This window comes from Phyllobates terribilis, unplaced genomic scaffold (genome assembly GCF_046119375.1).
Source record: "Phyllobates terribilis strain yellow unplaced genomic scaffold, ASM4611937v1 Scaffold_1__5_contigs__length_1240528914, whole genome shotgun sequence".
NCBI classification, from domain to species: Eukaryota; Metazoa; Chordata; class Amphibia; order Anura; family Dendrobatidae; genus Phyllobates; species Phyllobates terribilis.
In genome coordinates this window covers 329,005,507-329,077,595 of record NW_027362761.1, presented here as the reverse complement: position 1 = coordinate 329,077,595, position 72,089 = coordinate 329,005,507, and positions in this window count along the sequence as shown.

The following is a 72,089-nucleotide window of genomic DNA, read 5'->3' as shown; positions in this document are numbered from 1 at the left end:
GCATGTGGCATGACAAGACAGGCTTTGGGTGCAGGTGGAGGACCGAGAGGAGGTTGAGGAGGCAGAAGTAGTGGAGGAACTTCGAGATTAAGAGGATTGACGCACAACTCGTGGGGACGGCAAGACTTGGACAGCAGCCCCTTGTCCTGCTGTCACCATAGTTACCCAGTGCTCAGTCAGCGACATGTAACGCCCCTGTACATGCCTACTCGTCCAAGTGTCTGTGGTGAAATGCACCCTGTCACACACAGAGTTTCTCAAAGAAGCAGTGATGTTGTGTGCGACATGCTGGTGGAGCGCAGGCACACCTTTCTTTGAGAAGTAGTGCCGACTGGGCATCTGGTACTGGGGCACGGCGACGGATATAAGGTCTCGAAAATCCTCTGTGTCCACCAGGCGGAAAGGCAGCATTTCTGTAGCCAAGAGCTTGCAGATGGTGAAATTCAACCTCTTAGCTTTCTCATGGCTAGGAGGAAATGGTCTTTTAATTGTCCACATCTGAGGGACCGAGGGCTGGCTGTTGTGCTTAGACGGGGTTGAGAAGGGTGTCCCCGGCAAACTGCCGGTCTGTGAGGAAGATGCAGGCGGACATGTTAGGTTGCCTTGATCCAAAGGTGGTGCTCTCGATGTCGGAGAGCGCTCAACACCAGCTGGTGTTTCCACCTCCAAATAAAATGATGACCTGCCAATCACGCTGGCTGTTGCGGGTAAAGAGGTGGCAGGTCTGCGTCCCAAAACAGGTGTGACTGCTGTCCCCCCAGTCACAGAGGATGAAGAGGCCACAGATGCACAAGATGGGGCAGACGGTGGTTGGCCCGGCCCGCTAGGCCGCATTGTAGCACAGTGAGCTTCCCACTGCAACTTATGCTTCATATCCATGTGACGGTTCATGCATGAAGTACTCAAACTATGGATTTTTTGGCCTCTACTTAGCTTTTGGTGACAAATGTTACAGATAACACGAGTTGGGTCATACTTATCGATCTGAAAAAATGCTCAGGCTATGCAAGGCTTAGCACCCATATGACCTGAAGAGCCACCACGACTTGTGGTCAGAGGCAGAGTTGTGTTTGAGGATGCAGTTGTTGACGTGCTTCCAGTACTACGTCTCTGTCCAGGAAGGCGCAACCTGACCTCGTCATCACTAGCATCCTCCTCCACCTCCTCTGCTGACCTCATCGACTGGCTGACTGTGGGTTGACAGTAAGTGGGATCTGCAACCTTGTCATCATCACCCTGTGTGTTCTCACACCCGTCGTCCTCAGAGCCAATCTCTTCCTGCCCTGACAAAAAACTCAAGTTGTCGCTCCAATCAGGTATTTGAGTCTCATCATTGTCTTCCTCATTGTCTCCACCAACAGGAGTTACAGTTTGGGAACAAGGGTTTAAATTATGGTCAGAACCTTCTGCGTCTGGTCCTGGATCCGACTCATAAAGATTCTGGGCATCAGTGCAGATCATTTCCTCATCTGGATTCACAGAAGCACTGGAGCCGACCTCTGATTCCCAGGCTATAGTATTAGTAAACAGCCCTGCAGACTCAACCATCTGTTCTACCCCATACTCAGACGGGCAGCTGGAGACTTGGGAGCTGTGAGGAAGCAAGTGCTTTTGGGGTGACACCTCTGAGGGCTGGAGTATTTGTGATGTTGAAGTTGAGGTGGAGGAGAGCCCACTTAAAGGAGCACTTGATATCCGTTGAAGCACCTGCTCTTTTTGTGCCTCATCTGGAATTTGTAGCGATTGGCGTGGCTGTAAGAAAGGGATCTTATCACATTGTCCGCTAAAAGAAGTAGACATCTTAGTTTGGCTGGAAGATGCTGCAGCAGTGAGAAAATGGTGGCGACGGGGAAAATGGCTGGGTCTTATAGGGCAAAGACATGTGACATACACAGCCAATGACACATGCCCTTGCTTGTGTGAAAAAAAGCAGTTCGCTCCGTGTGAGCACTGCTGATAGGCTGACAGATTGCACCTCCCCATTGTAAATGCGGCAAAGAGAAAAAAAAATTGATTATCAGCATTATTGTGAAAAAATCCAGTTATGATTTTGGTGCACGAACAGTTATCGAACATAACCTCGAACAGCCGGATTTTTTTCAAATCGTTCGTGTTCGCCGAACGGCTCGAACACCGCTCAAAACAGCTCGAAATTGAGATTGGCGAACAGTTCGAGTCGAACACCACTCATCTCTAGTTCTAAGCTCCTTGAGGCATAATGGTCCAGGTGTACTGTACTCCTCTGTGTGTAAAAGCATAAAGATACTGACAGTCTGGATGCAGAGGCACACTGAAGAAGGCGTTTGCCAAATCGATTACTGTTAAATGCGTTGCCTCAGGGGGAATTTCACTGAGTAATGTATGTGGATTTTGCACCACTGGGGTCTCCAGGAGTGTAACTGCATTCACAGCTCTCAGATCTTGCACCATCCTAAATTTATCCGGTTCTCCTCTTGCAGTTTTCTTCTTCACTGGAAGCAATGGAGTATTAGCAGGAAAAACACAGGGAATTAATGCTCCTTTCTTGAGTAATTCTTGGATCTGGGCATCTAATGACACTTCTTGGGCTGCTTTCAATGGGTACTGTGGGAGTCTGGAAATCCGTGCACCTTCTTTCAGGAAAACTTGGACTGGCGGGACAGGTAGCTGGCCTATATCATCAGAACCTTGAGACCAGAGTTCAGGTGGTATGCAATCAATATAATGCTGTGGTATGGCGGTTGTTGCAAATTGGATGACACACAATGGGAGGGCATGTACCTTTGTTTGTTCCTCTTATAATAACGGAGTAGCGACATCTAGATGCATTCCATTCTCATCATATGATATCTGAGCATTTAACTTCTGGAGTAGATCTGCTCCCAACAAATTAAATGGGCAGGTGTCTGAAACGAGCAATCTGGCCAGCAGCTTCTGTTCTTTCCCAATAGGCAATGGAAATGTTAGTCGGGATGAGTGTGGTTTTCCATCCACTCCCTCACATGAAAGGAAATCATCAGAAATAAGCAATTCATAGGGTAAATCTCTTGAGCAGGTGCTGGAGCAGGCTCTGGAGCAGGCCTTGGTACAGCATTCAATTGTTTCTCTATAGCTTTAGCAATAAGGAGTACCTTCTGCGAGAACATGTCCACATATTCTGGTCTGGAGTCTGTAAGCTTCGCTGAGATTTCCTCTCTGAGTCCCCTAACAAATGAAGTGACTAGCAGATTCTGTTGGATCCTCTGACCTTTATCGAACCCTTGATCCTTGAACAGAGCATAGATTCTGGTGTAAAATTTTTCGACATTCTCCCCTGATTCTTGAGTACAGTCCAATACACTGGTAGATGAGTCTGTGAGCCGCTCCTTGGCCCATTGCTGAAGTTGTTGACAAAAAGCTCCTCCTGATTGGTAAGTCTCCTTGTCTGTCACTTGGCTGTCATTCAGAGCTACTTGAATTATTGGCCAGAAGGCATCTCCCGCTTTAATACTAGTGATTTCATGAAGATCTTCCAAGTGGCTGAATAAGTTTGTTGAATTTGTCTGACTCTTCTGTAGAACGCCATAGGGTGTCTGTCTGGGTCAGGTAGTTGACTAATAACTCAATAAACTTGCGAAGGTGTGAATACCACATATCTATTATGGTGATCTGGCACTGGAGATTCTGACTGAGAAGATGTTGAGGGAGATACCGGCAACACATCAACAGGAGGTGGGCTTGTTTGTCTAGGAAATAGTTCATTTGGGTTATCTTCTGAGGTCTTCAGGCGGCTGAGTGGGTCTGATCTAGCTGTGGCACTTTCCACAGCTCGGGTGAGAATTTGAGATTTATGATAGTCATTGCTGATTAGTCTTTTCTCCTCCAACGTAGTTAGACCTCTATACTCCCGTATAGCTTGGACTATGGCTTGGGCACAGGCTTGCATAGGAAATCCATACATTCCAGAACTTATAGTAGGACAAGCAATAGAAGTAAGGTTCTTTGCTCCAGCATAGTTCAGAATATTGTTAATTGTAGCTCTAAGTTGTGACACGCAATGATCATGATGATCTTCATCATACACTGGACCTACTGCATGAATAATAAGCCTGCATGGTAATCTCCCTGGTCTGGTGGCTACCAGGTCTGTTGCCTCGACCGGTCCTGAAGAATGTACAATGCTGCTACAGTCTTCCTGAATAGCATTACCTCCGGCTTTCACAATAGTCTTAGCCACTCCTCCCCTATGTTGTAATCTACAGTTTGCTGCATTAACTACTGCATCCACCCCTGTGCTACCAGATCCCCCAGACCTGCTGTTAGTACCATTGATGACTTCCAAATCATTCTTTCTGTCCATGGTTTCCACACCTGTGGGTATTCTTCATCTGAAAGGGTGGCACGGGAATCCTCCCGATCCGGAGGGAATTCTGATACTGGTGTACAAAATGTCACTCGAGCCAGCTTACCTTCTGGATCGCTTATTGGTGTGGACGCTGCTGGTGGTTGTGGTGGTGGTGATGCCGCCTCTTCATCCCACAGCTCCTCTGGTTCAATAGTATTTCTCCTTCAGTTAAGGGCCTGCCAGAGCTCCAGATTATTAAATAGAGTTTCGGCACTAGGCAAATGGGGATAGAAGGGACATAGTCTTTTGGGACATAGTATGCACCATCCGGAGTGACAACCGGACACACTGGTATAGGAGTAAATGTTGTGGTTAATGTTCTGGGTGTAGTGTGCATTGCAGCCTGTATTCCGGGTGCGCCAAGATGGCCACGGGCGAAAGGAAGCACAGTACAGGAAGGATGTGTGCCACTGGGAAGGAGCACACCTACTGACATCTGGTCAGAGGCCGGAGATGATGCCATGGGTGTAGTAACATGGCCGCTGCAGGATGAGGATGGGGCAGTAGGAGTGGCTTGGGTAGTAGCAAGGGGTGGGCCTCCTGGACGGGGCACGTGACATGCAACACAATAATCTACTGACAATGAATTCTGCTGGCCACAATTAGAACACACCCAACATTTCATTGCGCCGCCATTTCAGGGTGGTGGCGGAGGCATGGTGGGGAGAGGAGGGACAGTGGGAGGTCTGGGACATGGTGTCCCACATGCAAGACAAGTATCTCTATTATCAGGATTCTGCTGACTGCAATTTGTACAGGTCCATCCCCCTTGTCCGCCATTATCAGGCGGTGGATGAAGAGCAGTATCTTTGTAATACACATAACATGGCATCTTTCCCTTATTGTCTGTATTTTCTTCCTCCACTCACCCTTCTTTTGACAAATTCTCTGCTGCTCTATACCAAGCCAAAGCTGTTTGTAACAATCCTTCATCTTCTAACTTGCCCTTTTTCTTCTTCATAATTTCTTGCCATTCTAGCGGCTGTAACCGGCCATTATCTGGTAGCTCGCATATTTTAGTTAACTGTTTAAGTTTCTGCACATACTTTTTCCCTTCTTTCGATAAACTCAGTGCAACCTTTTTCCACATGTATGCACTTTGCAACCCCTGCGACACAAACAATGTCTTTTGTTTCCCCATGATTTTGGCTCCAGGCGTCTCATCCCCTAGACTTATGATCAGACCAGGCAGCTGATACAAAAGTAGAATTGTAACAGGTTCCTACACTCCCTACCAAGCACTGAATTGATTCTTTTATGACTTAATGAAGCACTGAACACCCCGCGCATCCGTGTCCTAGTGACGTCTTAATATAAGGCTTAACTATTCAGTTGGCTTCCCTCGTATCCCACGTCTTAATAGAGGATTGGTTAACCCCACGTGCCCGCGTCCTAATAACGTCTTAATACAAGACTTATCAGCAACATCTTTCCCTGCGTTATAAACAAAGAAATTTTCCTAAGTGTATACTTGTATTCCCCTGAGTACAAAAATCGTTCTAATGGGGCAGAACACCTCAGAAACCACAGAGCAGCAGTTAGCCAGGAGCGACTACACACCAGAGTTCTTGGAATCACACAGCGGGGACCCACCCAGTCACATGGGGCTGTCCCTAAGGGCCAATCTAGACACCACAAACTCACAAGAGACTGCTCAAAATACGAATAAGCACTATGGATTCATTAAATCTGCAGACTGCCGACTTACCGTATTCAGTGATGACAGCTGATCAGGCTCTCGCTTTGAGCAGTCCCGGCTCATCCGTAGGTGGTCTGGTGATGGGCACCCTGAGACTTAGAGTCCCCTCGAGTGTGATCCGAGTCACGGCACCATTTGTGGAGGTTTCACCAATTTATGATACACCAGGTAACTGCTCTCCTCCAAATTAAAGATGTCTGAGTGCATGCAGAGAAGCTAATTAACCAAATCTGCTAATCTGGTTGAAAAACTTCACTCAGAGACTGAATCACGCAAAATGGCATACTTTATTACGTAGACATGGGGTTATATAGTATTCTACTTCTAGGTGGGATTAGTAAAATTCATTGCTCTTTCTCATAACTCGGCACACAGCAATTTGATCATCCATGTATCTTTTGGCCTCTGTAACTCCTTAGGAATTCTGATGGGAGGAGTGAGTTTGTTTCTCAGCGCCATCTTTGCCAACTCGACATGAATCTCTCTGTTATCAGCCATGCACATGCATACGTCATTTCCAGGAAATAATTTCTACAATAAGAATAGAAACTGTTGGTTATATATTCATTAACTATTAACATAATCCATGTGCATATACACATGTGCATACATACATAGATTATTACATCATCTCTATATTAATTCACACTGATCAGGTAATCTATTAAAAGAAACTAATTGATTTTCTATAATATACAGTATATATTTTACCTTGACAGAAGCACTGCAGCACTGCCTCAGCCAAGCAGAAACAGGCTGTGCTGAAGCTAATATGCTTAGGTAACAAACTTCACAATGCTGAAGAGTTGTGGACAGCTCTGAAAGAGCAGGCAGAACTGTGGCTGACACCGCTGAACCTACAGCCAGGCATGGTCGAATGTGACAATGGCCGGAACCTGGTGGTGGCTCTGAGGTGAGGCGAGCTCACACATGTACCATGCCTGGCCCATGTGCTTAACTTCATGGTTCAGCGGTTTCTCAAAACCTACCCGGAGCTGCTGGATCTGTTTGTCAAAGTACGCCACCTGTGTTCCCATTTTAGAAAGTAAACTACAGCTTCTGCTGCCCTTGCCATGCTTCAGCAGCGTTTTCAGCTTCCGGCTCACCGACTGGTGTGTGATGTCCCCACACATTGGAACTCTACACTGGAGATGTTGGGAAGGATTTGTGAGCAGAATAGGGCAGTTGTTGACTACCAGCATCAACAAGGCCGTCGGTATTCAGTTCAGACTCCACACATAAGACCTCAAGAGTCGACATGGATGTCAGACATATCTACCATCCTCCAAAACTTTGAGGACTCCACCAAGATGGTGAACAGCGATGATGCCATATTTAGCGTCACCATCCCGCTTCTCTGTCTTCTGAAATGCTCTCTGCTCACAATCAAAGAGGATGCATTGCAGGCGGAGCACAATGAGATGGAGCAAGGAACCATACAGGGTGATTACACACAGCCCAGCCTCATCTCATTGCAACGTGGATTGGATGACAATGAGAAAGAGGAAGAGGAGAAAGAACAGGAGCTAGTTTCATGCTCTATAGACGGTACTACCTGCACAACTTTTATACCATCTATTCAGCGTGGATGGCCTGAGGACAGGGAGGAGGAAGAGGTGGAGGAGGATGAGGAGGAGAGCATGGTCAGGCGTCCTCTTGGAGAGGACACGGAAGTCTTACCTGTTAGCAGTCTGGCACGCATGGCTGAGTTATTTTTACGCTGCCTTTCCTGTGACCCTCGCATTCTCAAAATTTTGGGTGACAGTCATTACTGGTTGGTGACACTTCTAGACCCACGCTACAAGGAGAACTTAATTCTCTTATTCCTGAGGTGTACAGGTCTACAAAAATGGGGCAGTACCAGAAGGACCTTGTTGCGGAGCTATTAAAAAAAATCCCATCTGAAAATGCTGGCGGCAGAGGTCACAGTTCGTTTGACAACCAAGGAGTACAGGCGAGAGAGACACAGCTCCAATCCAGTAGAGGCAGGGGAACACTGTCCAAGTTCTGGGAGAGTTTCCTCAGCCCCTCCCATCGCACAGGCCCTGAGGCGCGGGGTACTTTCACAAGGAGAGCAAAGTTTGGGAAGATGCTGAGGCAGTACCTTGCAGATTGTACCAAAGTCCTCCGTGATTCCTCTGTGCCTTACAATTATTGGGTATCCAAGCTGGACTCATGAAATGAACTGGCTCTCTACGCCTTGGGGGTCCTGTCCTGCCCTGCCGCTAGCGTTTTATCAGAGCGGCTTTTTAGTGCCGCTGGAGGAATTATAACTGATAAGCACATCCGCCTGTCAACTGAAAATCCTGACAGTCTGACTCTTATAACAATGAACAAAGGCTGGATTGGGCCAGACTTCTCAACACCACCGAATGATAGCAGCGTAACATAAACTCAAATCCAGTGTCTTATTGGATGGGTATGTGCTTCCTGATTTTGGCTATTTGCTCTTGTCCTCCTCCTTCTCCTCATCCTCATCCTCCACCACCATATCACCAGGGTGACCGTGGTCCGTGATGCAACACCTACATAATTTTTTTAAAGGGTGTTCATGATGCCCGTAAAAAAAAAATTTGTATACAGTATGTTCATGTATACCCCCAGGGGTAAATGTTTGTCAGCCCATACACTTAGTGCATGGACATTACAAGTATAGGAGACCCGCTCCTTTCTAATGGGAATATTTTTTTATGAGGCCCTCCTCCATTTCTTTTCCAAGGTGCATTGAAGTGCCTCCCAATTTTTGGCAGCCCTTGCATTCACTGCATAGGCCAACACTATGGGAGACCCACTTCCTAATAATGGGAACATTTTTTCATGAGGCCCTCTATGTCTCTTCCAAGGGGCATTGGAGTGCCTCCAAATTTTTGGCAACCCTTGCATTCACTGCATAGGCTAACACTATGGGAGACCTACTTCCTAATAATGGGAACATTGTTTTCAGGAGGCCCTCCTCTAAGTCTCTTCAAAGGGGTATTGGGGTGCGTCCAAATTTTTAAAGGGGTATTGGGGTGCATCCAAATTTTGGGCAGACCTACCACTCACTGCATACGCAGTAACAGTATAGGAGACCCACTCTTTAGTAATGGGAACAACAAAGCCTAGCCAGCTGATGGCTCTGTAAGAATAAGACTGCTGGCCCTTTAAGAATAGAAAAGGCCGCCTGATGGCCCTATAAAAATAGGCTTTGTGACTTTCAGAGTCCCTCCTTCATAAAAGAAAGAGGATGTGTCTGATCATGTCTCACACACCACATGGCCAGATAAGGTTGAAAATGTTAAAATGACATTTCCCGGTGAATGCATTTGTCACGGTTGAAAGCAATGCAAAAATGCAAAATCGCATCAAAAACTACGTGTGAACATAGCCCAAGGTGTGGAGGAGTACTTTTGTTTTTGGTTATTTATTTTGCCTTATATACAAGTCATTATTCTGGAAAGGATGTTCCTTAACATATTTCCCAAGAAAATCTATTTTGGTTTTGTTTTGGTATGTTTTATTGTGAGTCCGTAAAAGTGGCGTTATATCTCTGACAATGTTGTTGACAGCAGTGACCTGGGAGTCAGAAATGCTTCCAGGGGTCTTCCCCACACTGTTCCCATGTCATTTGAGCACTGTTCCCATCAATTTGGGCAGTTTTTAGGCCCTCTGCAGACCGCCGGGGGGAGCCGCCTGAAAAATGCTCAAGTTTCCCACTAGACTTACATTGGGCTCATTGCTCGGGTCGAGCACCCAAGCATTCCAATTTGCTCAACCCGAGCATTTTAGTACTAGCCCATCACTAATTATAACATATGATACATAAATAGATAAAAAATCGAATGTGCAGAGTAAAGTGTTAAACCACATAAGGAGCTAAGTAACAGGGAAAAGTTGGCAAATGGACATCGGTATACCAAAAATAGAAATAGAAAGGCTGGTGCAGTGATAGAGCGACTATTGGCAGGGAATACTGTCAGTGAAATAGCAGTGCAGACCCAGTGGTCTATAGCAGTGCCTATACCAAATCACTGTACATAAAGCACAATCAGTAGAGACCCAATAGATCCATCTAACAGGGTAAGTGGTGCAGTGATTATTGGACTATGTTCCATGTGTCCATTGTTGCACTTACTCCATTGGGTCTCTACTGATTGTGCTTTATGTACAGTGATTTGGTAATGTACTGTGTGCAGGTATTTTGTAGTGATATAATAACAACTAGCTATTGAACCCGTTGTACGCCCAGGAAGCGAGCATTTTTGTGCATACCACGCTATCCGGAGCCATATTTTTGTACACATTGTGTTTGCAAATTCGCATATACAGTGTTTTCAATAAAATGGCGCCAAAGATCGCGTTATGCACACGCGCTGACTCTGGCACAATTTTATTGAAGTATTGTACTACAACGTAATGGTGATGGCCGGAGTCCACGTGTGCGCATCCCGCAATATCCAGTGCCTCATTGTTGAAGACACTTTGTGCGAATTCGTATACAAAGTATCTTCAATAAAATGGCACCACAGTGCGTTATGTGCACGCGCTGACTCCGGCGCCACACTGCACAGGCGTGGAGGCTTTGGACAGAAAGACGCATCCAGCATTCTATTATAGAATTATATTATAGATACACAGATCTCCACATTTGTGCAGTGACGGTGCACGGTCCCAGAGACCAGACACGGCGGCCGCCCCTCCCCGTTCTCCTCATGAAGTGCGCCATTGCGGTCTAGTCCCAGGCCGCCTCTTCCCCACATTCGTTCCCACTTGGTGGCTGCCATCATTACCACCTGTGTCTCCCTCTCACACACAGCCATGTTTTTTGACTTCTGCCATACTGTCCTGCGAACATAGCGATGCCCAGCAGATGTCAGAAGCCGCAGCTGTCCCTTTCTCTCTCCTGCTGCCTACACTCCCATCGGTCACTCACCCAAGGCCCACATGGTGGTGGAGAACTCGCTCTCCAATTACATGATCTGTACCTTCTTCTGCTCCCATTTGCGGCCCGCTGCTTTGGCGCCGCTCAGGAACCCGTCGCCACCGCTCTTGTTACTGCTGCTGCCCTTATTCACTCCGCAGCCGCCGCCTCCCCCAGAGCTCTTCCCGTTACCACCAGTCTTGTTGCTGCTGCTGCCCTTCCTCAGTCCCCAGCCACCGCCGCCTCCCCCAGAGCTCTTCCCGGCAACCATCACCAGCATCTGCTTGATATACTCGTCCCCACTCGGGGCCGGCCCGGGGTTAATGATCTAGTCGTCGTTATAGCCACTGTCCACCCGCAGGTCGGGTTCATCGCTGCCCATCACTTCCTCCCGGGTCTGCACCAGGATCACCTCCTGGTGGTGGTGCACATCCTTGAATATGGCGCTATGTGGCGTCATTTTGTTGAAGACACTGTGTGTGTGAATTTGCATGCTCGGTATCTTCAATTAAATGGCACCGTAGTGCGCTATGCACATCCACTAAAAAGGCGGCGGAGTGAGGGCATGTGTTAAATATTTAAATAAAATGGTCCCGGAGTCAGCGCATGCGCATATCGCGCTATCCGGCTCCATTTTGTTGAAGACACTGTGCGAATTTGTCTTCAGTAAAATGGTGCCAGAGATCGTGTTATGCATAGGCGTTGCCTCCGGCACCATACACCTCCTCCAGCCTCGTCCTCCTTCCTGTCACCTCGAGGTACTGGACCACCAGTTTATTAACACTAGATGCATCCATTTGACTCCGGCCACACGACTCAGGCGCAGTGCACAGGCGCAGCCTATACCGGCTTCGAACAGAAGGACGAATCCAGTGTTATATTATAGATTCAGTGAAATTTTGTATTACATCTTGATATGCCATCCAGATATTTGTGTGCCTGGTTGTTGTTTACAATTGTATAGAGTTATTTATGTTGCACTTTTTTATTTTTACATTTAGTCAGATGTAGGCAGGTAGGAGCGAATGTCATAGACATCAAGGAACCCTATGACAACCACAGTTTTCATTCACAAGCTATTTCTCTATGAACACAGAGAAGGCAAAGTCTTTAAATCTCAAGAGTGTTTCTGAAAAATGCATGCATTGGGGCAATGGTGGTTTTTAAATACAGCACTGCAAGCAGAGGTTATAGGACTTTCTCATCCAATTATTATGCCGTCTTCCTAGTGGGAGACACATAATGAGAAACATATTCCTTCCGCCTATACTCTGCCTAGAGTTATTGAAAAACCCACAGGGCACCAATTAGAACATTGCCAATACACATAGGCAAGCGTTCTAGAAAACCTGGTAACTGTACCACTAATTACTTAATGCATTTGGATCCCTAATGATGTGTTGACCTTTTATGGTCACTTATTTATTCCAGCACACAATATCTGTTTTTTATTACGTATTGTACACCAGCAGTAACCATAAGAGAGGTTTAATAAAACATGAAGTATGCAGCCATTATCAACATTTAAATATCTTAGAAGTGTGGTAGCCGCCATGAGCGAATGAAATATCCTAATTCATTGAAAGAATGAAAGAAATGAATGATCCACGTGGTAGTTGTATTGCTATACAGAAATGCTATGCACATACAGCAGATCTGAAATCCTATTGGCATAGTGATATGATATTTTAAAACAATATCTAAAAAAGTTAGACATTACAGAAATTTATGTTACATAAAAGTGGAGTTGGCATAATATATGGATACAGTGCAATGTATAAAAATCCATACTTCAGGGAAGAGATATCGTAATTTGAAAGTAAGGTAACTACTGTTAAGTTCCTGAGAACATTATCATTATGTCAAATAATTTTTTGCAGAACCATATAGGACAGGGGTTGGCATTTAATTTTCCTGAGGGACCACATGAGAGAATGTGACTGTTGCAAAGGGCCGAACCAATAGGCTGAAATAAATTCTCCTCAATATTAACATTAACATATTGATTATATATTAATATTAATTGTATCACTTAATATTGAGCAGAATTAAGTATGCTGACATCCCCCTGTATACTGTATTAGCCTGCACACAACCCTTCTATATACTGTATGACCCCACATATAGCCTCCATATATACAGTATGAGTCCCACAAAGCCTCCACATATACAGTGTGAGCCCCACATAGCCTACATGTATACAGTGTGAGCCTCACATAGCCTCCTATATACATACAAATATCCCATATACATAAAAAAACAACATATACTCACCTCGTTCCCATTCCCAAGCTTTCTGCTCCTGTCTCCTGTGCACCAAGTCTCAGCAGTAACGTGATGAAATTACATCATCGTGTCTGCTGTCTCATACGCTGATTGGTGAAAGATGGAGCCTGCGGCCCCGTCCTCCACCAATGTATTCACTGCTGTCTGCATCCCGATGATGCAGATAGTGGTGACAGAGGGTGGCAGAGTGATGTCAGGCAGGGAGGGTATAGTGCGGACCATCAGTCACCGTTTCAGGCCGGACTGGAGCTGCCAGAGTTTTCCCAGGACTGATATAGAGGATCTGATTGTTGGATTTATTGAAATAAAAACTAGCCAGAGAAAACATGTTATCAATAGTGAGCTAGCCTTAGTTTGAGACTGGCAAAAAAACAGGTACTAATATACCAATATATTCAGCTGTATAAAGATTCTGGGGTTTAAACCAGAATAGTGTAAACCAAGAACAGTAAATTTGGGATTGGGAGTGCCAATTAAATGTTTGTTTTCCATCTGTCATTTACATGCTAAGATAGATAAAAAATAGTGATGAGTGAATGTGCTCGCCACTGCTTGGTACTCGGCGAGTATTTCCGAGTTGCTCAGGCGGGAACTCGGGTCCATGCCCTGCATGTTTGGCACTCTTTAGAGAGCCAATGAACATGCAAGGATTGCTTGCCATGCACTGTAATGCCGTTGATATGTTGGCTGTGGGCATTACAGCGATTGGCTTGCCACACAGCATCATCAGGTCTATATAAGACCTGACGCCGCTATGATCATCACAGTCTACCCTGGAACCAGGCAGAGTAGGGAGAGCTGCTGCTGAATCAGGGAGAGATTTGCTTGTTTATAGTTAGCAAAAGTATTCCACAGCATATAAATATATCCATCTGATCTAACAGTCCTTCTGAGGACTAATCCAACTGCATATATTAAGTGGTAATAGCAGGAGTTAGGCAGGCAGGCAGTGTATGTGGCAGACTGCAGTGCATATAGTGCAAGAGGGTCCATACCACGTTCCTGCTGCTGCTGTTCTTACGGATATTTGTAGTCATAACCCCATATATCAGGGGCCAAGGCAATTTTTTTTAAACCTAATCCTGTTTTTTTGCTTAAAAAGCAATCCAGAGTACACAATTTATCTGCTCCATTGGCTTGTTAACAATGCAGAAGACAGCCAGATCTGTTCCGTATTTAAGTAATAAAAATCCAGAAATTTGAACTGCATGTGGAAAATATTGGCTTCTTTTTCCATTCTGTTGCAGTGTGTTGGTCAAGCTATTCTCACTAGGTCTCTGTGAAGAATAGTATTAGTAAATTACAGGCCTGCTTTTTAAAACCGTGGTTCTCTGTCAGACATATCACATATATCAGCATTCCAAAATCAGCCATTTCTGCCTTCCATTTCGTTGCAGTGTGTCGGTCAAGCTATTCACAATAGGTCTCTGTGAAGAATAGTATTAGTAAACTACAGGCCTGCTATTTAAAACCGTGGTTCTCTGTCAGATATATCACATATTACAGCATTCCAAAATCAGCCATTTCTGCCTTCCATTTTGTTGCACTGTGTTGGTCAAGTTATGCACGCTAGGTCTCTGTGAAGTATAGTATTAGTAAATTACAGGCCTGCTATTTAAAACAGGGGTTCTCTGTCAGATATATCACATATAACAGCTTTCCAAAATCAGACATTTCTCGTGAACGTGGAAAATATTGTCCTCCATTTACAATGGGCAAGGTGCGTGGCAAGGGACAGGGACGTGGATGTGATGGTGATGGTGCATGCAGAGGCCAAGGCCGAGGACGTGGCCGTGGACAAGCTGAAGTTGTGCCACAACAAACACCCACATATTATCGCTTGAACTTCCTGTCCCAATTACTAGGGGACGCAGCACACCACTATTGAACCCAGAGCAGTGTCAAAAGGTTGTTGGTTGGATAGCAGATAATGCCTCCAGTCACTTTGCCACCACCACCACCACCCTGTCTTCCACACGGTCAAGTCTCAGTAGCCGTGAGTCTGGACCGCATATTCTTCACCTTGATCCTCCTTCCTCTCACCATGCCGAGTGCCCGGAGACAACTGATCCCACACTTGGACACTCAGAAGAGCAGTTCACTTTTCCATTTGTAGATTCGGGCCTCTCTCCCAGCCAGCTTCAAGCGAGTCAAGAGGAGAACGCGTGTAGCGATGCCCAAAAATTAGAGCAGCCACGGTCACATGAAGGCAACGGTGGGAAAGTGCAATTACTGTCGAAAGAGGTGGCTGATGATGATGGGACACAATTGCAGAAAGTCAAGAGGAGGACCAGGTTGCGGAAGTGGAAGATGAGGTGGTGGATGATGTAGTAACTAACCCAACCTGGTGGGGGGACATGTAGAGCAACGACAGCAGCACAAAGGGGGGGGAGGTTTAGCACCACAACAGGCAGGAAGAAGCAGTGTGGTGGTCGCAGACACAAGTCGGGAAAGCGATCCCCGTAATGCCAAAACGATGGATGTTGCCAGTACAACTGTTAGGTCTTCCCGAGCCTGGTTGTTTTTTAGAGACTCTGCAGATAACCCCAAAAGGGCCATTTGCACCACCTGCCAGGCCAGCATCAGCAGGGTAGCAAAACTAGCAGCCTGACCACCACCACCATGATCAGGCAAACGGCAGCAAAGCACCCGACTAAGTGGGCCGAACCCCAGGGTCCAGAAACAGTCTGCGGGTGACACCACTGCTTCTTCCACTGTTGTGTGTGCACGTCAATCCCATGTCCATGGCGCATGAAAAGATGCCTTTCACCCTGCACCTGTCGATGCACACTCTAAACTAGCACCAAAAGTAAGCACGTCCTTGTCCCAGCGCAGCGTTCAGTTGTCCCTACCCCAGTCTTTGGAACGCAAGCACAACGACGCAACCAACGCCCCATAGGCCATACTACTAAATTCCCACATTTCGCGACTGCTTGCGCTCGAAATGTTGCCTTTTAGGCTTTCAGCAACCTAACGGCGGCGGCCGTCCCTCGGTACTCAGTCCCCAGCCACCACTATTTCTCCCGGTGTGCCGTCCCTGCATTACACAAACATTTGTCCCAAAACATTAGCCGTGCCCTCAACAACGCAGCAACCGGGAAAGACCACCTAACCACGGACACGTGGACAAGTGCTGCCCCCACATTCTACAGCTCCTGCACCTCCTCCTCCTCCTCTTCAGCCTCCATCTCCGAAATGACCACATCAATCACAAGTTGGAAGCACTGCAGCACTGCCTCGGCTAAGCGGCAACAGGCTGTGCTGAAGCTAATATGCTTAGGTGACAAACCTCACAACGCTGAAGATTTGTGGACAGCTCTGAAAGAGCAGGCGGATCTGTGGCTGACACCACTGACCCTACAGCCAGGCACGGTCATGTGTGACAATGGCCGGAACCTGGTGGGGCCTCTGAAGCGAGGAGAGCTCAAACATGTACCATGCCTGGCCTATCTGCTTTACCTCGTGTTTCAGCGGTTTCTCAAAACCTACCTGAATCTGCCTGATCTGCTTGTCAAAGTACGCCGTGTGTTTGCCCATTTTAGAAAGTCAGCTACAGCTTAAGCCGCCCATGTCGTGCTTCAGCAGCATTTGCAGCTTCCAACTCACGAACTGGTGTGCGATGTACCCACGCATTGGAACTCTACATTGCAGATGTTGGGAAGAATTTATGAGCAGAAGAGGGCAGTTGTTGACTACCAGCATCAACAAGGCCGTCGGTATTCAGTTCAGACTCCACACATAAGACCTCAGGAGTGGACAAGGATGTCAGACATCTGTACAATCCTCCAAAACATTGAGGACTCCACCAAGATGGTGAGCAGCAACGACGTCATAATTAGAGTCACCATCCCGCTTCTCTGTCTTCTGAAACCCTCTCTGCTCACAATCAAAGAGGATGCATTGCAGGCGAAGCACGATGAGATGGAGCAAGGAACCATACAGGGTCATTCCACAAAGCCCAGCCTCATCTCATCCCAACGTGGATTGGGTGACAATGACGAAGAGGAGGAGGAAGAACAGAAGCTAGTTTCCTGCACTATAGATGGTACTACCTGCACAACTATCATACCGTCTATTCATTGTGGATGGGATGAGGACAGGGAGGAGGAGGAGGAGGATGAGGAAGAGAGCATGATCAGTCGTACTCTTGGTGAGTACATGGAAGTCTTGCCTGTTAGCAGTCTGTCACACATGGCTGAGTTTATGTTACGCTGCCTTTCCCATAACCCTCGTGTTGTCCAAATTTTGAGTGACAGTCATTACTGGTTGGTGACACTTCTAGACCCATGCTACAAGGAGAACTTTCTGTCTCTTAATACCATGCCAGACAGGCCTAATAAAATGGGGCAGTAAGGGAAGGCCCTTGTTGCAGAATTATTAGCAAAATTCTTATCTGAAAACGCTGGCGGCAGAGGTCACAGTTCGTTCGACAACCAAGGAGTAAAGGTGAGATAGCCACAAAAGCAATCCATCAGAGGCAGGGGAACACTGTCAAAATTATGGTACAGTTTTCTCAGACCCTCCCATCGCACAGGCCCTGAGGCACGCATGCACGTGGCATGAACTGGCTACGCCTTGGAGGTTCTGGCCTGCTCTACTGCTAGTGTTTTGTCAGAGCGAGTCTTTAGTGCCGCTGGTGGAATTATAACCAATAGGCGCATCCGCCTGTCAACTGAAAATGCTGACAGGCTGGTTCTTATCAAAATGAACAAGGGCGGGATTGGGCCAGACTTATCAACACCACCGAATGATAGCAGTGTAACATAAACTCAAATACAGTGTCTTTTTTTTGAGAGGTCTAACTCTATTACCATGCACCTCTATCTTCACACCCAGACATGGGTATACGCTTCCTGATTTTGACTATTTGCTCTTGTCCTTCTCCTTCTCCTCATCCTCATCCTCCACCACCATATCACCACCATATCTACCATGTCACCATATCTATGTCTCTTGCAAGGGACATTGGAGGTCCTCCAAATTTTAGGCAGCCATTGCATTCACTGCATAGGCAAACAGTATGGGAGACCGACTTCCTAATAATGGGAACATTGTTTTCAGGAGGCCCTGCGACCTCTATGTCTCTTGCAAGGGACATTGGAGTTCCTCCAAATTTTTGGCAGCCATTGCATTCACTGCATAGGCAAACAGTATGGGAGACCGACTTCCTAATAATGGGAACATTGTTTTCAGGAGGCCCTGCGACCTCTATGTCTCTTGCAAGGGACATTGGAGTTCCTCCAAATTTTTGGCAGCCGTTGCATTCACTGCATAGGCAAACAGTATGGGAGACCCACTTCCTAATAATGGGAACACTGTTTTCAGGGGGCCCTCCGACCTCTACATCTCTTGCAAGGGACATTGGAGTACCTCAAAATTTTTGGCAGCTGTTGCATACACAGCATAGGCAAACAGTATGGGAGACCAACTTCCTAATAATGAGAACATTGTTTTCAGGAGGCCCACCGACCTCTGCGTCTCTTCCAAGGGACATTGGAGTTCCTCCAAATTTTTGGCAGCCGTTGCATTCACTGCATAGGCAAACAGTATGGGAGACCCACTCCTTTTTAATGAGAACATGTCGTTACTGTGGCCAAGTTCTATGTGCCTTTAAATTATTAGTGATGTTTTTCCTATATTTTGGCAGCCGTTGGACTCACTGCGTACCCTATAACTGTATAGCAAGCTCTCTCCTTTCTAATGTGAACATGTCATTACTGTGTCCCAGCTCTATGTGTCTTTAAATTGTTAGTGGGGTTTTTCCTAAATTTTGGCAGCCGTTGGACTCACTGCATATCCTATACCAGTATAGCAGATCCTCTCCTTTCTAATGTGAACATGTTGTTACTGTGGCTCAGCTCTATGTGTCTTTAAATTGTTAGCTGGGTTTTTCCTAAATGTTGGCAGCCGTTGGACTCACTGAATGCCCTATAACTGTATAGCAGACCATCTCCTTTCTAATGGGAACATGTTGTTACTGTGGCCCAGCTCTATGTGTGTTTCAATTGTTAGTGGGTTTCTTCCTAAATTTTGGCAGCCCTTGTAGTCACTGCATGGGCATTATCATTGTTGGAGACCCACTCCTTTTTAATGGGAACCTTTGTTTTACTGAGACCCTCGTCTATGTCTCTTTAAAGGGGTATTGGGGTGCATCCAAATTTTTGGCAGCCCTTGCAATCACTGCATACTCATTTACAGTATAGGACAAATGGGAACAACAAAGCATAGCCTACTGATGACCCTTTAAGAATAGTCCCTCCTTCATAAATGAAACAGGATGTGTCTGACTATGTCTCACACACACATGGCCAGATAAGGTTGTAAATTACATTTCCTGGTGAATACATTTGTCACAGTTGAAAGCAGTGCATATGACGCGCCCCCTGGGCCATATTCTTTAGGGGAATACCCGGAGCCGGATCAGATGGGGGTTGTAGTCTCCGAGTGGCTGTGACCCGGTCCGTGCCCAGGGTGTCAAGCTCAGAGTATGTGGCAGTCCTACAGATGTTATAAAGTTCGTTATGTCGACTACGCCACCCGTTGGATTGCGGTCACTACGGCTGCCGCTGCAGCAGGGTCCGCTGAGGCTGATGGTGTTGGTGCAGCTTTAGATAGTATAACCCCCAACGGGAGGGGTATGGCCTCAGGGGGTCAGGTGCAGAGGATGGGGGTTGTGGTGGTGCAGCGTAGATGATAAGTAAAGACAGAGTCGGGTTGTGCAGTTCAGGGTGTTTACTTACTGCAGATGTTCCGGTCACTCCGGCCTTGAGTGACCACCCGAGCCGTGCTGCGTCCACCAGGTCCTGGATTCAGCCAACCCCCAAGCAAGTCCGGAGCGTGTCCCTGAGCCCTCCTTCTTGTCCTTTCTTCTGGCCGTCCCCACCAGGGATCCACCTAAGTCCAGCTCCCTCGGGCCTTCTGTTGGGCGACCCTTGGCCTTGGGTTCCCTGACCCTACACGTGGTTTGCCTTCAGGGTGGATGTGGTGGGTGGCCGTGGCAGATGCTGCCCACGGCCTCCGGTCTCTGGCTGAGGTGTGCTTTAGCCCCCACCAGTTTGGGATCCGGTACCCTTTTGCCAACTCTTCACCCCAGGTTTGTATATGGGTTCTCAGAGTTCCTTTTTGTTTCTCCCTCTGGGTCTCTCTTTCTTCTCCTCTCTCTCTCTGGGCTGCTCTGCTCTTCTGTTCTCTTCCTCTCCTCTGGCTTCTCTGCAAAGACTGGCTGACTGACCCTGATCTTAGTTGGTGCCCACCTTAAATACTCCCTCTATGTGTGAGCTCAGGTGACCAGCACCCAATGAGCTCCTAACTTTACCCAGGCTGCTCCCCCTATCTGCCCCTACACTACTGGGATGTACCACCCCCCTCCCACTCCAGCCAGGAACAGACTCGGTCGTACCTGCACATTTCTAAGTGGGAGTACCGTTGGTCTGTTCCTCGGAAATGGGATGTGTGTAGTGCATGCAGCTTTCTGAGCTCCGTTCCACACTCCATCCTTACCCGGGAGTGGAATACCACACCTCTGGGTTGAGGTGCAATACCCCTGTAGCAGCCGAATCCTCAGGGTGCTACATTCCCCCCTGGTAAATCACAGCACGTCCTCGGGCTGTAAGATATAAAACATCATCCAAACATACAATTTTTTTTTTTTTTTCATAAACAACATAATAAAACATATAAAACATATATATCAGCAATAAAACTTTTTTTCATAAATAACATTCTCGTCTTCTAGCTCCTCCTCCGGACACTGTGCAACGTGTGCCCGGGAAAAGTGCAACAGTTTCTCTAGAAAAATGGTCTTCCTATAAAACCGGTAGGGGGCGCGTTAGGAAGCGCAACTATATACAAGGGGATATGGCCGCTCTCAGTCCTCGGCCAGGTATTAGGAAGGATTGACCGTTCTCAGTCCTCGGTCAGTGGGAATAGGGACACACGGGTTAACAGTTCAATTCTCTGGTCCCAACGGGGACTATATTAGCAGCAACGGTTCACTGTGCCCCGACGGGCAACTATATACAGTCTCTATACTACTGTACTCAACGACGGCGTCCTCCTGCTCCTTCTTTTTGGTTGGTTTCAGTTTCAGACCCGTTCGGGCACGTATGCTGGGCAAATAGATTTTCACCCAGGTGCGGCACTCTTGGTTTTATGGGCGCGGTGGTGGTGGCGCCCGGGTTGCCCAGGCCTTGCGGCCAGGCCTGGGGCGCCTGGAAAGTGAAGGGCACCGTAAGGACGGCGGCGCCCTGGGCTACTTGGCCCTGCGACCAGGCCGGTGGCTCCGCGGAGGTAGGGGGCGCTGTTGGTATTGCGGCGCCCGGGGGTACTAGGCCCTGCGACCAGGCTGGTGGTACTTCCTGCTTGGTCACGCTCGGGGTCGAGGCGTGTGACGTCACAGGGGTCGCGGCTGCGGCTTCCGGTTGAGGCCTAGTCTGTGGCGGTGACGTTGCGGTTACGGGCACGGCAGGGGGTACTTCGGGCTCTGCGACGGGGAGCTGGGGCAGGTGCGCGGTTTCCCGGTTTGGGGTAGAGACGTCCCCTTTACCTGCCTCCTTTCGTTCGGCTCCCTTCTCGGCGCCGTCTCCGGCCTTCAGTCCTCCTGCGCCATCCTCAGAGGCGGTCTGTCTCCTCGTCTCGGGTGGCGTGCTCCGCTGACGAGTTCTTGTCTGCTGGGCCATCTCACGGCTCCACTCCGCCAACGTCTCTCGCTGTACCCGGGCCATCCTCCGTGCGAGGCCCTCCAGCGCAGTCTGTGCACACTCCCGATCTCGGGGGAGCTGTGCCAGGACCTCCACTAAGCCTAGTGGGGTCGTTGCTTCTAGCAGGCTCCTGACCAACGGGTCGGTGCTGCTCTGCTCTCCTTCCGTTGTCTCCAGCAGGCTCCTGGCCAGCGGGCCGGTGCTGCTCTGCTCTTCTTCCATCTCCGGGTAAGCTTCTTCTGGACTCTCCTCCAGACGTCTTGTCTCCGGGTGCGCTCTCTCCAGACTGCTCCAGGCGACACCCATCTTTGTTCTCTTCTTCTCAGTCCTCCCACTTCGAGGGCGGTCCCGGGGCCACTTGGTGATTGTCAGCTCCAGGGGTAGTTCTTTCACGCTGACAGACACCTCTAGCATCACAGTCTCTGTTGGTGGGGGCGGTTTCCACTTTTGGCGCCATTTTCGGTCCTGGCCCACGATGGGAGGTGGCCTCTTGCCACCCTCTGGCACGCCCATAATGGCGTCCGCTCTGACAAGGCGGGAAACCTTTGGAAATGGCGGGAATCGTCTCCCAGTGGCGGGAAACTCTGCAGATGGCGGGAAAAAGCTGTTAATGGCGGACAACCGGCGGGAATCGATCTGTGACGGAGTCCGATGGCGGGGACCCTCCGGAACCGGCAGGAGACTTCTTTTTGAGGTAAACTTGTTCTTTTCTTCAGGCACGCAGTACCCGGGTGTTGCGGGCACGTTATCCTGCCGACTACGCCAAAGTTGACGCGCCCCCTGGGCCATATTCTTTAGGGGAATACCCGGAGCCGGATCAGATGGGGGTTGTAGTCTCCGAGTGGCTGTGACCCGGTCCGTGCCCAGGGTGTCAAGCTCAGAGTATGTGGCAGTCCTACAGATGTTATAAAGTTCGTTATGTCGACTACGCCACCCGTTGGATTGCGGTCACTACGGCCGCCGCTGCAGCAGGGTCCGCTGAGGCTGATGGTGTTGGTGCAGCTTTAGATAGTATAACCCCCAACGGGAGGGGTATGGCCTCAGGGGGTCAGGTGCAGAGGATGGGGGTTGTGGTGGTGCAGCGTAGATGATAAGTAAAGACAGAGTCGGGTTGTGCAGTTCAGGGTGTTTACTTACTGCAGATGTTCCGGTCACTCCGGCCTTGAGTGACCACCCGAGCCGTGCTGCGTCCACCAGGTCCTGGATTCAGCCAACCCCCAAGCAAGTCCGGAGCGTGTCCCTGAGCCCTCCTTCTTGTCCTTTCTTCTGGCCGTCCCCACCAGGGATCCACCTAAGTCCAGCTCCCTCGGGCCTTCTGTTGGGCGACCCTTGGCCTTGGGTTCCCTGACCCTACACGTGGTTTGCCTTCAGGGTGGATGTGGTGGGTGGCCGTGGCAGATGCTGCCCACGGCCTCCGGTCTCTGGCTGAGGTGTGCTTTAGCCCCCACCAGTTTGGGATCCGGTACCCTTTTGCCAACTCTTCACCCCAGGTTTGTATATGGGTTCTCAGAGTTCCTTTTTGTTTCTCCCTCTGGGTCTCTCTTTCTTCTCCTCTCTCTCTCTGGGCTGCTCTGCTCTTCTGTTCTCTTCCTCTCCTCTGGCTTCTCTGCAAAGACTGGCTGACTGACCCTGATCTTAGTTGGTGCCCACCTTAAATACTCCCTCTATGTGTGAGCTCAGGTGACCAGCACCCAATGAGCTCCTAACTTTACCCAGGCTGCTCCCCCTATCTGCCCCTACACTACTGGGATGTACCACCCCCCTCCCACTCCAGCCAGGAACAGACTCGGTCGTACCTGCACATTTCTAAGTGGGAGTACCGTTGGTCTGTTCCTCGGAAATGGGATGTGTGTAGTGCATGCAGCTTTCTGAGCTCCGTTCCACACTCCATCCTTACCCGGGAGTGGAATACCACACCTCTGGGTTGAGGTGCAATACCCCTGTAGCAGCCGAATCCTCAGGGTGCTACACATAAGTGAAAAAACACATCAAAAACGCTACGTGTAAACATAGCCCAAGGTATGGAGGAGCATTTTTGTTTTTGGTTATTTATTTTGCCTTATATACAAGTCATTACTCTGGAAAGGATGTTCGTTTTTGTATGTTTTATTGTGAGTCAGTAAAAGTGGCGTAATACCTCTGGCAACATTGTTAAACAGCATTGACCTGGGAGTCAGAAATGCTTTCAGGGGTCTTCCCCATGCTGTTCCCTTGTCATTTTAGCACTGTTCGCATAGATTTGGACAATTTTTAGGCCATCTGCAGACTGCCGGGGAGGGGGGGGGGGCACCAGAAAAATGCTTAAGTTTCCCATAGACTTACATTGCGCTTGTTACTTGGACCGAGCACTCGAGCATTCCAATTTGCTCGACCCGAGTAATGAGTACCCGAGCATTTTAGTGCTAGCTCATCACTAGTAACTAGATAATAAGCAGAAGTCTTGAAGAGTTCTATCATTATGGCTTATTGGCAGGAGACTAAGTATTTACTGTATTCAATGCATGAAACACATTAAAGCCTGTATCCTGTCATCCTGTTTAAGAGAGTTGCCTTTACTGCACACTACTGAGACAAATCTCCACTATGTGAACTGTACAGGTTTCATGCTCTTGTTATTTCCAAGATATATTTTACTAAAAGAAGAACATAATGACAATTTTGAGAAACTGTAAAGCAAATTATAAAAGAAAATTGCATATCTATTCTTTACACAATAATTATAAAGGTTGGAGCTCTCTTGTTTTGGAACATTGAATCTCCTGTATAGACATTAAAGTTAAATAATAACATTTTGGTTGCCCTTTGCCTTCACTAGAAGGAGCCTAATAGTGTCCAGTATATTATTTATGCATTAAACACAGTCACTGGGGAACACAATTTTCGTTGAGTTAGATCTAATACTTTTTTTTGACTTCTGAATCCAAAAGTGACCAAAGTTTTTCTTTATCACAATAACTTTTTAAGCTACAAGATACCCTTCCTTTGTCTCCGAAACCATACAAAATATATATACAATGGGAAATAATTCAAGAACTAACCCAAATGTAATATTTATTTAAAGTTATTTTGTTCATAATCGCATTAGAAGAATGTACAGAAAAAAACTGACGTGATAGAAGAAAACTAACCGCAATTTTGAAATCAGCATGCTGTAGGGATACACGCTGTTTGGCAGCCGTTAGTGTACACAGGCAATGTCTCTGGTCCAACAAGGCAAGTTTTATTGTCTCCATAAACTTCCACAGTACTCAAAAGAAAACAGCCTTAATCTGCACAAAGGTTATAAAAAAGAAAACAGTCCATACACTGGCAGTCAATGTCCAGCAATGCGGCGGGCTCACTCGTATTAAATCAAAGTCCAGCTCTTTCAGACAGTGGCCAAGTCTGTCCAATACAAGAGGGTTTTCCTCCGCATGCACATAGACAGCTCTGAGACAGCTCAGCTGCCTTAAATAGGACCTAAAAAGTCCGGGCTAGAGCTATGGGAGCGACCATTCCCATCCAAGCTCTTCTCGTCGCTCCTAAAACCCTGACCTAAAATCCGGTCCCACCCTGACCCAAAATCCTGAACTTCTCAGCAACTAATAGTTGCTGGAACCTTTCATCCACAGGACTTACTTCCCCAGGCTAGCCAGTTCAGTGACACATACCTCCCTTCCAGGACTTTAGCAGCTGCTTTCCTACAGTGCCTATTTTACCTTAAATCAGTAGAGAAAATTAAACTCAACAAAAATTATGTTCAAAATTTTTCCTGAATTCAATTAAAAAAATATATAGCAAACTCCTAATTTTACTCTTGCGGTTGTTGCATGCAGTCAAAATTCTAACTTTTAACTCTATGCCTATGCAAGGGATTTTGAGATGTTAGAAAAATGGACCACTATGAAGATTTTGAAGTTTCAGCTTCTGAAGAAAATAATCAAGCACTGTATCATGCTAAATCCTAAAATGTATAATATACATATTGATAGGAATCTTCTATTTGCCAGTCTGAGCAGTCATCAGATGACAGCTCATATGCAATTTGCATACTTGTGGTTAAGTACTGACAACCATCTCTTCATCATGCTATTCCAGCTTCTCTCAATGAACAATGAGCACAGAAAATGCCTTTGAAAATGGTGTTGCCACAGGGATACCGCGACAGAGTGGGGTCAGAAGATTGAGGTCGTCTTACTACTCGAACTCCTACACTGGTTTGAACTGCTTCACCATCGTACTAAACAGTACAGGTTTTGTTTGCCCTGTCATTGCTAGGGTTCATCAGTTCAGTTTTTTTCTATCCCCTCTCTGTCACGGTATCCCCTGACAGACGTAGTGTCTGAAGGAGGCAATTCACTTTTACATTTTTTTCTTAAAAATTTTCAGAACACTACTTTAAAAATATTGTTGAGAACTGTTAAAGCCACTGAAGGCAGCAGTGCAAAATTTCAAACAAGAGGCAGGTCACTGAAAAATCAGTGATCTGCCATTGAAACATTGGAGGCAGGCGGAGGGGCCGGGTAAGGAAAAGAAGACCCTACTCAAATTCCGCCCCTTAAGTACTGAAATATCATTAGAAGAAAACTTCCAACCCTGCTTAAACAAGAACCACAGATCGGATTCCTTCACTAAAAATGTAAATTTAATCAGTAAAACAGCGCCATTATGGTTATTAATTGACTTTATATTGCTAAATCCTGCTAACAGATTCTCTTTAATCTCAGGAGATGTGAATTTTTTTTTTTTTTTTTTTAAAAGAGGAACTGGAAAGAGGTGTGATGAAATGTTGGCTTTGATGTTAAGGACTTGTTTCAAGGATCAATTACAAAAGCATGCTACAGTCATTTTACAAGAACATGACATACGTAACAGTAATTTTACTTGTTATTTAAATATAAAACAGTAAATAATAAAATTAGAATAATAGGTAAAATGTCTGTTAGTACTATCCATAATGGAGCAAGGTAATGTTGATATACACTAGGTTTTTTATTTGGTGGATAACAGGTCTTGTGAGATTATTGCAAGCATGAGCACATACTGCATCACATTATAAGGGGCATACATCTCCTTGACATACCTCATTGTTATCAGTTATGTTGTATCATGACAGTTGTAATAGTATGACAAGATACACAAATTTACTGCTGACATTTTGTAAATAATTAGTCTCTAAGGTATACTAACATTGCTATGGGGGGCAACATAACTGTAAAATTTAACTGGAAGTACAATATCAGACTGACAAGGTAAATGATTTTTGAATTCTGAAAATTACAGAATCATAATAGTAGGCATTTTTAATTCTCCATATAGATGCAGCTCACAATGTAATGTGACTTTGTTAGACAAATTAAATAGAAGCTATGTACTGAAATTTAATACAAGATGGGTACAGAATAAAGGAAGCATATAATGTCATATCTCCTAGTTCTTTCGTAGTTTATTAGGTACGTATGGTCAAAGTAGGTGAGTTTTCATGTAATTTCTAATGATTGAATTTCTACTTTTAGAAGTCTTATCAAGAGAAATGAACCTGTAATCACTGAGGAATGTTGCAGGGCTAAGTAATATTTAAATGAATAGCCAACCATGTAATATACAGGACATGGCCGTGCAAGGTCTGGATGCGGAATAAACGATCTCTACAGTATCTAACAGAAAATAGTACCGAGCAAGGCATTACATTTATGACATCCCAAGGGCTTAATCTGAAAAAGCAGTTCTTATACTGAAGCTATCCTAAAAATTTAATTTATATAAAGTTAAAACAGAAAGAAAAATTCAACATTATTATTATTTTATTATTATTATAGCATCATTTATTCCATGGCGCTTTACATGTGAAAAAGCGGGTATACATAGCAAAAACACTTACAGTAATCTTAACAAAATGAGTCAGCGACTGGTACAAGAGGAGAGAGGACCCTGCCCGCGAGGGCTCACAATCTACAAGGGATGCATGAGGATACAGTAGGTGAGGGTAGAGCTGGTTGGTCGTGCAGCGATATGGTAGAGCAGTGGTTACTGCAGGTTGTAAGCTTGTCAGAAGAGGTGGGTCTTCAGGTTCCTTTTGAAGGTTTACACGGTAGGCGAGAGTCTGATAGGTTGGGGTAGAGAGTTCCAGAGTAGGGGGGATGCACGGGAGAAATCTTGTATGCAATTTGGGGAAGAGGAGATAAGAGGGGAGTAGGGAAGGAGATCTTGTGAGAATCGGAGGTTGCGTGCAGGTAAGTACCGGGAGACTAGGTCACAGATATATGGGGGAGACAGGTTGTGGATGACTTTGTATGCCAGGGTTAGAGTTTTGAACTTGAGTCTCTGGGCAATGGGGAGCCAGTGAAGGTATTGACAGAGGGGAGATGCCGGGGAATAGTGGGGGGGACAGATGGAGTAATCAGGCCGCAGAGTTTAGGATAGATTGGAGGGGTGAGAGAGTGTTAGAAGGGAGGCCACAGAGCCGGAGGTTGCAGTATTCGAGGCTGGAGATGATGAGGGCATGCACTAGTGTTTTTGCAGAGTTTTTGCTGTGGAATGTGCGGATGCGGGAGATATTTTTGAGTTGTAGTCGGCAGGAAGTGGAAAGGGTTTGGATATGTAGTTTGAAGGAGAGATCAGAGTCCAGGGTTACCCCGAGGCAGCGAGCTTGTGGGACTGGGGAGAGCGGACGGCCATTAACTTTGATGGATAGGTCAGATGGGGGTGAGGTGGGGGAAAGATGATGAATTCAGTTTTTTTATAGCAACCAGGCTTAGGATATGTTTATTTCTCACCCTCATAGGTACAGTGGCATGTAAAAGTTTGGTCGCCCCTGGTCAAAATTACTGTTATTGTGAACAGTTCAGCAAGTTGAAAATTAAATGATCTCTAAAAGGCCTAAAGTTCAAGATGACACATTTCCTCTGAATTTTGGGCAAACAAATATATATATATATATTTTCATCTTTTACATTTTAAAAATTACAAAAAAGAAAATGGGACGATGCAAAAGTTTGGGCACCCTGCATGGTTAGTACCTAGTAGAACCCCCTTTTAAAAGTATTACAGCTTAGAAATGCTTTTTGTAGCCAGACAAGAGTCTTTCAATTTTTGTTTGAAGGATTTTCATTCATTTTTCCTTGGAAAATTCTTCACAGAGGTTTTAATCCCTGGTGAGCCAGCAGAAGGGTGAGACTCTGTCACTTGCAACATCTTGTGTCCTTGCTGGTAATGTAATATATGCTGTTAACTACTGGTGACCCAATGAAATCTTACCGGAATGTGATACCCTCAACATATGTTGTCTGAGTAGTGTTCTGCCCATGGGGAAGGAGTATGGGCGTTCAGTGGGATGAACTATATTTTTGATTTTTTGTTTATTCTTTTCCACTGTAACTAGGTCTTCCATAAGAGCCTTAGTTACATTGAAAAACAGGACACTACACTGTGTTCCAAATTATTATGCAAATAATATTTTCTCAGATTTTCCCAAATTACCTATATGAATTGCAGTCATTGTAATTTTCCAGTCAAATAACTATTAGAGTACAAACTGCCTATGATAACAGTATATTTTTAAAAAAATAAAAAACTCAAACTGCACTCAAAATTCATGTTCCAAATTATTATACACAGCAGAGTTTTCAACCTTTTTATTTTAATAAAGAACAAAAAAATGGTCATTTTTGAAATTATAAGCATTAGCAGGTTATTACAAACTGAAATTAAACAGTTTTCAACTCAAAACTTTATTTTAGGTGATGTTACATTTGCACATAGGACCCCTTGTTCGAAAGGAGCTTCTGAACTCTCTCATCCATTGAATTTGTAAGGTTTTGGATGGTTTCTGCTTCAATTGTTTTGCATGAGGACAGAATACCCTCCCAGATCTGTTGCTTAGATGTGAACTGCCTCCCGCCATCATAGACACTCCTTTTGATGATGCTCCAGAGGTTCTCAATGGGGATGAGGTCAGGGGAGCATGGGTGCCACACCATAAGTTTGTCCCCTTTTATGCACATAGCAGCCAGAGATGCAGATGTGTTATGTGCAGCATGAGATGGGGCAGTTTGAGTTTTTTATTTTTCTAAAAATATACTGTTATCATAGGCAGTTTGTACAAAAACCTTTCAATTGTACTCTAATAGTTATTTGACTGGAAAATTACAATGACTGCAATTCATATAGGTAATTTGGGAAAATCTGAGAAAATATTATTTGCATAATAATTTGGAACACAGTGTATAGTGACATAAGTTGCTAGCAAAGCTGATCTGAGTCAGCTTGGACCCAATTTCTTGGCCATGTTGCCAGACATCTTGCGATCCTGTGACCGCTAAGGCCTATAAAAGCTTCAGTAATGTCAATGGATCTGTACACTACATTTCACTCATTGAGCTGTAAGGGAAAACAAAAAAGGCATAAACTACTTCAGTCTTCTCCTCAGATTCCACAGCTGTGTCTAAGAGCCAAGCAACTGACCTGCTTCTGCTAGATTTCAGGAGCTTTAACCCCATGACATAAATTTACAATAGCATGAGGCTAAAGTCTATAAATTTATGGTTCTGTCCTTATAAGATCAAAGGGGTGGTCCGACACCTAAAATGTATTTTCTAACTATTTATCTTTACTCCCGAACCACTTTTGTAATGAGCTTTATTACACAAACTCTGCACTTTTCCCTATCCACCTGATCTCTAAATGTGTTTTTTTTTCTGTACTTCATGTGACGTTTCATTTGAGAGGAGTCTCAAGCGTGTAGCCACAAAAGGCTGGGGCTGCACTCACTCCCCGCAGCCTCATCATCCCTCCTGGAACAAGACATCACCAGGGTGCAGCGCTGCAGTTACTCACTAGTTTCTTGCATTGTTGCCCCCTCTGAAGATGTCCTGGATCCTGGGTGATGGATGCTGTGGCACATGAGAGTGCAGCATGGGCACTCTGCTTCTGTGTCCACCACTGTGTCCAGAAGCAGTAGCTTCTGTGAAAGAAGATGTCATCAGGGGGCGGAGATAGAAATATTGAGTGACACCAGCACCGCCCCACAGCTTCTAGCATCACCCTCAAATGAGTCATCATCGGGGGGATGATAGAAGCAATGATGACCCTTGATGACAAGTCATTTGAGGGTGGTGCTAGAAGCTGTGAGGTAGCGCTGATGTCACTCAGTACTTCTATCTCCACCCCTTGCCAAGACTCCTTTACCAGAAGCTACAGCGGCGGAGACAGAAGCAGAAAGTTGGCACTGCACTCACATCTGCCACAGCATCTATCACTGTCATCAGAGGGGGCAGCGATTGAAGAATCTAGTGAGTAACTGGAGTGCTGCCAGCTGGTGACATCCTGTTCCAGGAAGGGTCGTGGACTCTGTGGGGAGTGAATGCACCGCCAAACTTCGGTGACTCAATGTTTGAGACTCATCTCAGGCTGAGTTCACATGTGTAGTAATCATCCTTTTGGACTGATCCAGCAGCAATTCATGAACAAAAATTTGTGCAGCCAAACATTTTTGTCCACCTGAAAAAAAGTTGATTTTAACTGGATCTGTTTTTTTAATGTTGAAGTCCATGGAAAACAGGTCAGTTAAAAAGTCATCTGTTTTTCTACTATTTCAAAAGAATATATATATTTTTTACTATTTAAAATATACTACTGAATATGTAAACTTTCAAATAATCATGTATGTCAGGGATGTCAGACTCAAACACTCAGAGGGCCAAAATGAACCTGGACAAAGTCGGGGGCCAACCAGTATACAGTATAATGGGCTTCACACAGTCCTCCATACAGAACAATGGGCCACACATAGTCCTCCATACAGAACAATGGGCCCCAATAGTCCTCCAAAAAGTATAATCGCCCCACATAGCTTTCTGTAGAATATAATAGGACCCACATATTCATCCATACAGAATAATGACCCCTGGGCGTGGTATATCGATGACATCTTTTTGATCTGGCAGGGGCCTCCTGATTTTTTGGCCTCTTTCATGGATAATCTAAATATTAATGATTACAACAATCGATTGACATATCATGCAGATCCATCGTTGGTTAAGTTTTTGGATGTCTGTATTAAACACAATGAATCTAACACTTTACAGAGTGATATTTATCGAAAACTCACTTCGGTCAATTCACTACGCCACATATCTTGAGCTCATCCCACTCATATGATTAATTCAATACCAATTGGGCAATTTCTCAGACTAAGATGTGTCTGTTCCACTGAAGCAGACTTTGAGAGACAGGCACGGGATCTCAAAGTCAGGGTTCAAGAACAAGGATGCAGCCATCACATCATAAAAAGAGCCTACCACAGAGCCAAATATACATTGTGCCTTGACTCTTTATATACCACCAAAATAGATAGGGCCAATAATACAGTACGTTTTATCACTGAATTCCATTCTCAAGCCACTACTAAGAGAAAGAGTTTAATGAAATCTTGGCCAATTTTAATGGCTGATCCCATACTAGCGAAATATCTTCCAGAGAAGCCACAGATTACGTTCTGAAGATCAAGGAATCTGCAAGATTAATTAGCCAGCAGCCACTATCATGGAGAGAGACCAACTACTTTTCTTGATGTACTGCCACTCCCTAATGGATGTTCACCTTGTGGAAAATGTGTGGCATGCCCCAATGTAATACATGCCAACACATTCTTGGACTCGCAGGGCCTTAAAACATTTCAAATACTTAAACCCATAATGTGCACCACTAAAGCTATACTATATTATGCTACCTGCCCTTGCCCAAAGATCTACATAGGGCTAACCACTAGAGATGAGCGTTGTTCTACTCGAACTGTTCGCCAATCTCAAATTCGAGCTGTTTTGGGCGGTGTTCGAGCCGTTCGGCGAACACGAACGATTTGAGAAAAATTCGGCTGTTCGAGGTTATGTTCGATAACTGTTCGTGCACCAAAATCATAACTGGATTTTTTCTCAGTAATGATGAAAATTAATGTTAATACGCAGTTTGAGTGTACAGCGGGGTGGGGGGAGGGGCAGGGGATGGATCTCTGCAGGAATAATGAAGAACTCCATTTTTTTTTCTCTTTCCTGCATTTACAGTGGGGAGGTGCAATCTGTCAGCCTATCAGCAGCGCACACACGGAGCGAAGTGCTTTTTTTCACACAAGCAAGGGCATGTGTCATTGGCAGTGTATGTCACATGTCCTTGCCCTATAAGACCCAGCCATTTTCCCTGTCGCCACCATTTTCTCACTGCTGCAGCTGCATGTTAGACGGCACCGCTGTTGCTGTGTGCGCTATACCTTGTTAATTTCAAGCCAATTTTCGCACAAATCTACAGATAGCTTGGGAGTAGGGAATAGTTGTGATTGCAGTCCTTTTAAGGACTAGGTTACAGCATTTCCTACGACTTTTATCAGGCAGGTCTGTGCTCTTAAATAGATAGCTTGTGGGAGTAAAGACTAATTGTAATTGCAGTCCTTTTCAGGACTAGGTTACATCAGTTCCTATCAGTTTTTGCCAGGCAGGTCTGTGCCAGTGCTGTGCAAGTTTTTTTCACAGCATTTGGCTGAATCTAGCAAAGCTAATCCTTTTTGGCCTATTGCAGAGTGTGTTAGTCAGTGGAGTAGCTTATCTGTGTTGCAAGACATACCACCTGTGTATAGAATACCAATTTTTTTACTGCACCTAGTGAAGTAAAATCTTTTGGGCATAGCATCATTCTATTAGTCCATCTATACTGACCTCCATCAGGTTGCAAATTGAATATAATTTTTTTCTGCATCTAGCTCTGAAAAAATATTTGGGCTTCTAGCAGTGTGTGGGACATGTTCTATTAGTCCATCTATACTGACCTCCATCAGGTTGCAAACTGAATATAATTTTTTTCTGCATCTAGCTCTGAAAAAATATTTGGCCTTCTAGCAGTGTGTGGGACTTTCTCTGTTAGTCCATATATACTGACCTCCATCACGTTGCAAATTCAAAATAATTTTTTGTCTGCATCTAGCTCTGAAAAAATATTTGGCCTTCTAGCAGTGTGTGGGACTTTCTCTATTAGTCCATCTATACTGACCTCCATCAGGCTGCAAACTAAAAATAATTTTTATCTGCATCTACCTCTGAAAAAATATTTGGCCTTCTAGCTGTGTGTGGGACTTGTTCTATTAGTCCATCTATACTGACCTCCATCAGGTTGCAAACTGAATATAATTTTTTTCTGCATCTAGCTCTGAAAAAATATTTGGCCTTCTAGCAGTGTGTGGGACTTTCTCTATTAGTCCATCTATACTGACCTCCATCAGGTTGCAAATTAAAAATAATTTATATTTGCATCTAGCTCTAAAACAATATTTGGCCTTCTAGCAGAGTGTGGGACTTTCTCTATTAGTCCATCTATACTGACCTCCATCAGGTTGCAAATTAAAAATAATTTTTTTGTCTGCATCTAGCTCTGAAAAAATATTTGGCCTTCTAGCAGTGTGTGGGACTTTCTATATTAGTCCATCTATACTGACCTCCATCAGGCTGCAAATTAAAAATAATTTATATCTGCATCTAGCTCTGAAAAAATATTTGGCCTTCTAGCAGTGTGTGGGACTTTCTCTATTAGTCCATCTATACTGACCTCCATCAGGTTGCAAATTAAAAATAATTTTTGTCTGCATCTAGCTCTGAAAAAATATTTGGCCTTCTAGCAGTGTGTGGGACTTTCTCTATTAGTCCATCTATACTGACCTCCATCAGGCTGCAAATTAAAAATAATTTTTATCTGCATCTACCTCAGAACAAGTCCCACACACTGCTAGAAGGCCAAATATTTTTTCAGAGGTAGATGCAGATAAAAATTATTTTTAATTTGCAGCCTGATGGAGGTCAGTATAGATGGAGTAATAGAGAAAGTCCCACACACTGCTAGAAGGCCAAATATTTTTTCAGAGCTAGATGCAGACAAAAATTATATTGAATTTGCAACCTGGTGTAGGTTAGAATAGATGGACTAATAGAACAAGTCCCACACACTGCTAGAAGCCCAAATATTTTTTCAGAGCTAGATGCAGAAAAAAATGATATTCAATTTGCAACCTGATGGAGGTCAGTATAGATGGCCTTCTAGCAGTGTGTGGGACTTTCTCTATTAGTCCATCTATACTGACCTCCATCAGGCTGCAAACTAAAAATAATTTTTATCTGCATCTACCTCTGAAAAAATATTTGGCCTTCTAGCTGTGTGTGGGACTTGTTCTATTAGTCCATCTATACTGACCTCCATCAGGTTGCAAACTGAATATAATTTTTTTCTGCATCTAGCTCTGACAAAATATTTGGCCTTCTAGCAGTGTGTGGGACTTTCTCTATTAGTCCATCTATACTGACCTCCATCAGGTTGCAAATTAAAAGTTGTGGGACTTTCTATATTAGTCCATCTATACTGACCTCCATCAGGCTGCAAATTAAAAATAATTTATATCTGCATCTAGCTCTGAAAAAATATTTGGCCTTCTAGCAGTGTGTGGGACTTTCTCTATTAGTCCATCTATACTGACCTCCATCAGGTTGCAAATTAAAAATAATTTTTGTCTGCATCTAGCTCTGAAAAAATATTTGGCCTTCTAGCAGTGTGTGGGACTTTCTCTATTAGTCCATCTATACTGACCTCCATCAGGCTGCAAATTAAAAATAATTTTTATCTGCATCTACCTCAGAACAAGTCCCACACACTGCTAGAAGGCCAAATATTTTTTCAGAGGTAGATGCAGATAAAAATTATTTTTAATTTGCAGCCTGATGGAGGTCAGTATAGATGGACTAATAGAGAAAGTCCCACACACTGCTAGAAGGCCAAATATTTTTTCAGAGCTAGATGCAGACAAAAATTATATTGAATTTGCAACCTGGTGTAGGTTAGAATAGATGGACTAATAGAACAAGTCCCACACACTGCTAGAAGCCCAAATATTTTTTCAGAGCTAGATGCAGAAAAAAATGATATTCAATTTGCAACCTGATGGAGGTCAGTATAGATGGACTAATAGACCAAGTCCCACACACTGCTAGAAGCCCAAATTTTTTTTCTGAGGTAGATGCAGAAAAAAATGATATTCAGTTTGCAACCTGATGGAGGTCAGTATAGATGGACTAATAGAACAAGTCCCACACACAGCTAGAAGCCCAAATATTTTTTCAGAGCTAGATGCAGATAAAAATTATTTTTAATTTGCAACCTGATGGAGATCAGTATAGATGGACTAATAGACCAAGTCCCACACACTGCTAGAAGCCCAAACATTTTTTCAGAAGTAGATGCAGAAAAAAATGATATTCAATTTGCAACCTGATGGAGGTCAGTATAGATGACACTCACAATTTGAAGCAACACTAATGTCTACTGCATTTGTGATCGCCTTCTTCGGGGCGCTATGTATAAGCGAATTAGTCCCTCAATCCAAAATTACCACCAGTGGAGGCTTATTACACCAGGACGTAGTCATAGCCAATAATGCAATACGTCTACGCATACACCAATCGAAAACGGTTCCAGCGGGCAGGGGTACTTGGGTACTTCTACAACTCACAAACGGTACACTTAGTCGGGTAACAATAGTAAAAACATATCTAATCATCAGATCACAAAGTAATTTCTTCCTATCACACATTGATGGAACGCCATTATCAAGATACCTGTTCCAAGCTATATTTAATAAATGCATAACATCGGCAGGGAACCACCCCAAAGATTATGGGACACACTCATTCCGCATAGGTGCGGCCACGGAAGCAGCAAGAGCAGGACTGTCAGAAACGGAAGTTCAGAGGATAGGGAGATGGCGATCCACGTGTTTGGCGAGATACATAAGACCGGACTTGTTATCCTAACGTGGTTTGTTTCTTTTACAGGTGACGCTAAGCCAACAGTGTGAGTGATAGGCCACTCGTATATATATTGGGCACAAAAAAGGGCGAAAGTCCGCCCAGGAGGGAGGAAATTAGAGTTTCATAACACATATTTCAACTGGAGAGGTATTAGAGGCCTGCTATGGCCACAGGTACTAATGGAGGTAATCAAGGTAGGGAGAGAGGCAAGAGGTCCGGTCATCTTAGTTATACAGGCCGGGGGAAACAACCTAGGTCATCACAAGAGCGCATAACTAATGGCAATAATGAAACTAGACACTGAGCGCTTCAGAGAATTTTTCACAAAATTAGCTATAGTATGGTCAGAGATTGTGCCGATAGCGGTATGGCAAGGTGCGCAAGACATCACGGCCATCAAATGGACAAGGTGGGTAATAAATATTCGGATGGCAAAATTTAGAAGAGACAGAGGCGGTGTAGTGATACGACACCGACAACTGGAAGGAGATAAAGCAGGCCTCATACGGCCCGACGGTGTTCACTTAATAGATATTGGACTGGACATATTCCTGTCAGGACTCCAGGACGGAGTGGAACAAGCGTTAAGAGTGATGGGTAGGGGTCAGAGTCCTGCATACGAGTACGCTGGATCCTCCGTGGCCTGGAAATAGAAAGGACATGTTGGAGAGTTACACTTGTTGGCCAACTTGCCGGAGTGGGGACCCAGGGCATGCTGCAACAAGCTGAATTATTTTAGAAATAAAATGCCTTTCTAATGGAATGAGTATAAATAGTTAATAAAGCTATGACCGATCCTCACCCATCCAGTTGTAAGAGTTACATTATTGTATTGTCCATGAAAGGGGGGTGGTAGGGGGGCTGAGCGTCTGGGTTTGGTTGGGGGTCCCCACAGTCTGCCTAGGCTAGATTCATTTAAAAATTCTTATTAGATACACAGGCGGTGCAGCTTGCTTCGCAGCTGGGCTACTACGCCCAAAGTATTGCCTAGGCTAGATGCAGTTAAAAATTCTACGCTGACTAGCAGACACTGAAGATTTGGAGCAGACCTCTGAGTAAACAGCTCTTCAGACTCAACCATCTGTGTTACCCCAAGTCATAGTGTATGTAGTTTCTTACAGTTAAAAGGGGGGGTGCGACCCAACCCACCTGGAATTGACGATGCCAACGTCACGTAAGACACAGCAAGGGGACTCCCAAAATTGTGGCACAGACACCACTTAACCCTAGAACGCATACCTGTGGCCTTGCAGGCCCACCCAGTTAATTGTTTTCTATTTTCTGCAAGATTACTTTAGTTAGAATTTTGAAACTCTAGGTATTCTTCATGTATATAGTTGTTTGTCATTTGAGTTTGAGTTATTCCATGTTATTTGCACACGGGCCTAAAGGGCCCCAGGTATGTGAAAGTGTAGATTTTTATGGTCATGCGTTCTAGGGTTAAGTGGCATCAATTGCCCCACTGTTGCTTAAAACGGTTGGTGAGGTGATTTTACCAAATCCCCAAGCCTTTAGTCTCCCAAGGATGACACAGGGGTAGAAATGTCCTTGCGAATCCATGATTTGTTCATCTTTATGAACGTGAGTCTGTCTACATTCTCAGTGGACAGCCGCGTGCGCTTATCTATCAGCACACCACCAGCAGCGCTGAACACACGTTCAGAGAGAACGCTGGCTGCATGGCATGACAAGATCTCCAAGGCGTGAGTGGCGAGCTCCGGCGATTATTCCAGATTGGAATACCAAAATGAGCAAGGGTCCAGTGACACAGTCATGGCTTCGATGTTCACTTGGAGATTCTCCTGTACCATCCTCTCTAGGCATTGACTATGTGTCAGACTTCTTGTCTCCTGTGGCCTTGCAAACGATGGTCTAAAAAAGTGGTGAAACGATTCCACAAAATTGCTGTTACCAGCAGATACTGTGTTACTGTTACTGTTTGAGTGATGAAGACTCGACAGTCCCACCGTTGGCAAGTTAGAACTGTGAGATTCACTACGTGCACCACTGGTGTTTTGTGGAAAAGCACATGTAAGATTCTGCAACAGCGTCTGCAGATACTCCTGCATTCGTCAATACCTTTTTATGGCAGGAATTATTTCGGCAAATATACTTTTGTACCGGGGATCTAAGAGTGCGGCAACCCAGTAGTCGGGATTACTTCGAATTCTGACAATCAGGGGGTAATGTTGCAGGTAGTGCAGCAAGAAGGCACTCATGAGTCTTGCGCATCCAGAAGTACCAAGTCCTTGTTGTGTTGGTAGCGAGGTAAGAATCATGCTTCCTTCCTCTGCCCTCTCCCTCCAACCTCGCACAACAGAAATGTGATCAAGGTCTCCCTCATCTGATGAGTCTTCCATGCCCATCGCCAGTTCGTCCTCCACTTCTTCCTCGGCTCCTGCACCTTTCTCAACAGTTTGGCTGCTACCATGCGCCCTGGTTAATCCCTCTCCCCCACCCTCCCATGCCTGCGGCCTTGGTGCTGCCAACCGTCTGGACCTTGGAGATGTTATCCCTTCCGCATACGACTCCTCCTCTACTTCCTCCACCTCCTCTTGTCCCACCACCTGACTCTGAATTCTGTTTAATGTGTGCTCCAGCATGTAAATCACCGGAATAGTCATGCTGATAATGGCATCGTCGTCAGCACTAAACATCTTCGTCGCCATTTCAAAACTGTGCAGAAGGGTGTGTGGCGCCCCTGAGGGTTCAGTCGCCACAGAGTTACTGCATCTCACCCAGAGGTGTGGTATCTCACCCTCAGGTAAGGAAGGCGTATGGCTCGGGACCCTGACTCCTGCATCCAACACATACCCGCAGTGGGGGTAGGGCGAGATTGCTCCTAAGGGAGAGCACAGTCCCAGGTACCTAGCTGGTTTGAGGGTCCTATGTAGTGGGTGCTTAGGGGAGCACATGACAAGGAGAGTATAAATAGGAAGCCATCTTAGAAAGAGCAAGCCAGACAGAGGAGGAAAAGTGACAGGAGCAGAGACTAGGCATGAGCTCTGCTCCGGAGGCGGGCCTAGCCTGGGAGGCCCAGGACTGAAGGAGAGAAGAGAGGAGTGGGAGCTGGAAGGCTCCAGGAACCGAAGGGACCCTACGGCTACGGGCCGTGCAGAAGGTCACCCGTACTCTCCCTGCTACCAGGAGGTAGAGGGGTCAGGCCAGATAAGGGGAACCGGTCCCTCAACTAGCGGAGAAACAGCAAGGCTCAACTAGAAACCGGAGGCTGCTGCATTTCATGTACTGCAGGCCAAAGTCCACACCAGTCTCACTAAGAAGGTAGCCACATAGGACCCAGGGGACGGAACACACGTCACCCGCCAAGGCCCGAGGATACCGGATAGAAGTGTCACTGGGTGTGAGGTGCAGGGAGAAGGCCAGAGAAAGGACACACAGAAGGGGGTCCTGCTAAGTACTCCAGAGCTATCTGGGGGTGGACTGAGCCCCTCACTGAGTATGCACAGCACGACGGGGGAGATTGCTCTGGTACCTGTAATCTGGACTACAACAACTGTGAGTAATATCTTGAGACGGCATCACACGGACCCTGTGTTCATTACTGACTCCCTGCACTACAACCACCATCATCCACCCACACTGCCCTGAAGCTACACTCTTCCTGTGGTGAGTAATAATACCGTTGCTGCAAAACCACCAGCTTCAGAGGACTGTTCCGCAGCGACGGCCCCTTTGGCCGCACTCCACAGGTGGCGTAGTCAGACATTATAAAATCCATATATACAAATTACCCTTGGATTGACCGCCCTGGGTCACGGACTGGGTCACCGCCACAGTGACTACAACCCCCAGCGTCTACCGGCCCGGCTCAGGGTACCCCATGGCCCAGGGGGCGCGTCAACTTCATAGGTCCCTGATCTGAGACCACTCCTGCAGCGTGATTTGCCCCACCTCTGGATCTCGTTGGCCCAGGCTATACGTCAGAACGTATTGCACCAGGGCTTGTCGGTGCTGCCACAGTCGCTGCAACATGTGCAGAGTTGAATTCGACCGTGTCGGCTCATCGCATTTCAGCCGGTGAACTGGCAGGCCCAACGACTTCTGTAGAGATGTAAGTCGTTGAACTGCGGGATGCGAACGGCGGAAGTGAGCACACAGCGACCGTGCCCTCTGCAGAAGGCCATCTAGTCCGGGATAGTGGGCTAAAAATTGCTGGACAACCAGGTTCAACACGTGAGCCATACAAGGCACGTGTGTGACATTGCCCCGGCGAAGTGCCGCACCCAGGTTTGCAGCATTGTCGCACATGGCTTTCCCTGGTTGCAGGTCCAGTGGAGACAACCTTTCATGAAACTGGGTCTCCAGAGCTGACCACAACTCCTCAGCTGTGTCACTCACATTTCCCAGACATTTCAAAGTAAACACTGATGCCGTTGAGCCCTGCTGCCAGCATAGTAAGGAGGTGTGCAGGATTCCTTCTGCGCAGTTAGAAAGCAGGTGGCATTACCAGACAGGCTTTGGGTGCAGGTGGAGGACCGAGAGGAGGTTGAGGAGGCAGAAGCAGTGGAGGAACTTCGAGATAAAGAGGATTGACGCACAACTCGTGGGGACGGTAAGACTTGGACAGCAGCCCCTTGTCCTGCTGTCACCATAGTTACCCAGTGCCCAGTCAGCGACATGTAACGCCCCTGTCCATGCCTTCTCGTCCAAGTGTCTGTGGTGAAGTGCACCCTGTCACACACAGAGTTTCTCAAAGAAGCGGTGATGTTGTGTGCGACATGCTTGTGGAGCGCAGGCACACCTTTCTTTGAGAAGTAGTGCCGACTGGGCATCTGGTACTGGGGCACTGTGACGGACATAAGGTCTTGAAAATCCTCTGTGTCCTCCAGGTGGAAAGGCAGCATTTCTGTAGCCAACAGCTTGCAGATGGTGAAATTCAACCTCTTAGCTTTCTCATGGCTAGGAGGAAATGGTCTTTTACTTTTCCACATCTGAGGGACCGAGGGCTGGCTGTTGTGCTTAGACGGTGTTGAGTAGGGTGTCCCCGGCAAACTGCCGGTCTGTGAGGAAGATGCAGGCGGACATGTTAGGTTGCCTTGGTCCAAAGGTGGTGCTCTCGATGTCGGAGAGCGCTCAACACTAGCAGGTGTTTCCACTTCCCAATGAACTGACGACCTGCCAATCACACTGGCTGTTGCGGGTAAAGAGGTGGCAGGTCTGCGTCCAAACACATGTGTGACTGCTGTCCCCCCAGTCACAGAGGATGAAGAGGCTGCGGATGCACAAGATGGGGCAGACGGTGGTTGGCCCAGCCGGCTAGGCCGCATTGTAGCACAGTGAGCTTCCCACTGCAACTTATGCTTCATATCCATGTGACGGTACATGCATGAAGTACTCAAACTATGGATTTTTTGGCCTCTACTTAGCTTTTGCTGACAAATATTACAGATAACACGAGTTGGGTCATCCTTATTGATCTGATTAAATGCCCAGGCTATGCAAGGCTTAGAGCCCATGTGACCTGAAGAGCCACTACGACTTGTGGTCAGAGGCAGAGTTGTGGTTGAGGATGCAGTTGTTGACGTGCTTCCAGTACTCCGTCTCTGTTCAGGAAGGCGCAACCTAACCTCGTCGTCAATAGCATCTGTGATGCCCCGCTGCGCTTGGTATCACAGATCCTAGAAGAGTGCATTGATGGAATCCTCCACAAGAGGCCCCCATAAACATTCACACATCTCCACCTTCCACCTCAGACCAGCAGATGGAGCCCGTTAGGGATATAAATAGGGAAGGTGGAGCTAGGCAGTTCAGTTCCTCTGAAGAGTTCCTGCAGTAGAGAAGCCTAAGAGAGGTCAGTCTGCAGTGGAGCTCAGTCTAGTCTAGAGAACGCAGTTAATAGTTCAGCAGTGGAGCACGAGGCTCCTGCTTGCTAGATTCAGGGAGCCCAGATAGAGCTTAAGGTGTGCCGGTGCCGTAAGATCAGTGAAGCGCGGCAAGCTGCCGTTAGTGTGTATAGCCTAGTGAGGGCCCGAGTAGGCCGAAGGCGAGTGGCGAGTTAGTACATAAGGGGCAGAGGAGCTTAACCAGCTCACCCCGAAGCATTTACCGGACACAGGATCCGAGCTTACCGGTATCTCTATGACCCAGTAAGGCATAACCGGAATCCCTGGAGAACTACAAGTCCCAGGATCGCTAAGGTGCTGATATGTAACAGAGCCAGGAGACGCTTAGGCCCCGCATACTGGGAGCGTGAAATCCAAGAGAAGGCCCTACCACAAGGTCAGCCAGCGCAGGACAGAGACAAAGTTAGGCCTAGCTCCAGGCAGGTCAGAAACTTACTACGCAGAGGCAAGAAACAGGAGGCCCTACACCCGCTCATTGGGGAGGATCCTGATATGCACCCTTCACCCTACAGTGCTCCGGGATGTGCCTGAATTTCCACCAGTAAAAGGTACTGAAGTGACTACCGTGTCCGTTCCCGTTCTTGCTCTGACCCAGCTGGGTCTCGCCTGTCCTGCATTGCCCCTGCATACGCTGCCCTGAGACCTAGGTCCACCTGTGGGGAGCTATACCATCGAGCTGCCTTATCACCGGCCTCAGTGGACTGCTGCAGCGCTGGTGCTTGTCACCAGATACCACAGGTGGCGTCATGAACTCTTATAAAATTAACAATTATCCACCCTTTTAAAGAGAGACCCCAGGGTACGGGCCAGGGAGCCGACCACCGCGACATCCCCAAGGCCAGGCAAATGCCCGGGTACCGAGTCATCCCCATCCCCAGGGCTAGTCACATCCTTCTCCACCTCCTCTGCTGACCTCATCGACTGGCTGACTGTGGGTTGACAGTAAGTGGGATCTCCAACCTCGTCATCATCACCCTGTGTGTTATCATACCCGTCGTCCTCAGAGCCAACCTCTTCCTGCCCTGACCGAAAAGTCAAGTTGTCGCTCCAATCAGGTATTTGAGTCTCATCATCGTCTTCATCATTGTCTCCACCAACAGGAGTTACAGTTTGGGAACAAGGGTCTACATTATGCTCAGAACCTTCTTCATCTGGTCCTGGATCCGACTTATAAAGATTCTGGGCATCAGATCAGATCATTTCCTCATCTGGATTAACAGAAGCTCTGGAGCAGACCTCCGTTTCCCAGGCTATAGTATGAGTAAACAGCTGTGCAGACTCAACCATCTGTGCTACCCCATACTCAGACGGGCAGCTGGAGACTTGGGAGCTGTGAGGAAGCAAGTGCGATTGGGGTGACACCTCTGAGGACTGGAGTATTTGTGATGTTGAAATTGAGGTGATGGAGAGCCCACTTGAAGGAGCACTTGATATCCGTTGAAGCACCTGCTGTTTTTGTGCCTCATTTAGAATTTGTAGCGATGGGCGTGTCCGTAAGAATGGGATCGTATCACATTGTCCACGAAAAGAAGTCGACATCTTAGTTTGGCTGGAAGATGGTCTTTCTTCTGCAGATGCTACTCCCCCCCCACCGTGGGGGGCCTCGACCCACCGGCGGACAGGCACCAGTATTGGGATAGGGGGGCTGGCCGTCAAGGTCCACCGCGGCTCTGGCACAAACCCGGCGACACAGAGGTGGCACGGGCAGGAACGGACTGGCCGTGTCGGCTTCTCACTTTTTGGATTTTATAAGGGCATGACATGCCTATATCTGTGTCTCCCCCTCCTTTTACTCCTCCACCTCTTTTCTTTTCGCATGACTATATGTGTCTTCTGAGCAGTTTGTCAGCTTTTGGACACCTTTGAAGGTGTTTTCTATGTGTTTCTATGTGTTTTTGTTTGCCTCCCATTGGTTTTAACGGTGTTCGAAGGTGTTCGACGAACAGTTCGGCGAACACACGGGTGTTCGACGAACCGAACCGAACTCGAACACTACGGGGGTGGCTCAACACTACTAACCACAAGGCAGCTTAAGGTGCGGGTACGAGAGTACGTTTTGGGGATTGAGGCAGCAGGAGATGAACCAGACATCACGGTTTTGAAAACTATCCCAAAACACTTTAGGATACATCACAAATGTTATGCATCTGGGCTAAAGGTCTGTAGTATTGATACAATTACCACAAGCATCAGGGGTGGTAAAACTAGCCAATTATTGGTGCACTGCGAGACTCAATGGATATGGACATTAAAAACTGTCCACCCCCTAGGCCTAAATGAAAATATTAGCTATGCTCCATTTCTCTGATCGCCTATTGTCATTTGGGTTTTTTATGTTTATTTCTTGGTTATTATATTTTTATGATGATCATCATTATTATATGGTTATAACAGGGTTTTTAATTTTAATTTATTTATTCCTTTGATTTTAACCTCTTTTTTTCTTAATTCTATCAGTGTCCTTATACATACAGTTCTAATATTCATCTACTATGCCGGTTGTTGCCCTCTGTTCCTGGAGATGGAAGTTATCCAATTATGTTATATTCTCAACCTACTGTAGCAGAATTCAACAAGACAGAGGGGACCTGTTTTGACAGATTCATTCATTTCTATTCATCCGGACTGCCTATTTCCATCTATATAGGTGTTGAACTTCCCTGGAACTACGTTTCTTATGTAAAATAAGGTAAATAATTGTTGTTTTCGTTTCTTTTTTCCTCCTCCCTTTTTTTCTTCTTTTTTCCTTTCCCTTCCCTCTTTATATTTATTCCAATTAATTTTTCACATTCACTTCACTTTTTTATATATCAGATTTATTATTGTAGGGACAATTATTATTATATTCCCTTTCATCTTAATTAAATTCTCCCTTTTCAAAATGTAAATATCATAGTTTGGGATGCATATAATTGATATATGTCTCCATGTCACTTAAATTAATTATTGACCATTTTTATATGTCCTTGTATGATTTTATTATATTGTTCACTAGTTCACATTCATTATTACTATTCACTATATATTTTTCTGGTTTTCCCCCTTCCCTTCCTCCTCCCACACCACTTTTTCTCTTTTTTGTTTTCTTGACTTTTTTCTTTTTCTCTTTATCGGCCTTACCATTTTACATTAGCATAGGAAATCTAATGAGGTCAAGAGTGATATTGTGATTATATTTATTTTTATAACTCTGTCATTTTCCATTGTAAATGCAATGATGTCATATACTGTCTATATACACTGCTCAAAAAAATAAAGGGAACACTTAAACAACAGAATATAACTCCAAGTAAATCAAACTTCTGTGAAATCAAACTGTCCACTTAGGAAGCAACACTGATTGACAATCAATTTCACATGCTGTTTTGCAAATGGAATAGAAAATAGATGGAAATTATTGCCAATTATCAAGACACCCTCAATAAAGGAGTGGTTCTGCAGGTGGGGACCACAGACCACATCTCAGTACCAATGCTTTCTGGCTGATGTTTTGGTCACTTTTGAATGTTGGTTGTGCTTTCACACTCGTGGTAGCATGAGACAGACTCTACAACCCACTGAAGTTGCTCAGGTAGTGCAGCACATCCAGGATGGCACATCAATGCAAGCTGTGGCAAGAAGGTTTGCTATGTCTGTCAGCGTAGTGTCCAGAGGCTGGAGGTGCTACCAGGAGACAGGCCAGTACACCAGGAGACGTGGAGGGGGCTGTAGGAGGGCAACAACCCAGCAGCAGTACCGCTACCTCCGCCTTTGTGCAAGGAGGAACAGGAGGAGCGCTGCCAGAGCCTGCAAAATGACCTCCAGCAGGCCACAAATGTGCATGTGTCTGCAAAAACGGTTAGAAACCGACTCCATGAGGGTGGTATGAGGGCCCGACATCCACAGATGGGGGTTGTGCTCACAGCCCAACACCATGCAGGACGCTTTGCATTTGCCACAGAACACCAGGATTGGCAAAGTCGCCACTGGCGCCCTGTACTCTTCACAGATGAAAGCAGGTTCACACTGAGCACATGTGACAAGCGTGACAGAGTCTAGAGACGCCGTAGAGAGCGATCTGCTTCCTGCAACATCCTTCATCATGACCAGTTTGGCAGTGGGTCCGTAATGGTGTGGGGTGGCATTTCCTTGGAGGGACGCACAGCCCTCCATGTGATTGCCAGGGGTAGCCTGACCGCCATTAGGTACCGAGATGAGATCCTCAGACCCCTTGTGAGACCTTATGCTGGTGCGGTTGGCCCTGGGTTTCTCCTAATGCAAGACAATGCCAGAACTCATGTGGCTGGAGTGTGTCAGCCGTTCCTGCAAGATGAAGGCATTGAAGCTATGGACTGGCCCGCCCATTCCCTAGACCTGAATCTGATTGAGCACATCTGGGACATCATGTCTCGCTCCATCCACCAACGTCACGTTGCACCACAGACAGTCCAGGAGTTGGCGGATGCTTTAGTCCAGGTCTGGGAGGAGATCCCACAGGAGACCATCCACAACTTCATCAGGAGCATGCCCAGCTGTTGTAGGGAGGTCATACAGGCACGTGGAGGCCACACACAATACTGAGCCTCAATTTGACTTGTTTTAAGGACACTACATCAAAGTTGGATCAGCCTGTAGTGTGTTTTTCCACTTTCATTTTGGGGGTGACTCCAAACCCAGGCCTCCATTGGTTAATAAATTTGATTTCCATTGATGTTTATTGTGTGATTTTGTTGTCAGCACATTCAACTTTGTATAGAACAAAGTATTCAATGAGAATATTTCATTCATTCAGATCTAGGATGTGTTATTTGAGTGTTCCCTTTATTTTTTTGAGCAGTGTATATTTTTATAGATATGTTAGTTATTCATTTGCTTTCTTTATTCCCTTTCTTGATATGAATTGTCCGCTATACCTGTAATCAAGACTCATTATGCCCCTGTGATCGATTTGTGGTTCTAGGTTCACAATTTGATATGCCATTAAATTCTGAGCTCTATAAGTGACCATATTGGCAAATGATTCCACTCACAGTGGTGTATATTACTTAGCTTTATTTATATGACTGATAACATTCAAACATAACCTATTTTACATGTCCATATCTAGCTGCTATTGATCAGTACATGATCTACTGACATAATAAGCACTAGGCACTTTATTGAATTAATTTGTGATTGAATCATGCACTCAATACTGGCAATTATATAATAAATACTAGTGATGAGCGAGCATGTTCGCTAATGCTCGGTGCTCGCCCAAGCATCTCACTGCTCGAGATGCTCGGCGCTCGCTGAGTATTTCTGTGGTTGCTCGGTGGGAGCTCGGGTCCCCTCCCTGCATGTTTGGCGCTCTTTAGAGCGCCAATCAACATGCAGGAATTGCCTGCCACTCGTTGTAATGCCGCAGCCATGGTGGTTTTGGCATTACAGTGATTGGATGGCCACACAGCGTCATCAGGTCAATATCAGACTTGGCGCCGCTATGCTCGTCACAGTCACTCCGGAATCAGGCAGAGTAGGAAGAGGTGCTGCTGCGTCAGGGAGAGATTTGCTTGTGTATTAGGTAGTGTAGGGAGAAAAAAACGTAGATTACACATATCCATCTTAACAAACCGTCCTTTTGAGGACTAACTAATCCATCTGCAGAGATATCAGGCAGGCAGTGTATATAGGCAGGCAGGCAGTGTATATAGCACAAGAGGCTCCATTCCAAATTTGCCTTCTGCTGCTGTTAGATATTTCTATACAAAGGCCCAGGAATACTTTTTTTTATCTTAATCCTCATTATTTGCTTAAAAAGCAATCCAGAGAACACCGTTTTTCTGTGCCATTTGCTTGTTGGCACTGCAGAATACAGCCAGGTCCTTTCCATATTGCAGCGCTAAAAATTCTGCTATTAAAAAACGTGTTTTCTCCATCACTAGGATCACATATACGTTTTCAGAAAATACTGCAATTTTTGGCTTCCATTCCGATTTTTTCTCACTGTGTCAGCGACATTTTTGACACCAGTTTGCTGTTCAAACTACTTACCTACTGGTCAGGTATTTAAAACTCTGTTTTCTCTGTCACACCGATCACATATACGTTGTCAGAAAATACTGCTATTTCTGGCCACCATTAAAAATTTCCTTTTGTGTGTCAGTGAAGCAATTCACACCAGTTTGCTGTTCAAACTACTTACCTACAGGCAAGGTATTTAAAACTCTGTTTTCTCCGTCACACGGATCACATATACGTTGTCAGAAAATACTGTTATTTCTGGCCTCCATTAAAAATTTCCTTTAGTGTGTCAGTCAAGCAATTCCCACCAGTTTGCTGTTTAAACTACTTACCTACAGGCAAGGTATTTAAAACTCTAATTTCTCCATCACACGGATCACATATACGTTGTCAGAAAATACTGCCATTTCTGGCCTCCATTAAAAATTTCTTTCAGTGTCCCAGTGAAGCATTTCCCACCAGTTTGCTGTTCAAACTACTTACCTACAGGCCAGGTATTTAAAACTCTGTTTTATCCGCCACACGGATCACATATACGTTGTCAGAAAATACTGTCATTTCTGGCCTCCGTTAAAAAATTCCTTCAGTGTGTCAGTGAAGCAATTCACACCAGTTTGCTGTTCAAACTACTTACCTACAGGCCAGGTATTTAAAACTCTATTTTCTCCGTCACACGGATCACATATACGTTGTCAGAAAATACTGCCATTTTGGGCTTCCTTTAAAAATTTCCTTCAGTGTGTCAGTGAAGCAATATATACCAGTTTTCTTTTCAAACTACTTACCTACAGGCCAGGTATTTAAAACTCTGTTTTCTCCGTCACACGGATCACATATAAGTTCGCTCCAAACTCAGTCATTTGTAGTGAGCGTGGAAGATACGGTCCTCCATTTAAAATGGGCAAGGCACGTGGCAAGGGACGAGGACCTGGATGTGATGGTAATGGTGCATGCAGAGGCCGACGACAAGGCCGTGGGCAAGCCGAAATTGTGCCACAACTAACACCCACATGTTCTCGCCTGACCTTCCTGTCCCAATTCCTAAGGGACCGCAGCACACCACTATTAAACCAAGAGCAGTGTCAAAAGGTTGTTGGTTGGATAGCGGATAATGCTTCCAGTCACTTAGCCACCACCACCACCCTGTCTTCCACACGGTCAAGTCTCAGTAGCCGTGAGTCTGGATCACATATTCCTCACCCTGATCCTCCTTCCTCCCACCATACCGAGTCCCTGGAGACAACTGATCCCACACTTGGACACTATGAATAGCTGTTCACTTTTCCATTTATAGGTTTGGACCTCTCGTCTGGTCCACTTAAAGCGGGGCAAGAGGAGATCGTGTGTAGCGATGCCCAAATATTTGAGCAGCCACGGTAACATGAAGGCGATGGTGGGAAATTGTCACAAAATGTTGGCGATGATGAGACACAAATGCAAGAAAGTCAGGAGGAGGACCAGAGTGCAGAAGTGGAAGGCGAGGTGTTGGATGATATAGTAACTGACCCAACCTGGCAGGAGGACATGCAGAGCGAGGACAGCAGCACACAGAGGGAGGGAGGCAGAGCACCCCAACAGGCAGGAAGAAGCAGTGTGGTGGTCGCAGACAGAAGGCAGGCAACCGTTCCCCATAACACCAACACGAAGGAAGTTGCCAGTACAACTGTTAGGTCTTCTCGAGTCGGGTTGTTTTTTAAAGACTCTGCCGATAACCCCAAAAGGCCATTTGCACCACCTGCCAGGCCAGCATCAGCAGGGGTGGCAAAACGAGCAGCCTGACCACCACCAGCATGATCAGGCACATGGCAACAAAGCACCCGACTTTGTGGGCCGAACCTCAGAGTCCAGGAACAGTGTCTGCAGGTGGCACCATTGCTTCTTCCGCTGTTGTGCATGCAAGCCAATCCCCTGTCCATGGTGCATGCGAATATGCCTCTTGCCCTGCACCTGTCGTTGCGCACTCTCAAGTAGCAGCATCAGTAAGCACGTCCATGTCCTTGTCCCAGCGCAGCGCTCAGTTGTCCATACCCCAGTCCTTGGAACGCAAGTGCAAATATGCAGCCAACGCCCCACAGGCCACACTACTAAATTTTCACATTTCACGAATGCTTGCGCTCTAAATGTTGCCTTATAGGCTCGTGGAGACGGAAGAATTCCGCAACCTGATGGCGGCGGCCGTCCCTCGGCACTCGGTCCCCAGCCACCACTATTTCTCCCATTGTGCCATCCCCGTATTACACAAGCACGTGTCCCAAAACATTAGCCGTGCCCTCAACAACGCAGTTACCGGAAAAGTCCACCTAACCACGGACACGTGGAGAAGTGCTTGTGGGCAGGGACGGTACATCTCTCTGACGGCACACTGGGTTAACATAGTTGAAGCCTGGACCCAGTCCGACCTGGGGACGGAACATGTCCTCCCGACGCCAAGGATCGTTGGGCCCCAGGTCAATTAGGGATGCCCCCATGGTCTACAGCTCCTGCACCTCATCCTCCTCAGCCTCCTCCTCATCTTCAGCCTCCATCTCCGAAATGAACACATCAGTCACAAGCTGGAAGCACTGCAGCACTGCCTTGGCCAAGCGGCTACAGGCTGTGCTAAAGCTAATATGCTTAGGTGACAAACCGCATAATGCTGAAAAGTTGTGGACAGCTGTGAAAGACCAGGCAGATCTGTGGCTCACACCGCTGAACCTACAGCCAGGCATGGCTGTGTGTGACAATGGCCGGAACCTGGTGGCGGCTCTGAGGCAAAGTGATCATACACACGTACCATGCCTGGCCCATTTGCTTAACCTCATGTTTCAGCGGTTTCTCAAATCCTACCTGGAGCTGGCGGATCAGCTTGTTAACCCATTTACGACATAGGGCGTATTAGTACGTATCTGTGCCCTGGGCCTTATGGACCAGATACGTATTAATACGCCCTGGCGATTTCGCCCGCACACAGGCTGCACGGGTGCGATCGCCGCTGATTGTCACAGCTGACACCCGGGGCTATGTGCAAGGAGTGGTCCCGCACCGCTCCCGGCACATTAACCCCCGCAATGCTGCGATCGAAGTCGATCGCAGTCGATCGCAGCATTGTGGTGGCTAAGGGGAGGTGATCGGTGTACTCACCTCCTCTTTCGGCTTCCTGGATGTTGCCATGACGACCCGATGTTGTCATGACAACATCCGGGTCACCAGACAGCAGGAAGATTTTTTGGACATGCGCAGTGCATTTCCAAACTATCTTCTCCCTGTCCAGCGCTAATGTACATATATTAAAAAAAAATAAATAAAATAATCCACCAAAAATAAAAATATAATGTACCTATCAATAAATATTATTATGAAAAAAAAACAAAAAAACAATAAAAGTACACATATTTGGTATTGCCGCGTCAGTAATGACCTGACCTATAAAACTGTCCCACTAGTTAACCCCTTCAGTAAACACGGTAAAAAAAAAAAAAGAAGCAAAATACAATGCTTTATCATCATACCGCCAAACAAAAAATGGAATAACACGCGATCAAAAAGACGAATATAAATAAAAATGGTACCGCTGAAAACATCATCTCGTCCCGCAAAAAACAAGCCGCTATACTGCTCCATCAGCTGAAAAATAATAAAGTTATAGCTCTCAGAATAAAGCGATGCTAAAAAATAATTTTTTCTATAAAATTGCTTTTATTATGTAAAAGTGCAAAACATAGAAAAACAATATAAATGTGGTACCGCTGTAAACGTACTGACCCAAAGAATAAAGCTGCCTTATCAATTTTACCACTCGCAGAACAGAATAAAAAAAAAAAAAAAAAAAAAGCTATTCCTGAATTGTTGGTTTTTGTTTTTTCTGCCTCCCAAAAATCTGAATAGAAAGTGATCAAAAAATGTCATGTGCCTGAAAATGGCACCAATAAAAACGTCAACTCATCCCGCAAAAAACAAGCCGTCACATGACTGTCTGCCAAAATCTGGAAAAATTATAGCTTTCAAAATATGGCGATGCAAAAACTAGATTTTACAAAACATGTGTCTTTTAGTGTGTGACAGCTGTCAATCATAAAAACCCCATATGATTCTGGCATCGCTGTAGTCGCACTGACCAGAAGAATAAAGTCGTCCAATCACTTATACCGCACGAGGAACGGCGTAAAAAATAAACTCTCGGGTTAGGGTTGGGCTAGGGTTAGGGCTGGGGTTGGGGTTGTGATTTTTTTCAAAAGTAAGAAAAAATGATGACGATATGGCGACTAGTGTTGAGCGCAAGTGCTCACTACTTGAGTTTGCATCGGGTGCTCTGGTATGTATTGAGTATCGTGGGTATTTAAGTGACATGCTCGAGTCTCCGCCCCATATGCTTCGCGGCCAAAAAAACCTTTGCATGTTTTTTTTGGGTGTCTAATAACCGTGAAACATGCGGGGCAGGGACTCGAGCATGTCACTCGAGCACATGCAGTACATGGTGCATACCTGAGTACCCGATGCAAACTCAAGTAGCGAGCACTTGCGCTCAAGACTAATGACAACTTATTCAATATGATGACCTAATGTTATCAAATTCTGTGTCGTACCTCTGGGTTCAAAATGTTCACTATACCCCTTGATAAAATCCATGAGGGGTGTAGTTTCCAAAATGGGGTCACTTGTGGGGGGTTTCCACTATTTAGGCACATCAGGGGCTCTCCAAACGCGACATGGTGTCCGCTAACAAATTGAATGGAAAATCAGCTCAAATTGTTAGCGGACACCATGTTGCGTTTGGAGAGCCCCTGTGTGCCTAAACATTGGAGCTCCCCCACAAGTGACCCCATTTTGGAAACTAGACCACCAAAGGTACCTATCTATATGCATAGTTAGCACTTGGAATACCAAGGTGCTTCACAAATTGATTCGTAAAAATGAAAAAGTGGAAAAAAAATACTTTTTTATTTTTACGGATTAATTTGTGAAGCACCTGGGGGATCAAAGTGCTCACTATGCATCTAGATAGATGCCTTTGGGGGTCTAGTTTCCAAAATGGGGTCACTTGTGGGGGAGCTCCATTGTTTAGACACACAAGGGCTCTCCAAATGCGTCATGGTGTCCGCTAACAAATTGGAACCATCTCGCGTTTGGAGAGCCCCTGTGTGTCTAAACTTTGGAAAAAACTGTCTCAGAATCAGGGGAATCCGTTGAAGAGTTCCAGAGTAATTACCTCATAAAATGACAGTGGTCAGAATTGTAAAAATTGGCCTGGTCATTAACGTGCAAACCACCCTCGGGGTAAAAGGGTTAAAGTACACTGCCTGTGTGCCCATTTTAGAAACTCAGCTACAGCTTCTGCCGCCCTTGCTGTGTTTCAGCAGCGTTTGCAGCTTTCGGCTCACAGACTGGTGTGTGATGTCCCCACGCGTTGGAACTCTACACTGTAGATGTTGAGAAGGATTTGTGAGCAGAAGAGGGCAGTTTTTGAGTACCAGCATCAACAAGGCGGTCGGTATTCAGTTCAGACTCCAAACATTACACCTCAAGAGTGGACATGGATGTCAGACATATGTACCATCCTCCTAAACTTTGAGGACTTCACCAAGATGGTGAGCGGCGATGACGCCATAATTAGCATCACCATCACACTTCTCTGTCTTCTGAAACGCTCTCTGCTCACAATCAAATAGAATGCATTGCAGGTGGAGCATGATGAGATGGAGCAAGGAACCATACAGGGTGATTACACACAGCCAAGCCTTATCTCATCCCAACGTGGATTGGGTAACAATGAGGAAGAGGAGGAGGAAGGAAAGGAGCTATTTTCATGCACTATAGATGGTACTACCTGCACAGCTGTCATACAGTCTGTTCAGCGTGGATGGCAAGAGGACAGAGAGGAGGAGGAGAGCATGGTCAGTCATCCTCTTGGTGAGGACACGGAAGTCTTGCCTGTTAGTAGTCTGGCACGCAAGGCTGAGTTTATGTTACGCTGCCTTTCCCATGACCCTTCACGTTCTCAAAATTTTTGGTGACAATTATTACTGGTTGGTGACACTATTAGACCCAAGCTACAAGGAGAACTTTCTATTTCTTATTCCTGAGGCGGACAGGTCTACAAAAATGGGGCTGTACCAGAAGGCGCTTGTTGCGAAACTATTAAAAAAATTCCCATCTGAAAACACTGTCGGTAGAGGGCACACTTCATTGGATAACCAAGGAGTACAGGCGAGAGAGACACAACTTCAATCCAGCAGAGGCACACTGTCAAAGTTCTGGGAGAATTTTCTCAGACCCTCCCATCGCACAGGCTCTGAGGCACGGGGTACTCTCACAAGGAGTGCAAAGTTTGGGAACATGCTGAGGGAGTACCTTGCCGACGTACCAACATCTTCCGTGATTCCTCTGTGCCTTATAATTATTGGGTATTAGTGTTGAGCCACCCCCGTAGTGTTCGAGTTCGGTTCGGTTCGTCGAACACCCGTATGTTCGCCGAACTGTTCGTCGAACTGTTCGTCGAACACCTTCGAACACCGTTAAAACCAATGGCAGGCAAACAAAAACACATAGAAACACATAGAAAACACCTTCAAAGGTGTCCAAAAGCTGACATACTGCTCAGAAGACACAACTAACACATGGAAAAGTGACAAGTACATATAGTCATGCGAAAAGAAAAGAGGTGGAGGAGTAAACGGAGAGGGAGACACAGATATAGGCATGTCATGCCCTTCTAAAACCAAAAATGTCCGTTCCTGCCCATGCGACCTCCGTGTCGCCGGCTTTGTGCCAGAGCTGTGGTGGACCCTGATGGCCAGCCCCCCTCTCCCAATACAGGTGCCTGTCCGCTGGTGGGTCGAGCGAGCCCCCCTGTGGTGGAGGCAGGTCTAAGATTTTTAAATTAAATTGTCTCTCTAATTTGAATGAATACACTTTAAATCCTTTTACAAGGATCTATTGGAGGGCAAGTCTCATGCCAGCAGCCGCGTAATTCCAGCTCCAGTAGCATCCACTAAAGCTGCTGCAGTTAAAAAGCTTTTATAAGGATCGAGCTCGGCTGTCCACCGCAAGGCGTCCTACTGCCAGTGCCAGCCCCTATGCCTTGGGGTGCCTCCTGATGCTCTTCACTGAGTATCCCGGGGTGCCGAAGCATTTCCTTTGAAAAATGAAGTGTCCAAACTACAGGTGGTGTAGCTTGCTTAACAGCTGGGATAATCCGCTGACTAGCAGACACTGCTACTAGGCACAAAGTATTTCCTGGGCTAGATGCAGTTAAAAATTTGTAATTAGATACACTCGTTGGATGTTGAGAAAGCATGCCATAGAGTCTCCTGGCACGCCATACATTATTCTCTTAAAAAGCTTGGGGTAGGGGTCTAGGGGACCCTTTTATAGCCAAAATCACGGCCCTGTATCGCAATACGTCACCTAGGCTGAAGATAAATGGAACTGTAGCACCCCGAGGGCTCGGTTGCTACAGAGGTATTGCACCTCACCCAGAGGTGTGATATCTCACTCTCAGGTAAGGATGGAGTGTGGATCAGGACCCCAACACCTGCATGCATTACACCACATTGCCGTGGGGCAGGGCGACCAATATGCCCCTGAGATGGGCACGACAGTCCCTGTCCCTGGCTGGAGTGGGGGGAGGGAACACCGAGGAAGGGGAACCCTGTAGTGCAGGAGCAGGGAGGAAGCAGTTCCTGGGTGCATTCAGAAGGGAGTATAAAAGGTGGGCACCATCTTAGTTCAGTGCAGAGAAGTCTGAGCAGAAGTGACAGGGAGCAGGGGCTCTGCATGAGCTGTGCTCCGGATGCGGGCCTAGTAACAGAGGCCCAGGCCTGGAAGAGGGAGAAGGAAGGAAGAGGAGCGGAGAAGGCTCCAGGAACGAGGAACAAAGGGATCCCAGGGGTGCGGATGGGCGAGTCGCCAGCGCACGCCCGAATCCACCTGCGTGGAGGGGTCAGGCCAAAGGGGGAGACCGGTCCCCGAAACTAGTGGAGGCGGGAAACGACCCTCAGCTAGAAACCGGAGGCTGTGACATTTTATGTGGCACAGCCCCTCACTGCACCCGCTAGGAAGGCACCACATAGGGTCAGGGAAACTGGCGCCAAGTTTACCAAGAGGAGGCCCGAGGCAGCCGGACAGAAGCGTTGTTAAGAAAGGCCAGACAAAGGACACACAAAGGGGGTCCTGTGAAGTGCTCCAAAGTTATCTGGGAGTTGTCTGAGCCCCTCACCTGGTGAGCACAGTACGACGTGGGCAGCCGTTACCTGCAGAAGTGGTCTGGATAATAAGAACTGTGAGTAAAGGCCCTGGACTGCATCGCTGACTCCGTGTCGTTACTGCTGCTGCCCTGAACCATCACCCCCATCCTCCGCATACACTGCCCTGAGGCTATACTCCTCCCGTGGGGAGTTATACTACACTCTGCTGCACCCACAACACCAGCCTCAGCAGTCTGCCCTGCAGCGGCGGTTCACTCTGACCGAAATCCACGGGTGGCGTAGTCGGACATTTAAACATCAAAACCACATAAATAGTTCCGCCACTGGTTTGACCGCCCTGAGCCACGGAACCGGGTCGCCGCCACGGAGGCTACAACCACCAGCATCCACCAAAAAGGGTCCGGCTCTGGGTGTCCCAAGGCCCAGTGTTATGATCTGCTACAGGGACTAAGGAAAGACACGAGAGCTGTCCCTACAATAGAACTAAACTAGATCCCTACGATGTAACGGGAACCTGATCCTGCGATCAGACCCGCTAAGGTCCTCGGCTAGTCTGTATGAAGACCTATAGATGTGAGGGAGGGATCCCTACAAGAACTAGGGACTGGGATAAGTTGGACACCTCCTAGCAGAAATAGTAGCAGTCAAAAACAAACACACAACAAAAAGCATAGAGGTCAGAAGACCTAGCAAAACTAACAGAGAACGGCAACAGAGCACCAAGCTAGCTCAAGAGTAGTAAATACAATGAAGTCCAGCAAGACCAGGAGGGCGGAGCCGGATTAAATAGGCAAAAATGGTCATGTGACCAGCAAACTAAAAAAACCAAACAGGAGAGTTCTAACAGTACCCCCTCTTCTAAGAGGATCCTCCGGATCCCCTAGGCCCAGGCTTACCAGGAAACCTGATGTGAAATGCTCTGACAAGTCTGGAAGCAGAAACATCATCCACCCTCACCCATGAGTTATCCTCAGGTCCGAAACCTTTCCAAGCGACGAGATACTGCAAACTCCCTCTATACCGTCTAGAATTTAGGATGCGGGAAATTTCATATTCCCCGTCCTCCACCACCGGAGGAACAGTGGCAGAGGCGTCACCATCCGACACATCAGCTTTTTTCAACAGAGAAACATGAAACACCGGGTTAATCTTCCAGGACGTAGGAACCTCCAACCTAACAGCAGATTGGTTAACTATCTGAAGCACCTTAAAGGGCCCTACGAACTTGGGACCCAATTTTTTAGAAGGAATCCTCAATCGCAGATTCTTAGAGGGCAACCAAACCATGTCACCAACAGCAAACAAAACCTCTTGCCGTTTCCTATCAAAGTACCTCTTAGATTTTTTGTTAGCCTCCTGAAGATTACCACGCACATCCGTCCAAACTCTCTCCAAATCACCGGAAAAACTCTCCTCCTCAGGCACAGCCGAAACCAATTTGGAGAATGACCCAAAAGACGGATGTCTCCCAGAACAACAATAAAAAGGCGAACACCCAGCAGAAGAGGATGTATGGTTGTTAAGAGCAAATTCAGCAAGTGGCAGAAACTCAGACCACCCCTCTTGATTGTCTGCCACAAAACAACGCAAGAACTGCTCAACATCCTGGTTCTTCCTTTCTGTCTGGCCATTAGACTCAGGATGATATCCAGATGAAAACGACAAATGAACTCCCAACCTGTCACAAAAGGCACGCCAAAAACGAGCCACGAACTGAGGTCCCCTATCAGAAACAATGTCAGTAGGAACACCATGTAGTCTGACAATTTCCTTGACAAAGGCCTTAGCGAGTGTCTTAGCGCAAGGCAGTTTGATGAAGGGAACCAAGTGACACATCTTGCTAAAACGGTCCACGACCACCCAGATGACCGTAAAACCTTCAGAGGGGGGAAGGTCAGTAATAAAGTCCATAGCCAGATGTGTCCAAGGTGCACTAGGAACCTCCAGAGGGCAAAGCGACCCCGCAGCAGGAGCATGCGAAGACTTAGATCTAGCACACACAGTACATTGACGCACCCACTTAATGACTTCCTTCTGCCATCCAGGCCACCAAAAACTGCGACCCACAAGTCTCTTGGTCTCAGAAATTCCTGGATGACCTGCCAACCGAGACTCATGACACTCAACAAACAAATCTCTCCTAAAGGTCCTAGGCACAAACAACCTCCCATGGGGAGTGTTAGATGGGGCATTCTCCTGAGCTTTAAGAATCTCATCCTCCAAAACGGAGTCCAAAGCAGCAATCACAACACCTTCTTGTAAAATGCTCTCCTCTTCCTCCTCAACACCGACCATGGGAGAAAAGCTGCGAGACAAAGCATCCGCTTTAACATTCTTGGTACCCGGGTGGTAAGTAACGGAAAAATTAAACCGCGAGAAAAAAAGTGCCCACCTAGCCTGACGGGCATTCAAGCGCTTGGCAGCATCAAGATAGATCAGATTTTTATGATCAGTGAAAACCTGAATGGGAAATTCAGCACCTTTCAAGAGGTGACGCCAGTGTTCAAATGCGAGTTTAATCGCCAGCAATTCCCGATTAACAATATCGTAATTAAGTTCAGTCTCAGAAAATTTTTTTGAAAAAAAGGCACAGGGATGTACTCCATCCTTGTTTTCCTGAGACAACACCGCACCGACCCCCACCGAAGAAGCATCAGCCTCAACCAAAAACGGCTTAGTCACATCAGGCTGCATAAGGATGGGAGCAGAGGTGAACCTCTCCTTTAGAAACACAAAAGCTTCAATGGCCTCAGAAGTCCACTGAACCGCATTAGCACCTTTCCTGGTGAGATCGGTCAGCGGTTTGACAATAATAGAAAATTTTTTTATGAATTTTCTGTAATAATTGGCGAAACCCAAAAACCTCTGTATCGATTTCAAACCAATAGGCCTAGGCCATTCCTGCACAGCTTGAACTTTAACCGGGTCCATCTCAAAACCTTCACTGGAGATAATGTAGCCCAAAAAACTAATTCTCTGTACAGCGAACTCACATTTCTCCAGCTTAGCAAAAAGCGAATTGTCCCTTAATAACTGTAATACCTCACGTACGCTCCGCCAATGAGACTCCAGATCAGGCGAATAAATCAGAATGTCATCCAAATACACAACCACATTTTTACCGATTAAAGGTCTAAGGATGTCATTAATAAGATTCTGAAAAAATGCTGGAGCATTAGTAAGACCAAAAGGCATAACCAAATTCTCAAAATGACCCACAGGAGTGTTAAAAGCAGTCTTCCATTCATCACCCTTTTTCATGCGCAACAAATTGTATGCCCCCCGGAGATCAATTTTAGAGAACCACTTGGCCCCCACTAACTGGTTAAATATATCAGTAATCAATGGCAGTGGGTAAGGATTACGTACAGTAATTTTATTAATCTCACAAAAGTCCAGACAAGGACGTAAACCGCCATCTTTTTTTTTTACAAAAAAAAATTCAACAGCCACAGGAGACTTGGAAGGCCTAATGTGACCGGCGGCCAAGCTTGTCTGTATGTATTCCTCCAAAGCCTTTCTCTCAGGAATAGTAAGATTAAATAAACGACTTTTAGGAAGAGTCGCTCCAGGGACAAATTCAATGGTACAATCATAGTCTCTGTGGGGAGGCAAAATTTGTGACTCCTCCTCAGAAAAAACTCTCCAAAAATCCTGAATAGGTACAGGCAATTCCCCTTTATCCACAGCAGCAATACGTCCGTTACAACACTTGTCATAACACTTAGGGCACCAGGACTTAATTTCATTGGTAGACCAATCCAGTACAGGATTGTGCAATTTTAACCAGGGTAACCCCAATATTACTGGAGAAGGCAAATTATCCAATACCACCAAATCCAAATTTTCTTGGTGAATACCATTAATAGTGAGGGGAAATTCACAGACCTTATGAGTAACACTCTTCAAGGGAGAGCCATCAACAGAAACCACAGCAATAGGGGATGACAAAGTTTTAGGTTCTAATCTAAGTTTTTCCAAGAATCCCCCATCAATCACATTCAGAGTAGAACCACAATCCACAAATACCCGAAATTCAATTAATTCATCCTGAGCAGCAGTAGTGGCAGATAGGAATACTCCCTTAGAATTTAAACAGGCAATACGGGCATAACTGACCATTTTTTTTTCTTTCTTCATACGAAGCACACAGTTCTTAATAAAATGACCAGAATTTCCGCAATAGAAGCACAAGCCTTCAGAAAGCCTGCGGTCTTTTTCCTGAGAGCGGGGTGTCATCACCCCAATCTCCATCGGCTCTCCATTGTCAGCACAGACCCTCTCAGGACTCGGAGCTGACATAGCAGAGGATTTGCTCTCATTAACCCTTGCATGCAGTCTCCTGTCCACCCGTATAGCTAATTGCATTGCCTCCTGCAAGTTTCCAGGTGTGGGATAAGCAATCAGTAAATCCTTAACCCTTTCACCTAGCCCTGCAAGAAACAAGCTTTTCAAAGCTGAATCTTTCCACCCCACCTGGGCAGACCACTGACGGAAGTGAGAACAATATTTTTCCACATTACCTGATCCCTGCCTCAAACGTCTCAATTCAGACTCAGCAGATGAGACACGATCAGGATCATCATATAACAAACCCAAAGCAGAAAAAAAACTATCCACTGATCTAAAGCACGGATCACTAGGTTGGAGAGAGAAGGACCATCCCTGAGGATCTTTGCGCAAAAGTGACATTATGAACCCTATGCGCTGTGATTCATCACCAGAGGATCCGGGTCTCAATCGAAAATACAATAAACAAGCATTTTTAAACGAAAAAAAATCTTGTTGTTCGCCAAAAAATAGATCAGGCAGACGTACCTTTGGTTCCACAAAATGCGCTCCAGAACAGCTACTCACGTGTTGTTGGAGCTCGGCCACCTCCAGAGAGAGTCCCTGCAAGCGTTGAGCCAAATCTTGAACCGAGACCATGATGGAAAACTGGAGGTCTTTCCTTAGAGACAATTTTTTTTTTTTCTTTTAGGGCTGGACTTACTGTTATGATCTGCTACAGGGACTAAGGAAAGACAGGAGAGCTGTCCCTACAATAGAACTAAACTAGATCCCTACGATGTAACGGGGAACCTGATCCTGCGATCAGACCCGCTAAAGTCCTCGGCTAGTCTGTACGAAGACCTATAGATGTGAGGGAGGGATCCCTACAAGAACTAGGGACTGGGATAAGTTGGACACCTCCTAGCAGAAATAGTAGCAGTCAAAGACAAACACACAACAAAAAGCATAGAGGTCAGAAGACCTAGCAAAACTAACAGAGAACGGCAACAGAGCACCAAGCTAGCTCAAGAGTAGTAAATACAATGAAGTCCAGCAAGCCCAGGAGGGCGGAGCCGGATTAAATAGGCAAAAATGGTCATGTGACCAGCAAACTAAAAAAAACCTAACAGGAGAGTTCTAACACCCAGGGGGCGCGTCAGAACATTTTCATCACCTTTCATAATCACCAATGGGACAAGGCAGGGATGTCCTCTGTCCCCTCTCTTATACATCCTAGTGACTGAGCACCCGCTCTCATCAATTCGCCATTAGTGTTGAGCCACCCCCAAAGTGTTCAAGTTCGGTTCGGTTCGTCGAACACCCTTGTGTTTGCCGAACTGTTCGTCGAACACCTTCGAACACCGTTAAAACCAATTGCAGGCAAACAAAAACGCATAGAAACACATAGAAAACACCTTCAAAGGTGTCCAAAAGCTGACAAACTGCTCAGAAGACATAACTAACACATGGAAAAGTGACAAGTACATATAGTCATGCGAAAAGAAAAGAGGTGGAGGAGTAAAAGGAGGGGGAGACACAGATATAGGCATGTCATGCCATTCTAAAATCCAAAAAAGGAGAAGCCGACACGGACAGTCCGTTCCTGCCCGTGCCACCTCCGTTTGTGCCAGAGCCGCGGTGAACCCTGACGGCCAGCCCCCCTCTCCCAATACTGGTGACTGTCCGCTGGTGGGTCGAGCGAGCCCCCCTGTGGTGGAGGCAGCTCTAAGCTTTTTAATTTAAATTGTCTCTCTAATTTGAATGAATACACTTTAAACCCTTTTACAAGGATCTATTGAAGGGCAAGTCTCATGCCAGCAGCCGCGTAATTCCAGCTCCAGTAGCGTCCACTAAAGCTGCTGCAGTTAAAAAGCTTTTATAAGGATCGAGCTCGGCTGTCCACCGCAAGGCGTCCTACCGCCAGTCCCAGCCCCTATGCCTTGGGGTGCCTCCTGATGCTCTTCACTGAGTATCCGAGGGTACCGAAGCATTTCCTTTGAAAAAATGAAGTGTCCAAACTACAGGTGGTGTAGCTTGCTTAACAGCTGGGATAATCCGCTGACTAGCAGACACTGCTACTAGGCACAAAGTATTTCCTGGGCTAGATGCAGTTAAAAATTTGTAATTAGATACTCTCGTTGGATGCTGAGAAAGCATTCCATAGAGTCTCCTGGCACGCCATATATTATTCTCTTAAAAAGCTTGGGGTAGGGGTCTAGGGGACCCTTTTACAGCCAAAATCACGGCCCTGTATCGCAATGCATCACCTAGGCTGAAGATAAATGGAACTGTAGCACCCCGAGGGCTCGGTTGCTGCAGAGGTATTGCACCTCACCCAGAGGTGTGATATCTCACTCTCAGGTAAGGATGGAGTGTGGATCAGGACCTGCAAGCATTACACCACATTGCCGTGGGGCAGGGAGACCAATATGCCCCTGAGATGGGCACGACAGTCCCTGTCCCTGGCTGGAGTGGGGGGAGGGAACATCGAGGAAGGGGAACCCTGTAGTGCAGGAGCAGGGAGGAAGCAGTTCCTGGGTGCATTCAGAAGGGAGTATAAAAGGTGGGCACCATCTTAGTTCAGTGCAGAGAAGTCTGAGCAGAAGTGACAGGGAGCAGGGGCTCTGCATGAGCTCTGCTCCAGAGGCGGGCCTAGTAACAGAGGCCCAGGCCTCGAAGAGGGAGAAGGAAGGAAGAGGAGCGAAGAAGGCTCCAGGAACGAGGAATGAAGGGATCCCAGGGGTGTGGATGGGCGAGTCGCCACCGCCCGCCCGAATCCACCTGCGTGGAGGGGTCAGGCCAAATGGGGAGACCGGTCCCCGAAACTAGTGGAGGCGGGAAACGACCCTCAGCTAGAAACCGGAGGCTGTGACATTTTATGTGGCACAGCCCCTCGCTGCACCCGCTAGGAAGGCACCACATAGGGTCAGGGAAACTGGCGCCAAGTTTACCAAGAGGAGGCCCGAGGCAGCTGGACAGAAGCGTTGGTAAGAAAGGCCAGACAAAGGACACACAAACGGGGTCCTGTGAAGTGCTCCAAAGTTATCTGGGAGTTGTCTGAGCCCCTCACCTGGTGAGCACAGTACGACGTGGGCAGCCGTTACCTGCAGAAGTGGTCTGGATAATAAGAACTGTGAGTAAAGGCCCTGGACTTCATCGCTGACCCCGTGTCGTTACTGCTGCTGCCCTGAACCATCACCCCCATCCTCCGCATACACTGCCCTGAGGCTATACTCCTCCCGTGGGGAGTTATACTACGCTCTGCTGCACCCACAACACCAGCCTCAGTGGTCTGCCCTGCAGCGGCGGTTCACTCTGACCGCAATCCACGCGTGGCGTAGTCGGACATTTAAACATCAAAACCACATAAATAGTTCCGCCACTGGTTTGACCGCCCTGAGCCACGGAACCGGGTCGCCGCCACGGAGACTGCAACCACCAGCATCCACCAAAAAGGGTCTGGCTCCGGGTGTCCCAAGGCCCAGGGGGCGCGTCAGAACATTTTCATCACCTTTCATAATCACCAATGGGACAAGGCAGGGATGTCCTCTGTCCCCTCTCTTATACATCCTAGTGACTGAGCACCTGCTCTCATCAATTCGCCATTAGTGTTGAGCCACCCCCGTAGTATTCAAGTTCGGTTCGGTTCGTCGAACACCCTTTTGTTCGCCGAACTGTTCGTCGAACACCTTCGAACACCGTTAAAACCAATGGCAGGCAAACAGAAACACATAGAAACACATAGAAAACACCTTCAAAGGTGTCCAAAAGCTGACAAACTGCTCAGAAGACATAACTAACACATGGAAAAGTGACAAGTACATATAGTCATGCGAAAAGAAAAGAGGTGGAGGAGTAAAAGGAGGGGGAGACACAGATATAGGCATGTCATGCCCTTCTAAAATCCAAAAAGTGAGAAGCCGACACGGCCAGTCCGTTCCTGCCCGTGCCACCTCCGTTTGTGCCAGAGCCGCGGTGAACCCTGACGGCCAGCCCCACTCTCCCAATACTGGTGCCTGTCTGCTGGTGGGTCGAGCGAGCCCCCCTGTGGTGGAGGCAGCTCTAAGCTTTTTAATTTAAATTGTCTCTCTAATTTGAATGAATACACTTTAAACCCTTTTACAAGGATCTATTGAAGGGCAAGTCTCATGCCAGCAGCCGCGTAATTCCAGCTCCAGTAGCGTCCACTAAAGCTGCTGCAGTTAAAAAGCTTTTATAAGGATCGAGCTCGGCTGTCCACCGCAAGGCGTCCTACCGCCAGTCCCAGCCCCTATGCCTTGGGGTGCCTCCTGATGCTCTTCACTGAGTATCCCGTGGTCCCGAAGCATTTCCTTTGAAAAAATTAAGTGTCCAAACTACAGGTGGTGTAGCTTGCTTAACAGCCGGGATAATCCGCTGACTAGCAGACACTGGTATTTCCTGGGCTAGATGCAGTTAAAATTTGTAATTAGAAACTCTCGTTGGATGCTGAGAAAGCATTCCATAGAGTCTCCTGGCACGCCATATATTATTCTCTTAAAAAGCTTGGGGTAGGGATCTAGGGGACCCTTTTATAGCCAAAATCACGGCCCTGTATCGCAATGCGTCACCTAGGCTGAAAATAAATGGAACTCTAGCACCCCGAGGGCTCGGTTGCTGCAGAGGTATTGCACCTCACCCAGAGGTGTGATATCTCACTCTCAGGTAAGGATGGAGTGTGGATCAGGACCCCGACACCTGCAAGCATTACACCACATTGCCGTGGGGCAGGGCGACCAATATGCCCCTGAGATGGGCGCGACAGTCCCTGTCCCTGGCTGGAGTGGGGGGAGAGAACACCGAGGAAGGGTAACCCTGTAGTGCAGGAGCAGGGAGGAAGCAGTTCCTGGGTGCATTCAGAAGGGAGTATAAAAGGTGGGCACCATCTTAGTTCAGTGCAGAGAAGTATGAGCAGAAGTGACAGGGAGCAGGGGCTCTGCATGAGCTCTGCTCCAGAGGCGGGCCTAGTAACAGAGGCCCAGGCCTGGAAGAGGGAGAAGGAAGGAAGAGGAGCGGAGAAGGCTCCAGGAACGAGGAACGAAGGGATCCCAGGGGTGTGGATGGGCGAGTCGCCACCGCACGCCCGAATCCACCTGCGTGGAGGGGTCAGGCCAAAGGGGGAGACCGGTCCCCGAAACTAGTGGAGGCGGGAAACGACCCTCAGCTAGAAACCGGAGGCTGTGACATTTTATGTGGCGCAGCCCCTCGCTACACCCGCTAGAAGGGCAGCACATAGGGTCAGGGAAACTGGCGCCAAGTTTACAAAGAGGAGGCCCGAGGCAGCAGGACAGAAGGGTTGGTAACAAAGGCCAGACAAAGGACACACAAAGGGGGTCCTGTGAAGCGCTCCAAAGTTATCTGGGAGTTGTCTGAGCCCCTCACCTGGTGAGCACAGTACGACGTGGGCAGCCGTTACCTGCAGAAGTGGTCTGGATAATAAGAACTGTGAGTAAAGGCCCTGGGCTGCATCACTGACTCCGTGTCGTTACTGCTGCTGCCCTGCACCATCACCCCCATCCTCCGCATACACTGCCCTGAGGCTATACTCCTCCCGTGGGGAGTTATGCTATGCTCTGCTGCACCCACAACACCAGCCTCAGAGCTCTGCCTTGCAGCGGCGGTTCACTCTGACCACAATCCATGGGTGGCGTAGTCGGACATTTAAACATCAAAACCACATAAATAGTTCCGCCACTGGTTTGACCGCGTGCATCCCTTTCTATGGCAGGAATAATTTCTGCAAATTTACTTTTGTACCGGGATCTAACAGTGTGGCAACCCAGTAGTCAGGATTATTTCTAATTCTCACAATTCGAGGGTCATGTTGCAGGTAGTGCAGCAAGAAGGCACTCATGTGTCTTGCGCATCCAGGAGCACCAAGTCCCTGTTGTGTTGGTGGCGAGGTAACAATCATGCTTTCTTCCTCTGTCCTCTCCCCCCAACCTCGCACAACAGAAATGTGATCAAGGTCTCCCTCATCTGATGAGTCTTCCATCAGTTCGTCCTCCACTTCTTCCTGGGCTCCTGCACCTTCCTCACTAGTTTGGCTGCTACCATGCGCCCTGGTAAAACCGTCTCCCCCACCCTCACATGCGAGCCGCCTTGGTGCTGCCGACCGTCTGGACCTTGCAGATGTTAGCCCTTCCGCATACAACTCCTCCTCCTCTACTTCCTCCACCTCCTCTTGTGCCACCACCTGACTCCGAATTCTGTTTAACATGTGCTCCAGCATGTAAATCACCAGAATAGTCATGCTGATAATGGCATCGTCAGCACTAAACATTTTCGTCGCCATTTCAAAACTGTGCAGAAGGGTGCATAGGTCCTTGATCTGAGACCACTCCTCCAGCGTGATTTGCCCCACCTCTGGATCTCGTTGGCCCAGGCTATACATCAGAACGTATTGCACCAGGGCTTGTCGGTGCTGCCACAGTCTCTGCAACATGTGTAGAGTTGAATTCCACCGGGTAGGCGCATCGCATTTTAGCCGGTGAAGTGGCAGGCCCAACGACTTCTGTAGAGATGTAAGTCAGTGAGCTGCGGGATGCGAACAGCGGAAGTGAGCACACAGTGACCGTGCCCTCTGCAGAAGGCCATCTAGTCCGGGATAGTGGGCAAAAAATTGCTGGACAACCAGGTTCAACACGTGAGCCATACAAGGCACGTGTGTCACATAGCCCCGGCGAAGGGCCGCACCCAGGTTTGCTGCATTGTCGCACACGGCCTTCCCTGGTTTCAGGTCCAGTGGAGACAGCCATTCATGAAACTGGTTCTCCAGAGCTGACCACAACTCCTCAGCTGTGTGACTCACATTTCCCAGACATTTCAAAGTAAAAACCGCCTGATGACGTTGAGCCCTGCTGCCAGCATAGTAAGGAGGTGTGCAGGATCCCATCTGAGCAGTTAGAAAGCTTGTGGCATGACCAGACAGGCTTTGGGTGCAGGTGGAGGGCCGAGAGGAGGTTGAGGAGGCAGAAGCAGTGGAGGAACTTTGAGCTAAAGAGGATTGATGCACAACTCATGGGGACGGCAAGACTTGGACAGCAGCCCCTTGTCCTGCTGTCACCATAGTTACCCAGTGCCCAGTCAGCGACATGTAACGCCCCTGTCCATGCCTACTCGTCCAAGTGTCTGTGGTGAAATGCACCCTGTCACACACAGAGTTTCTCAAAGAAGCGGTGATGTTGTGTGCGACATGCTGGTGGAGCGCAGGCACACCTTTCTTTGAGAAGTAGTGCCGACTGGGCATCTGGTACTGGGGCACTGCGACGGACATAAGGTCTCGAAAATCCTCTGTGTCCACCAGGCGGAAAGGAAGCATTTCTGTAGCCAAGAGCTTGCAGATGGTGAAATTCAACCTCTTAGCTTTCTCATGGCTAGGAGGCAATGGTCTTTTACTTGTCCACATCTGAGGGACCGAGGGCTGACTGTTGTGCTTAGACGGGGTTGAGAAGGGTGTCCCCGGCAAACTGCCGGTCTGTGGGGAATATGCAGGCGGACATGTTAGGTTGCCTTAATCCAAAGGTGGTGCCATCGATGTCGGACAGCGCTCAACACCAGCTGGTGTTACCACCTCCAAAGAAAATGATGCGTCCCAAAACAGGTGTGGCTGCTGTCCCCCCAGTCACAGAGGATGAAGAGGCCGCAGATGCACAAGATGGGGCAGACGGTGGTTGGCCCGGCCGGCTAGGCCGCATTGTAGCACAGTGAGCTTCCCACTGCAACTTATGCTTCATGTCCATGTGCCGGTTCATGCATGAAGTACTCAAACAATGTATTTTTTGGCCTCAACTTAGCTTTTGCTGACAAATGTTACAGATAACACGAGTTGGGTCATCTTTATCGATCTGAAAAAATGCCCAGGCTATGCAAGGCTTAGCACCCATGCGACTCGAAGGGCCACAACGATTTGTGGTGAGAGGCAGAGTTGTGTTTGAGGATGCAGTTGTTGACGTGCTTCCAGTACTACGTCTCTGTCCAGGAAGGCGCAACCTGACCTCGTCGTCACTAGCATCCTCCTCCACCTCCTCTGCTGACCTCATCTATTGGCTGACTGTGGGTTGACAGTAAGTGGGATCTCCAACCTCATCATCATCACCCTGTGTGTTATCACACCCGTCGTCCTCAGAGCCAACCTGTTCCTGCCCTGACAAAAAACTAAAGTTGTCGCTCCAATCAGGTATTTGAGTCTCATCATCGTCTTCCTCATTGTCTCCACCAACAGGAGTTACAGTTTGGGAAAGAGGGTCTACATTATGTTCAGAACATTCTGCGTCTGGTCCTGGATTCGACTCATAAAGATTCTGGGCATCAGTGCAGATCATTTCCTCGTCTGGATTCACAGAAGCTCTGGAGCCGACCTCTGATTCCCAGGCTATAGTATGAGTAAACAGCTCTGCAGACTCAACCATCTGTTCTACCCCATACTCAGATGGGCAGCTGGAGACTTGGGAGATGTGAGGAAGCAAGTGCGATTGGGGTGACACCTCTGAGCACTGGAGTATTTGTGATGTTGAAGTTGAGGTGGAGGAGAGCCCACTTAAAGGAGCACTTGATATCCGTTGATGCACCTGCTGTTTTTGTGCCAAATCTGGAATTTGTAGCGATTGGCGTCGCTGTAAGAAAGGGATCTTATCACATTGTCTGCTAAAAGAAGTAGACATTTTAGTTTGACTGGAAGATGGTCTTTCTTCTGCAGATGTTACTGTTGCTTTAACACCTACCCCACGGACACAACCTTTTTTCCCCTTCCCAACACGCCTATTCCCCTTTCCACCAGCAGCAGGCCTTTTTCCACTCATTTTGGTGGTTAACTAATTCACAACTCTGGAGTTGTTTGCACAAAAAAACAATGGATGGGAACCGAGCAGAGCTGAGTGGCCAAACTGTGGTATTAGGCCAAAAGTATTGGCTGGGTTAGATGCAGATAAAAATTATATTGAATTTGCAACCTGATGGAGGTCAGTATAGATGGACTAATAGACCAAGTCCCACACACTGCTAGAAGCCTAAATATTTTTTCAGAGCTAGATGCAGATTAAAATTATTTTTAATTTGCAACCTGGTGGAGGTTAGTATAGATGGACTAATAGACCAAGTCCCACACACTGCTAGAAGCCTAAATATTTTTTCAGAGCTAGATGCAGAAAAAAATTAGATTGAATTTGCAACCTGATGGAGGTCAGTATAGATGGACTAATAGAACAAGTACCACACACTGCTACAAGCTGAAATATTTTTTCAGAGCTAGATGTAGAAAAAAATTAGATTGAATTTGCAACCTGATGGAGATCAGTATAGATGGACTAATAGAACAAGTCCCACACACTGCTAGAAGCTGAAATATTTTTTCAGCGCTAGATGCAGAAAAAAAATATATTGCATTTGCAACCTGATGGAGGTCAGTATAGATGGACTAATAGACCAAGTCCCACACACTGCTAGAAGCCTAAATATTTTTTCAGAGCTAGATGCAGATAAAAATTATTTTTAATTTGCAACCTGATGGAGGTTAGTATAGATGGACTAATAGACCAAGTCCCACACACTGCTAGAAGCCTAAATATTTTTTCAGTGCTAGATGCAGAAAAAAATTAGATTGAATTTGCAACCTGATGGAGGTCAGTATAGATGGACTAATAGAACAAGTCCCACACTCTGCTAGAAGCTGAAATATTTTTCCAGAGCTAGATGCAGAAAAAAATGATATTGAATTTGCAACCTGATGGAGGTCAGTATAGATGGACTAATAGAACAAGTCCCACACACTGCTGGAAGCTGAAATATTTTTTCAGAGCTAGATTCAGAAAAAAATTAGATTCAATTTGCAACCTGATGGAGGTCAGTATAGATGGACTAATAGAACAAGTCCCACACACTGCTAGAAGCTGAAATATTTTTTCAGAGCTAGATGCAGAAAAAAATTATATTGAATTTGCAACCTGATGGAGGTCAGTATAGATGTAAACTAAAAAAACAAGTCCCACACACTGCTAGAAGCTGAAATATTTTTTCAGAGCTAGATGCAGAAAAAAATTATATTGAATTTGCAACCTGATGGAGGTCAGTATAGATGGACTAATAGAACAAGTCCCACACACTGCTAGAAGCTGAAATATTTTTTCAGAGCTAGATGCAGAAAAAAATTATATTGAATTTGCAGCCTGATGGAGGTTAGTATAGATCGACTAACAGAACAAGTCCCACACACTGCTAGAAGCCTAAATATTTTTTCAGAGCTCGATGCAGAAAAATATTATATTGAATTTGCAACCTGGTGGAGGTTAGTATAGATGGACTAATAGAATGATGCTATGGCCAAAAGGTTTTACTTCACTAGGTGCAGTAAAAAAAATTGTATTCTATACACACGTGGTGTAGCTTGCAACACAGATAGGCTACTCATCTGACTAGCACACTCTGCAATAGGCCAAAAAGGATTTGCTTTGCTATGTTTAGCCAAATGCTGTGAAAAAAACTTGCACAGCACTGGTACAGACCTGCCTGGCAAAAAGTGATAGGAACTGATGTAACCTAGCCCTGAAAAGGACTGCAATTACAATTAGTCTTTACTCCCACAACCTATCTATTTAAGAGCACAGACCTGCCTGATAAAAGTCGTAGGAAATGATGTAACCTAGTCCTTAAAAGTACTGCAATCACAACTCTTCCCTACTCCCAAGCTATCTGTAGATTTTTGCGAAAATTGGCTTGAAATTAACAAAGTATAGCGCACACAGCAACAGCGGTGCCGTCTAACACGCACCTGCAGCAGTGAGAAAATGGTGGCTATGGGGAAAATGGCTGGGTCTTATAGGGCAAGGACATGTGACATGCACTGCCAATGACACATGCCCTTGCTTGTGTGAAAAAAAGCAGTTCGCTCCGTGTGTGCGCTGCTGATAGGCTGACAGACTGAACCTCCCCACTGTAAATGCAGGAAAGAGAAAAAAAAATGGAGATCTTCATTATTCCTGCACAGATCCATCCCCTGCCCCTCCCCCCGCCCCG